The 72089-nt window shown below is 34.5% G+C and overlaps 2 protein-coding genes and 2 long non-coding RNA genes across 4 annotated transcripts; 1 reads left to right on the forward strand and 3 right to left on the reverse strand.

Moving 5' to 3' along the window:
- Positions 1-29716: 29716 nt before the first annotated feature.
- Positions 29717-31560, reverse strand: LOC148763665 (uncharacterized). The gene is made up of 3 exons (XR_016025143.1): positions 31430-31560; positions 30697-30780; positions 29717-29839 (listed from the first exon to the last, which is right to left on the reverse strand). It is a non-coding gene; the product is annotated as an uncharacterized LOC148763665 (long non-coding RNA).
- A 5226-nt stretch (positions 31561-36786) lies between these two features.
- On the reverse strand, positions 36787-38630 carry LOC148763666 (uncharacterized). The gene is made up of 3 exons (XR_016025545.1): positions 38500-38630; positions 37767-37850; positions 36787-36909 (listed from the first exon to the last, which is right to left on the reverse strand). It is a non-coding gene; the product is annotated as an uncharacterized LOC148763666 (long non-coding RNA).
- A 4260-nt stretch (positions 38631-42890) lies between these two features.
- LOC18507050 (putative myosin-binding protein 5) lies at positions 42891-45246 on the forward strand. Its single transcript, XM_088804840.1, has 3 exons — positions 42891-43605; positions 43820-44710; positions 44907-45246. Exons 1-3 carry the CDS (start codon positions 42891-42893, stop codon positions 45122-45124), a joined length of 1824 nt encoding a protein of 607 aa, XP_088660966.1. The 3' UTR covers positions 45125-45246.
- A 1040-nt stretch (positions 45247-46286) lies between these two features.
- On the reverse strand, positions 46287-49710 carry LOC18507049 (serine/threonine-protein phosphatase PP2A catalytic subunit-like). The gene is made up of 6 exons (XM_007099692.3): positions 49275-49710; positions 48333-48447; positions 47793-47901; positions 47640-47717; positions 46959-47150; positions 46287-46868 (listed from the first exon to the last, which is right to left on the reverse strand). The coding sequence occupies exons 1-6, from the start codon at positions 49525-49527 to the stop codon at positions 46695-46697; spliced, it is 921 nt and encodes a 306-aa protein (XP_007099754.2). The 5' UTR covers positions 49528-49710; the 3' UTR covers positions 46287-46694.
- Positions 49711-72089: the final 22379 nt, after the last annotated feature.

Consider the following 72089-nt stretch of genomic DNA (forward strand, 5'->3'; position numbering starts at 1 on the left):
GTACAAGAAAGTGCTAAGATCGATATGATTAGAGCAACAACGTAGTGAATTAACTAACTTTGAAACAAAATAAAAACCATGCCTACTACCTTTGGATCACCTTGGTTGTTTAATGCAAAGTTAAACACCATAAAAAATCATAAAAAGGTTTTACCTTTCCAAATGATATCGTAATCAAATGGATTCCTTTTGGTGCTAAAAAATGTGAACATCTTCTTGTGTAAAAGAATTCTAGCCACTCAAGCGCTTGGCCTCCGATGTTACACACATGATTGCAATAAATCCTTCTCAAGGAGAGAGCTTTATGCCACAGGATTATGCTAGCAAGTGGACAATAATTTTTCCTCTTTTCTTCTTTGATTTCTAGCAAAGAATCAATGGAGAAGTTTTCTACAAAAATCCCCTCTTAAGAGTGGTAGCACTTAAGAGAAAAACAACTAGTTTTTTTTTCTTTTGTTGCCTTAGAAAAGAAAGGCTATAATGTGATATTTTACTCTAGGTCTAATTTTATTATTAGACTTATTAAAATTTACAAAATAAGTCCTTAATATTATAACAATTATAATATTTAACTAATACCTAATTAAACTATTTTAATTAGTCCTTAATAGTTAAAACCTAGAATTTGATTTAAGTCTAACTTAAATCATCACACGCTAAATTTAATCGAAATTGCAACCTTTGTGTGTGACCCATTAGGTTCCTAACATGTTGGCAATGGAATTGAATTATAATTTTATTAATTAATTAATTTAAATGAATCATATTCAATTTTAAATTAACTAATTCAATTCTGTAGGCCAAGATTTGCATCTAGCAATGCATCATGGCCACCCAATTATTAGGAGAGTCAAAAGATTCTTTGACAACCTTTTAGGGGATAGTTTATCAATGTAATTCATTCCCTCATCATATATCACGGAGATGATAAGAGCTTGGTGCAATGCCTACTCTTATTAACCTCCATATTTGTTCCTGCAATTAGATCATTAGCTTTATGGAGACTTATAAAACGCATAGACTTATAAAACTCATTTCATAATCTCCTAATCACCTCAGCCAAAGATTTTATTAAACTAATGTCAACCAAGAACTAATGAGATATTTCCCCTTGAATCACTTGGGGTGATGGTTCTTAGCTTGACCATTCATTTGCCTTCATATACTTCATACTATATCCAAAAACATCTTCTTTTGGCATCCTTGGTTAGGCACCCATAGGGATGAAATCAAAGCATAGTACCCCACATACAAGACAACATGGTGTCTCAAGTTTAGGGAATATATACACAACTGACACATGAGAAGTATTGCATAAATACTTGAGTGAGGTACCAAATGCACTTCTCATGGTGAGTCATGTTTAGTGAACTCACTCTCTCATGGCAAGCCCCCATATACTAGTTCCAAGTATCTCTATATTTCAACCTATGAGAGCGGTTACTTACTTCACAAGTAAAGAACATAGCATGTGCTAATCTTTGAGCATTATGTTGTCTCCATTAGTTTTTGATGATAATAAAACATTCCCATTTCATTTGTGTCTAATATTTTTACTTAAGTGTGCAGGACAAAATTATATGCAAACAAATAATCTATCGTTAAAATGCACATATCAAAGAGCATAGGGCTAAAGAAGTCACAATTGAACAACAAGGCAAAAGTCCCTTAGTCGATCAATTGAGAGTTAGTCAACTAAGATTTAAATCAAGGGTTGGCGGGCTGAAGAAAGTTGAGAAACAGAACCAACTTAGTTGACCAAGAAATGAGTTAGTCAACTAAATGCTCTCTGCCAAAATCTACGACCAGAAGACAGAACCAACTTGGTCGACCAATAAGAAAGTTAGTCGACTAAGAGTTCTCTATCTGCAATTTGAACCAAATTACTAGAAGACAGATTAACGGCTAGAACCAACTCTCAACTATTTTCAACAGCCATAAACTGCCAAACTGCTATTAAAGTTATTTCTCCAAGCATAAAAGGGTCTTCCAACGGTTAGAAATCAGTTTTTTGGAAGAGATTTGAGTCATATAGTGCTGAAAAACCAAAAAATCTCCTCTGCACCTTTTTGCACTTAAACGCCAATCTTTTGTATTTGTATTCTACACTTAACCTTGTACCATTTAGATCAACCTTGTGATCATAGGTACTTTCTTTTACTTCTCTTCTTGTATTTTTAGAGAGAGGAAGTCACTATAAATGGTTGTTTCAAGCTAGGTTTGCTTGAATGTGTTAAGGTTCTAACTTAGCCTCAAAAAGTTAGGTGTTAGGTTTTAGTTTAGCCCGTGAAAAACTATTGTGAAAGGTTTAGGCTGAGCCTGGTAAAAGCCATTGTAAAGCTTGATAAAAGCTAGTGAATTTCATCAGTTCTTAGTGTAATTGTTTGGAAAATCCTTAGTTGGATAATCAAGGTAATGGATGTAGGTCTTGGACCGAACCACTCTAAATTCCTACGCATTGTCTACTCTGTTTTTATTTTTTTTGTTCTGAAAATTAGTTCCTCATCTTGTCAAGAGCCAATTTATGCTATTCACCCCCCCCCCCTCTAGCACATATAATTGGGACCAACAAGTGGTATCAAAGCTAGTTCTCTATTTTTAAGGTCTAACACCCTTTGGGAGGATCCAAATGGCTCTCTAAAAATCCATAGATACTAAAAGACAGTCAACAAACAGACCACCTCTGTTTGATGGCTTTAACTATCCTTATTGAAGCACTAGAATGTCAATTTACATTAAAGCTATAGATTATGAAATGCGGGACGTCATAACTAATGGAACCTTTATTCCCTCAACTTTGAATGTAGTAACCAATGAGTTGATGTCTAAGCCAAGGTCTGAATGGACCGAGGCTGAAACTAAGAGAGTCTAAAAAAATTTTAAGGCCATCAATGCATTGCATTGTGCCTTAACCCCCACTAAATTCAACAAAGTCTCAAGCTGTACAATAGCTAAACAAGTGTGGGATAAACTTAGAATAATCCATGAAGGGACTTCTCAAGTCAATGAGTCCAAAATAGCCTTCTTGACACATAACTATGAAATGTTCAAAATGGAGCTTAGTGAAGACATCACCAGCATGCTAGATAGATTCACAAACATCACAAATAAATTGAGTCAACTAGGCAAACCAATACCCGAGCATTAAAAAGTTAAAAGACTTCTTAGAAGCCTACCAAAAAATTGGAAGCCTAAAGTGACTGCAATTCGAGAGGCCAAGGACTTAAATGTTATTACCTTAGATGAGATTTGTGGTTCTTTCCTTAATCATGAGCTGGAGCTTAAAGAGGAAGAAAAAGAAGATAGGAGGGAAGCAAAGGAAAAGAAAAAGAGCATTGCACTTAAAGCCAGCATCCTTGAAGAAGAGCTGTCATGTGATGATGATGAAAAGTTAGCTCTGGTTGCAAGAAAATTCAGAAAGCTTACGGGCAGAAGAAATCGGAGACTAGCTAGAGGAGGGTTTAGAAAAGATCAAGGTGCTTCATGGAAAATCAGAAACAAAAATGACTCCAACAAAAAGGAGGAGCTGATCTGTTACGAGGTCAAGAAACCTGGCCACTTCAAGTCCGAATGTCCGTTGCTGAAAGATGAGACTCCAAAGCAAAACAAGAAATCCAAGAAAGCAATGGTGGCAACTGCATGGTCAAATAGTGACACATCACGCTCTGAAACTAAAGATGAAAAATCTGAAGAAAGAGCAAACCTCTGTCTAATGGCACAAGATGATGAAACCGAGGTATCCTCATTCCCTTGTGATATTTCCATTGATGATTTACAAGATGAGTATGGAAGCCTTTATGATGAATTTGAAAAACTTTTTTCAAAATACAAAACATTAAAGAAAAAGGCTGCGTCTTTTGAAAATGATTTTGAAAAGATGAGACAAGAGTTCAATTCTGTTTTTGAGCAAAGAAATTTTTTGCAAATTGAGTTAGAACACTCAAAAACAGATTTTGAAGTTTTAAAATTAGAGCTGGATAATAAATTTGAAGCTTTGCAAAAAACACTTGATGAAAACACAACTCTCAAATGTTCAAAAAGGGAAACATCAAGTACGAACTCATATTTTAGGAAAAATTCCCGTAATGCCTCATCTAGATGTTATAGTTGTGGAAAACATGGACATTTGTCATATGACTATTTTAAGAAAAGTAACTTGCAGAAAGTTAGAAAATTTTGGGTTCCAAAAGGATCCTATATTGCAACTAACACTCAAGGACCAATTAAAGTATGGGTACCTATAAAGAAAAATTGAAAATCTGTTTTGTAGGTTGAGCTGCACTTAAAGGAGACATGTTAAAGAGCTCAACTCAAGAAGAAGCAGCCTTGGTACATGGACAGTGGCTGCTCACGACACATGATAGGAGATGAAATGTTATTTGCTCAACTAGACAAAAAAAAAGGGAGGTACCGTATCCTTTGGTGATGACTCAAAAGGTATAATTCATGGGATAGGTACGGTTAGTAAAAACTCCCAAACTCAAATCAATCATGTGTTATTGGTTAGGGGTTTGAAGCATAATTTATTGAGCATTAGTCAATTATGTGACAAAGGATTTAAAGTATGTTTTGATTCAAATAAGTGTGAAGTAATGGACATAGGTATAAACAAAGTCTCATTTATAGGAAAGAGATTGAAGAATATGTATGTTGTTTTTCTTGAGGATCTTGAAATAAATAATGAAATATGTCTTGTTGCAAATGCTGAAAATGATAGTTGGTTATGGCATAGGAGATTAGGACATGTAAGCATGCATACTATGTCAAAACTAATCAAGAAAAATCTAGTTGTTGGACTGCCGGACATAAAATTTGAAAGTGACAAAATATGTGATACTTGTCAACTAAGAAAACAAGTTAGAACATTCTTCAAGACTAACAAGATTGTGTCAACATCTAGACCTCTTGAATTGTTACATATTGATCTATTTGGTCCAATAAGCATAACTAACTTAGGAGGAAAATCTTATGGCTTTGTAATAGTTGATGACTACTCTAGATATACTTGGGTTTATTTTCTTGCTCATAAGAATGATGCTCTATTAGCTTTTATAAGTCATTGTAGGAAAGTAGAGAATGAAAAAGGACTAGCCATGTTAGCATAAGGAGTGATCATGGAGGAGAATTTGAAAGTGATGAATTTGAGAAATTTTGCAATGAAAAGGGGTTGGATCACAATTTCTCTACACTTAGAACACCCTAGCAAAATGAAGTTGTAGAGAGGAAAAACCAAACCTTAAAAGAAATGACTAGGACTATGCTATGTGAGAATAACCTAGCAAAATATTTTTAAGCTGAGGCAGTGAACACAGCAGCTTATATATTTAATAGAGTCTCAATAAGACCCATGATATCTAAGACACCATATGAACTTTACAAGGGTAGGAAATCAAATATTTCTCACCTTAGGAGTTTTGGTTGTAAATGTTTTGTACTGAACAATGGAAAACAGCTTTTAGGAAAGTTTGATGCAAAAAGTGATGAGGCAATATTTTTAAGATATGCATTAAACTCAAAGGCTTATAGGATTTTTAACAAAAGGACTTTAACCGTTGAAGAATCAATCCATGTAGTTTTTGATGAGTCAAATGCTTTACAAAAGGAAATTCATGTTGATGATGATGATGTAGAAATCCTAGAAAAACAAATGGAAGAAATGAGCTTAGAGAACAATAAGAATAATGAAGAAAGCTCACCTAAAAGAGAAAATAAAACTCCACCTGTAGAAACTTTGCAAAGAACAGATAATCAGCATAATGACCTTCCAAGGAGTTAGAGATTTGTAAGAGACCATCCACAAGATCAAATCATAGGTGACATTTCTCAAGGAGTTAGAACTAGGGGAGCAACAAGAGAGACTTGTGAGTTTTCAGCTTTCATGGCTCAAATTGAGCCTAAAAACTTTGAAGAAGCTAAAAAGAGGAAAGTTGGATAATGGCCATGCAAGAGGAACTTAACCAATTCAAAAGAAATCGTGTATGGTCACTAGTACCTAGACCTTCAAATCACCCTATTGTTGGCACAAAATGGGTGTTTAGAAATAAGGTAGATAAGCAAGGAAATGTAGTTAGAAATAAAGCTAGGTTAGTAGCCCGAGGATACAACCAAGAGGAAGGAATAGACTATGATGAAACCTTTGCACCGGTTGCTAGAATTGAAGCCATAAGGTTGTTGTTAGCTTTTGCATGCTTCATGAATTTCAAATTGTACCAAATGGATGTAAAAAGTGCATTTTTAAATGGATTCATTCAAGAGGAAGTGTATGTTGAACAACCACCAAGTTTTGAAGATTTTGAAAAACTTGATCATGTTTTCAAACTTCATAAAGCCTTTTATGGATTGAAACAAGCTCCTAGAGCTTGGTATAAGAGGCTTTCAAAATTTTTAATTGAAAAAGGTTATGTTAGAGGCAGCATTGATACTACATTGTTCATTAAAAGATACTTAAATGATTTAATTGTTGTACAAATATATGTTGATGACATTGTATTTGGTGCAATTAATGAGGCTTTATGCAAGAACTTTGCTAAAGAAATGCAGGGTGAATTTGAGATGAGCATGATGGGAGAGTTAAAGTACTTTCTTGGTCTTCAAATTAAGCAAAGTGAGGAAGGAATCTTCATCAATCAAGAAAGATACACTCAAGATATGCTCAAAAAGTTTGATATGCTGAAGCTGAAACCAATCTCCACACCAATGAGTCCATCCACTAGACTTGATCTAGATGAAAAAGGAAAGAATGTAGATCAAAAGCTCTATAGAGGTATGATCGGTTCACTACTCTACTTAACAGCAAGCAGACCAGATATTCAGTTTAGTGTGTGTTTGTGTGCTAGATTTTAGTCACAGACTAAAAAATCACACTTAACAGCTGTTAAGAGAATTTTTAGATACCTCTTAGAAACTCAAACTTTAGGCATATGGTATTCTAGATAATCAATCCTTAGCTTAGTTGGATATTGGGATGCTGATTTTGCTGGCAACAAAACTGATAGGAAAAGCACTAGTGGATCCTACCAATTTCTAGGTAGTATGCTTGTGTCATGGTCCAGCAAAAAGCAAAATTCAGTGGCTTTATTTACAGCAGAAGCAGAGTATGCATCACTAGGAAGCTACTATGCCCAAATATTATGGATTAAACAACAACTAAAGGACTATGTGTCATGACCCGAAACTCCCATCGAGCCCATGACAACCGTCGCGTCGTCCCGATAGGCACTCATTACCCGGAATGCCGATCGAAACCCCGCAAGGCTTAGCATCAGCTTTCGTATCTCCCCGGTGAGCGACAGTTATTAAATCTCGCATTTGAAGAAATCATAAGTCGTTTTCAAGTCAAAACAATATAATATTATTTTTTGGCTCACAATGGCATTTTCGTCATTTTTTTTCGAAAATACCGAAACTCTCCAAAAACATGGTGTGTGGGTGAAAAACACATGTTTCATAATTAAAAGTAAATTTAGATGTCTAAAATAATTATTTGAAATGAAATTATAATTGTTTGAATAAAATAATAATATTCAATAAAATATTTTATTTTCTAAAAAAAATAATATTTATAGAGAAATCCGTAATTAATTTCTGTAGTGTAAAAGCTAAATATATTCATACGTACTTTAAAGCATATAACTGAAGTATAAAATTACTTTTACAGTGACACGTGGGCCTCCAACTAAACCAATAAGGTGCAAGTCTGTGAACTTACAATTTTGTCAATGCAAGGCTAACTAAAGTCCTTGATGCAATCGGCTATCTACCGGCTATCCCGAGCCTGAAATGTGGAGAATTGAGGGTGGTGAGATTATAAAATCCCAGTGAGTAAACAGATACCATCTAAACCATCTAAAGTCGAGTGAATGGAGACAAGTAAGATATTCCATTCCAGTATGTTTTTCATAACATCAATAATCAATTTACTCAAATAATCAACTTGGCTTATGTATTTCTTATAACTTTGCTCCTGCCAAAATCATTCCCGGGGATGCCTTGGCCTAGGCATCTGATTGAGACCGCCAAGGCTGTTCAGTGTAATACACACATGAACATATTTTTACATTTGAAAATCTAGCCATGCCTTGGCGTTGGCTAAGTCTCACTCTCACGTGGTGGTCCACGTGAAGTGCACTCAAATCTTTACCTCCAGAGACACCCTCCACATGGCTCTCCGATCGAGGTAAGGTATATCAGATTTTGTGCCTCCTCTCTTAGGCTGGTCCACAGAACCTCCACTGCAGGAATTATGGATTATTTTATCTACCACCTGATTTATAAAATCTTTATCTACATGACATGGTAATTTATCGCAACCTAGCCTCTCAAGGTTGAATACACAGTACAAATAATTCTAACATCAAAAATCAGTTTAGCCATTCATGCTCATATATTGTCATAAGCCATTCAATTTAAAACCATAAATTTACAACACATCGAGTGGTCTTCAATTACTCTATTTTCAAAACCATAATTCAATTTCAAGACAATTTATAAAATCATTTTATTTAAACACATTTTACTTATAAAACATAAAAAAGTTACCATTTAACTCATTTTTCATAAAATCACAAAATCGGATAAAAACCACTCTAGATAATTAAGATGATAGTAAGGTTACTCATAGTATCAAGCGTAGAAATACTCCTGGTCCCGGTCTTTGGTGTAATCTCTTTATCCTTATCAAATAGCTCACCACCTATACATCACACATGACACAAAATTCAATAATTTGTGTCAATTTGTCATAAACTATTTCGGGCCCTCTAAATCTAAATGAATGCATGGAATGCTCGATCAACCGCTTAAACACGATTTTGACCTAATTCGGCCTATCACCCGATTAAATTACTAACGCGTCCAATTTAATCCCAAATTATCCATTTCTTTTCTAATACCTCAATTCACCAAACATTACTTAAATAACACCAATTTCAGCATCAAAACCCTCCCATTTCTTCATGGAAAAATTCGGCCATTATAGTGCACTAACACCATGATTTTTCTTACTTAATTTTCTCACCATTATTCATCATTTTCTAAGCCATTTCTCTTGAAATAATAACAATCCATCACCCACACACATCAAGGAAGATTCAGCCAATGAAGATTCATGGGGAAAATGGATTCTTTTCTTGTTGTTTTGCTTCTAAATATGCTAAACTAACCTTAATCACTAACATAACTTAAAATCAAACAATTCCAACATCATTTCTCTCACCATACCCATTCGGCCTACCACTTATTCACTATGAAATCATGCTTCTCAACCATAGAAATAAGAAAATAAAGCATGGGTATTGTAAATATCAAGTAAAAATAAAGAATTTTCACTTTACCTTACTTAATTCCTTGGATTTTCACACTTTCTCTTGAATTTTCCTTGGCTAGGGTTTGTTTTCCTTATTTTCTTTCTTTCCGCTCTTGTTTTATTGCTTGGCCGACCCTTATGGTGAGAATGGGCTAATTCTATGCTGATTTTTATAGCTTAATAAAAAGATAATAAAGCTTGACACGTGGCACTTTGTGATTGGTCCACACTTTAAATATTTATCTTTTAATTCTTTAATTCTCCACCACACTGTCACGACCCAAATTTCGAGCCATGACCAGCGCAAGGGTCCAATGGACGTAATCAACTAAACCCAAGCAAGCCTATTATTTATCTTACTTATAATTCCATCTAATATCACTAAGTCATATTTTATAACTTTGAATCAAAATAGTGATATACATTGCCAACTCGTACTGGCATTACTCCTTAAAAATTTACATACAATGTCTACAACATGTATTCTAATAATTTACATTAAGTTCATCTATACAAAACAAAATCACACTCGACTTCCAGCGGAGTGACTCAGATGAATATATAGCTATCGAATGCCGAGACACCTACCAAAAAATAGACACAAGTCTACAAAGACACCTCGTCCTAGTTACTGACTACCTCGTGATCTGAAAACATGAATTTGAAAATGGTGAGTATAAACCCAGTGAGTGAACAAGGAAGGGAACAAGCAACAACAACAAGGGAGAATTTAAAATCATGATGCACTTGTTTCAAAACAATGCAATTTAGTTCCATTCATATTAAAAACCCCTCATTTTAAACTTAACTCATTTTGTCCTAAATGTTGGAAGTCCATGCTCAGATATGGTAGCAAGAAGTGAAAATAGGGCAGTAATTGCACAAGATAAAAGACAAAACAGAAAGTTTTTTGCTGCAGCAAGAATGAATTTCGCTGCAGCAAAATTGTTACCTAGAAACAGAAAGTTTTTCGCTGCAGCGAGAATGAATTTCACTGCAGCGAGTTTTCGACCAGTCTACCCCTCCAAACCCAAGAGTTTCTCGCTGCAGCGAGATTCGTTTTCGCTGCAGCGAGATGCTACAGTGACTATCTCGCTGCAACGAGATTCATTTTCGCTACAGCGAGAACCAGTTTTGGTGAAAGGTCCTCAAACTCGAGAGTTTCTCACTGCAGCGAGCATGAATTTATCTGCAGCGAATATAGAGCAACAAGAGAAACATTTTCCCTCACTCAACAAAAAGCGATCCTATTAAACTAACAAAATCAACATAAAACTCATGAAAATTCTCAAAGTACAATGTGTCAAATTTCACATATATGTCAACCATATATCACATTCATGAGCTTTCATTTCATAAATCTAGATATGCATAATTACATAGACAAACATCAATATCATCATAATCACTCCCGACTCATGTACATCCCCCCACATCGTGCACATAGCCAGCACCATCACGTGCATCCCCCCACATCATGCACAATCAGTGCTATCATGTATATCCCCCCACATCGTGTGCACAGGCACTATCATCATTTATCTCTCACGCCACCATCATCACCGGCATGTGCATTCCCCACATCATGTACACACACGATTACAGTCATTATACACAATATCATTCATCATGCACAACACACACACACACACACATACATATATATATATATATATATATATATATATATATATATATCATCATAATACAATAGTGCATGAATCCATAGCAATCACATATTACAACATAAAACCATTTTTCAAAAGCTTGTTCCCAAGGCACTTATTTTCATAAAAAGCTTGGTAATTCATTCAAATGGGTGGCAATTTCATTATATTTCCCAAAACAAGTTTTGAACGCGGTCCACTCACAGGTGTCGAAAATCCGAATTCCGAGTGCACTCGGACTAATAGTCCTCAAGCGCAATTTCTTTGCCTTTTTCGGACATCTCACTACCTTGAGAAATTGAAATTAAAACATTCCACCATTGATATTCAGCCCTCATGGTTCGACCAACAAGGAACCCTAGAGAAATTGAATATTTCTTTTGTGTTTTTATTCATAACCATGCTTAACTATCCCTAAACACTAACATAGTCTAAAATCAAATTATTCCAACAACAATTCTTCTTCCATACCCATTTTTCAGAATTGAATTCATCATGATAACTCAATATTCAACCATAGAAATTAAGAACAAAAGCATGGGTAAGCTAGGTATCAAAGAGAATTAAAGAAATTCTAATTTACTTAGCTTGTTTTCTTGATTTCTTCACTTTTTCTGTAAATTTTCACCTAGGTTTTCTTGTTTTTCCCTTTGTTCTTCCTTTGTTCTTGTTGCTGGTTGCCTAGGCCGAATATGGTGAGAGAATTGGGGATTTAATGGGCTGATTTCTATAGAAAATAATAAAATAATCAAGCATGCCACGTGTCACATGCTTATTGCCCCAATTTTTTTTAACTTTTTGACTTTTTCTTCTTAATTTTCCACCACAAATATTCTAGTATTTATCCAATCCTACCACAATTAAAATCCCTTGGTCTTAACAAGTGCTGGGGCGAAAAATTTACCGATTTGCCCTCGGAACAAAAAAATTACGATTTTACCCCTATATTTCGAAATGTACCGAAATCACATTATTTATACTTTTCAACCTCAAATAACACTAATATTGATCAATATTAACCAAATGGGGCAAAAATCGTTTTATAAAAATTTCTGTTTAGTCTTCTAGTGGTAAAATTATCATTTTGCCCTTGTGCTCCAAAAATACCGAGAATCATAATTTTTCACTACTAAACATCATTTTATACTCCAATAATCATAATTATATTTCATGTAATTATTCTTGGTCAAATGTGATCAAATCTTCGCTAAAAATCTCCATTTTATCATCAAATGGTAAAATGACCGTTTTGTCCCTAATCGGTCAATTTTCTTGATAGACTCCAAACTGAACCTTGAACTCTGAATCACTATTCTAAGCCATTCTGTGGGTTTTAGAATTTTCATATTCCTCTTAGAATTTCTATTTGAACTAGTTCAAGGCTCGATTTAACTTAGTTATACCACTCGGTACAATACCGTCTTTTAATCGAGCTTGACAAGGCCTCACACACACATTTTCTCATATTTATCCATTTCTATGATGAATAAAATCCCTTTGTCTTGACAAGTGTCGGGGGTGAAAATTTACCGATTTGCCCCCGAGATGGTAAAATTACCATTTTACCCCTAGATAGTGAAAATTTCGGTTTGACTCCAAATTAATCTTCAAACTACGAATCACCATTTTAAGTCATTCCTGAACTGTAAAATTTTGAATTTCACCTTAAAATCCCTATTTAACCTAGTTCAAGGCTTAAATTAACTTTATTGTACATCAAGGTACAATGCCTACTTTCTCATCGATTTTTCAGGGCTTTCCTAGTATGTAAATATGCTATCCATCACATGTATGTCATGACAAGTATTTTATAAGGTCGGGCTTTACACTATGGGCTATTAATGCATAATATACCAATATACTGTCATAATAAAAGTGCAATTAATATTTCAAAAAATCCTGTGCAGCATTCTAGGACTAAGCACATTGAGATTAGGCACCATTTTATTAGAGACCATGTAGTGAAATGTGATATTAAGATTGAATTTGTGAATACTTTGCATCAATTTGCAGATATTTTTACCAAACCTCTAAATGAAGATAGATTTTGTGAAATTAAAAAGAATTTAGGAATGATTAGTCTACAGGAGTTGTGAGAAAATTTTTGGTTCACGTACATAAAATAGAATGCATTTAGTTGACTAAGGTGAATCTTAGTCGACTAAGAGTGTTCTGTTAGCATTAAATAGTAAAACTCAGTCAATAAAATGAAGAAGGAATAAAATAATGAAAAGAATGTGTTTACTAGGTGATAAAGAAAGGAGAAAAACTACCTAAGTGAATAACCAAAATTTAGAGGGAATTTTTGAAATTTTAAGCAAATGATATGAGGCAATATTTAAGGGGGAGGCGGACAGTTTTCTAAGAGGAAATAAAACTGCTGACAATTTCTCTCTCCCCTGAAAATTGATCATCTGAAAACTGAAGCCCATTTCCTCTACATTTTCTCCTCTAAAATCGACTCTCATATAACTGAAACCTTTGCCACTTAGAATTTCAAAACCCCTATCAGAAATCTCTCAAATCGAAATGGCAAAAACCTCTCAAAGCAAAGAAATTATTGAAAAGAAGAAAGGAAAAGGCCACTGGAAGAAAGGTCAGAAGCAGAAATGCAAAAAAAGAAATAGAAAATTGGGTCTGCTTCAATGATTGAGAAATCTAGGAAATCACATAAAGAAAAGAAGCAGAAATCAAAGAAAAAGAAGGACAATGATACAACGCCCAAGAAAGGTACTACTTCTTCATCTAAATTCAGAAATAAAATATGTGAAGAGAGGTTTAGGAAAATAGAGAATGCTTCTATCACTTACGAGAAATACATTGACTGGGAAAGTTTTAGTGAAAATCTAGAAATTTAGACTAGTCTATCAAATTATTTTGATGAATTGAAACTGAAGGAGTATAGCACATTTAAGAATAGATCCTACAGTGCCAGCTTGGTGAAAGAATTGTATGCTAGTATAGCATTAGGAGAGGAAGAACTAGATGATTCTGATGACTACATTGAAAATGGACTAAATGTATTTTTGAATGGTAAAGAATTTGTGGTTACTGCTAATGATCTTGGTAATTTGCTGAAAGTTGAATGTGAGGAAGGAGAGTTCGAATTCCCAGAGAAATATGACCCATCCTCTTTGTGGGAAATCATTACTGGGAGAAAGGAGAAGTACTCATCAAAGAGCAATGCTAGTTTGATAACTAGTCCCCAAATAAGAATTCTGCACTACTTTGTTGCAGTAAATATCCATGGCAGAAGGGGGAGTTAAAGCTACATCAGCCTTCAGGATCTTTGGCTGATGGAACATGCTTTTAATGGGGTTGCTCTAAACCTAGGTAGATTCATGATTGAAAAGATGAAAGGAGCATGCAAGCTTGAGAAAAATAATCTGCCTTGTGGAAATGTTATCACACCTTTGTGCAAGAAAAGAGAGTCTGGGCCAAAAGATATGAACTGGACATGGTAAATACCAGAGACCAAGCCATTTACTTTGGTAGTTTGTCCAAAATGGGGTACAAACTTGATGGAGAAAGATTCATTAAAACCCCCAAGGCTAGTCTAGGAAAAGAATCCACCCTACCTGCTCAACTAGAGGGAGTACCATCCCAATTCTCGAATGAGGTAATCTTCAATCTCCTTATGAGAATTGATGGAAAGCTCACAGACCAAGGAGCTAGAATGCAAAAAATTGAAGAGGAAATTGCTGAACTGGAAAATGAATTGAAAGGAAAAAGAAAAATGTCATCAGAACCTGCTGTTGCAGATACCTCTGAACACCGAGTATTGCACCAACACAACAAGGTGTTGAGGGTTCAGCTTTGCAAGCAGAAGGATTTGCTCCTCATGGAGGAAGTTATGGTGTCCAAGCTGAAGGCTTCACTTGCAAAACTGCTAGCCCTGTCTTGCAGATAGAAGACTCTCACCCTGGTGTTGATCAACTAGCTAAGGCCCCCTCACCTGAACACCAAAGCAAAGATAAATCAGAACAAAGAACAGAAGTGCTAGGTTCACCGAATGAAAATGCTCTTTCAGAACCTAAGAAATAGCAACCCTCCCCTTCAAATTCAGAAAAGGTATCCATTATGGATGTCTTCCACCAAATGGTTAAGGAAAACCAGGCTGAAAAGGAAGCTGCCAAGGCAGAAACTCAGCAAGATACATCTGTACCAGCCCCTAGAGTGAAAGAAAAATCTGGAAAAGGGAAAGAAAAAGTCACTACAGCCCCACAAACAAAGACAAAACCACCTACCAAAGGGAAGAAAAAATGGCAACAAAAACATCATTCCTCAAAAGAAAGAAGTCTTCTAGATTGGCAAAAAAGTCCAAGCCAGCAACAGCTTCTTCTCCACAAGAACCACTTGAAGTGTCTGACACACCCTTACTTGATCCCCTTACCTAAGAATTACCTCCAAAATCCTCTCCTCAACCTCTCAATGTCAAATACTACATTGATGATGAGTCATTTCCCTCATCCTCCTCAAAAGCTGATTAGGAATTAATGATGACAAAAAGGGGGAAAAGTATGGCAGAACCTTAGGAGAAGAAGGAAGGAGAAGGAACCAGAAAATTAATTAAAAAAAATGTTAGGATTGAGGTACCAGGAATTTAGGAAAGAAAGGAAGCAAAAATGAACCAAGGGGCAATTTAGGAATATCAATTGTTACTTTTGTTTTCCTCCTGTCTTTGCCCTATTGACAATTGAACACTTTAGTTTACTCTTGTATTTATGTTTTGTGTGAAAAATGGGATGCTGATATGTTTATATTCTGGATATTGACATATTGATGTTTGAATGCTTAAATTTGTTGATAAATTTCTATCATTTAAGTTTCTGCTGTTATCTCAATTCACTTAATGATACTGATTTTGGGCTGACGGCATAGCATTGAGAATGAAATATGTTTGTGAATATGGATGGATAATAAGTATGATATATCTTATAAACATTGATTGGAATAAGAAAAATCTGATAATAATATGCTGATGACAGACAATCAACTAAAACACTGATAATATTTTGTCAACTTGTTATCTGCTATTAATCATTCTATAGGACAACATAAATACTCTGAATATGTAATGTCATTAACTGTATGACATGAATTAAACTTGCTAGAATAAATAAGCAAAATATGCACACATTAAGGTGGAGAATATATTTAGGGGGAGCAATTCCCATTTTTTGCAGAATTAAAAAGAATAAAAGGACATTGTGCTATTAATCAAGGAATGTTTTGTCATCATTAAAAAGAGACAGATTGTTGGCTCCATTAGTTTTTGATGATAATAAAACATTCCCATTTCATTTGTGTCTAATATTTTTACTTGAATGTGCAGGACAAAATTATATGCAAACAAATAATCTATCGTTAAAATGCACATATCAAAGAGCATAGGGCTAAGGAAGTCACAATTGAACAACAAGGCAAAAGTCCTTTAGTCGATTAATTGAGAGTTAGTCAGCTAAGATTTAAATCAAGGGTTGGCGGGCTGAAGAAAGTTGAGAAACAGAACCAACTTAGTTGACTAAGAAATGAGTTAGTTGATTAAATGCTCTATGCTAGAATCTGCGACAAGAAGACAGAACCAACTTAGTCGACCAAGAAGAAACTTAGTCGACTAAGAGCTCTTTGTCTGCAATTTGAACCAGAGTATTAGAAAACAGATTAACGGCTAAAACCAACTCTCAACTGTTTCCAACGGCCATAAAGTGCCATTAGAGTTGTTTCTCTAAGCATAAAAGGGTCTTCCAATGGTTAGAAATCAGTTCTATGGAAGTTTAGGAAGAGATTTGAGTCATATAGAGCTGAAAACCAAAAACTCTCCTCTGCACTTTTTTGCACTTAAACGCCAATCTTTTGTATTTGTATTCTGCACTCAACCTTATACCATTTAGATCAACCTTGTGATCATAGGTACTTTCTTTTACTTCTCTTCTTGTATTCTTAGAGTGAGGGAGTCACTCTAAGTGGTTGTTTCAAGCTAGGTATGCTCGAATGTGTTAAGGTTCTAACTTAGCCTCCAAAAGTTAGGTGTTGGGTTTTAGTTTAGCCTGTGAAAAACTATTGTGAAAGGTTTTGGCTGAGCTTGGTAAAAGTCATTGTAAAGCTTGGTGAAAGCTTGTGAATTTCACCAGTTCTTAATGGAATTGTTTAGAAAATCCTTGGTTGGATAATCAAGGTAGTGGATGTAGGTCTTGGACCGAACCACTCTAAATTCTTGCGCATTGTTTACTCTGTTTTTATTTTCTTTGTTCTGAAAATTAGTTCCTCATCTTGTCAAGAGTCGATTTGTGCTATTCACCCCCCCTTTCGCACATATAATTGGGACTAACACATTGCTGATGCCACGTCTCAATAATACAATGATCATGAACTTTTAGGAACAATGCTTCGATGCATAAGGATCTCATAATTGTATCCCAATACAATTCTGTAACACCCCGTACTTTGCTATGTTGACTAATAAAACTTATCGGATACCAATTAAGATTAATTAGAGTGTTTAAGAGTGATGAAGGGTGGAGAGCATATTCTAGAATAAAATATTCCACATGCGAAGTAATAGCAATTAAATAATAATATTTTTATTCAGAAAGAATTAGCGATATAAAAAGTGATTCGAAAGTGAATCGGGGCATAATAAGACATTTTGGGTGCCAATGAGACAAGTGAAAAATTTTAGAATAAAATAATATTAAAATATTAATATTTTATTTAGTGTCGAAATTTTTCATGAAGAAAGAGTATATGGTCAATCTAAGTGGGGGAGAAGAAGAACGAGGAAATTTTGGAGAAAAATGACGTTAATGCGGCCCGCGTGTCTTTATTAAATAAAGCTAGTGTAGGTAAGTAAATATTTAAATATTGCGGTGATATCGCGTTAAAGCATAAACTTGATAATTTATTGATACAAGTGTTAAGGAAGAAAAATGGAAAGAAATTGGAATTAAAAGATTGTGGGAGGATACAATTAAAAAAGGTGAAAACCTTGGAGAGTAAAATAGTAATTTCACCATTAGTTTGGTCAAAGCTTGCAAAGGAAGCTTTGACACTTCATCCTTATCCCATGGCTAGTAGTTATCTCCAGCCACAAGATATTTTCTTCTCCTCCTCCATGCTCCCACGCTATTTTCATTCTTCCATGCCATTTTCACATTGCCACCATGCATTTGAAAAGAAAAATGGCTTTGTCTTGCAAGGAAAACCATACTCTTGGAAAGAAAATAGATGAGATCAGTTGGAAGAAAGGAGAAAGGAAAGAAAGAAAGGAAGAAAAAGCTTGGTTTTGGTGATTCAAGCAAGGAAAGGTAAGGATTCTTGTTTTTAGCTTGAGTAAACTTTGAAAATGAGTTAGTGACTAAGAGAAATGTCTTGTGGCAGCAAAGATTGGCTTGATTGGAGTAAAATTGGTGGCATACAAGCCAATAAACCCGTGGATACATGATGGACTCAAAGTGGAAAAGGAAAGTGGTAAGCTTAACACTATGTTTAAAGTCTACGGATAATTGAATATTGTGAGGAAATAATTGGGCAAGTGTGGGCAGCATATGAATGTAAATTGTGGCGCATGTAAACTTAGGAAATGCTTGATGACATTAGATTTATAATTGCTACTATATGCGAGGTTATCATGTGAAATTGATAGTTGAACTTAATAGATACCATTGGAAAGGATTAATATGTGTGCTAACGCTATAAACAAGTTACCGGTACTTATAATCTAAAGAATTACGCAAGCAAAGGATATTAAGAACCTTAGTAAAAACGTGTCAAGATGCAAGTTAGTAGAATGAGGATTCATGATTGAATGAAAAAAAGAAGTGAAAATGATGTACACTAAATGTATTAAATTTAATTTGTTGCTAGGAAAGTTTACCGTGGTGGCGTACCGGGCGAGGTAACAAGTGATCGGCAAGTAGAAATAGTGAGAAACACACCCAAATCAATAGCGACGAAGCGTCCCGCTATTGTGAGATGAGTAAAGGGTGCCTATTTCAAAACTTTCCATAGCTATATAAGGTTATATGTTTTATAAACGTTGCCAAATTTCATTAAATGCAATTGGGGAAAGTATGAGCTGTCAGCTTCGATAGGCGATTTCTAAATGGATTTATAATGATTTATACATTGTTATTATGGAAAGAATGGGCTGGTAGAACTTGTAGGAAATTATGGATGCAAGTTGTTTTGAAAATTGTTCTAAATATATTTATAGATGAGCTATATATGTAAAGTGTTTTAGAAACTGGGAAACAAGCCTTTTATAATGTTTTGCATTCAAAATCTGTGCCTTGTATTTTAGTGTGATATGCATAGTTTAAATGCAATTGTTAAATGATTTAAAATGCAAGTTTTGAGCACCGATTTTAGTCCGATCTTTGAATAAGAGAATACACCATGCCTTTTTATGTGAAAAGTAATTTGAAAGGTTATTGAACCTTGTCTTCAAATGGTTTTAAGCAAAAGACTTGGAAACCTCGATTTGATTTTTGAAAATGGTTTTGACAAATCAAGTGCGTCGAGAGTAGGTTGACTGTCACTTCAGTTAAGTGTGACCCTCGTGCACGAGTGAGCTCTAGCTAGAGAACCTTTAGGTCATCGACGAGAGGTTAAGCGTGGCAGGGGCCATGACCTGTGATATGTATATGTGGCTAGGTCACAAGTGATCCGGTAGAGTGAGACTCTCAGATGTACAGGGTAGCGACCGTTTCATTCTCCGATGTCGGCCAACATTGTGGAGACTGCCATGGCTATGGGAATTCGGTGGAGTAAGACTCCCAGATTGTTATTACGTGGAAGTGGGTCCACGTGTTGATATTATACTTTCCTACTCGAGAGCCTTGTGAGTTTTCAACGTGTACTCTCTTGCATGGTGGAGAGTTAAGATTTTCTCTGTAGCTCCCATTGTTTAAATAAAAGCTTTCGGTGCTTACTTGACAAACATGAGTTGATTTAGGTGGCCGTACACTTTGATTTCTTTACGCGCCACACATTTTGGGAGCATGCTTCCCTTTATGCTGTATTTCATATTTTGATGGCAATGATGCTTCCGGTGATCGAAACTCTTTCTGTTACACTTATTTTTTGCATTGTTTTGCCAAAGAAAGCATTTTATTATGATTTTATGATATTATTTTTTCAAGGCACAATTATCCTCCTTGTGGTTTGGTTTATAAGATTTGCATTTTATATTCTAGTTTTATCATTCAAATAATCTGCTTATTGCTTGTTTCCCATCTTCTCCCCACTCACAGAGCCGATGATCACTAAGTCTATGAGACTCACCCCCTTATTTCCCTTTTGCAGATAGTGATCGGCCTGGTGTGCAATCATCGGTACTTATGGCCCTTCGTAGATAGGTAAAGGCATCTCATAGCATTTCATTCCAAGTCACTCAGCTGCTAAAGGTCGAGTTATAGCACTTTGTTTATTTAATTGTAAATGGATAATGGCCTTAGTATAAGTATTAAATTGGAGACCTTAGACCTCATTGTATATACTTATGATTTTATGTTTTAAAGATTCAATTGATTATTATAATTATGGTTCAAGTTATGATACAAAAGTATATGGTTTAAGCACTAATATGGAATGGTGATAGTATATAGTGAGCTAATGGGCATTTATAGCAAGGCTTGTTTGGGATTAGGCTGGTTTACATGCCAGTCTCGGACGCTGGTAATGGCCGAGGAGCAATCATTACAAATTCCTTTGCGAGACATATATAGTTCCATAGAGTTTATTTACATATGTACAAAAGCAATTAAATCACAAACTAATATATAAAGAACTACCTCAATGTTATTATGAATAATAAAATGTCATACATGAATATCTCAAAATTACAGTTCCCATACAACCACAAATTAACTTGTAGGGCTAATACTAATAGAAAAGAGATCAGAAACAATTGAAGTAATGATTTTTTGATTTCCATGACTAGACTAAAGATATTGATGTTAGGAAAAAAGGATGATGGCTTACATTGTCTAGTGTTCCTCTACACGCATGGACAACTAGCACTTTTCAAACGATTGTAGAAATATTTGGAGAATTTGTATCGTGAAGGATAAAAAGTGTTAAGCTTGTGTCATTCGAAAAGGCATTCATTGAGATAAAGACCCTTAAGAAGGAAAGAATAAAGGAGAAGATAAGGATGATAATAGGAAATAGAGACTATTTGGTGTTTGTGACTGAATTGTTCCTTAATGTAGAACTTGAATTTCCAATCTATTCATCTTGTAATGGATGGGACATAAAGTTTATAAAAAGCATTCAATCTGTTGCTAATGTTATGTGGGTGGATGGATGTTGCTTTGAGGAGTGTGGTAAAGATGATGTCAAAGTTATTTCAAAGAACTTGATGGCAATGGATTTCAGTGAAGGGCCATAGAAAAATGTTAATGGAGAAAATGACATAACTACTTAAACAGGGGTGGTATGTGAGGGTCCATTATTAGAGCTTTGTGGTCCTAAGGAAAAGACATATGAGCAATCTTTTTCTAATGAAAGCTTGAAGATATAAGTGGGCTAGATTAATGACCCATATAATAAAGTGAGTTCCTTTGGCCCAAAAACTGAAGTAAACTATATGGGTGGACTAGGTGATAACGTAAAGCCTATGGGTGGACTAGGTGATAATGTAGAGCCTATGTTTTTATTGGAACCGAACCATAGTGATAAGGAGCCCATGACGAGTGAAGCTGGGTTCAAGGTAATGACCCATGTGGCGCACAATGAGGGCCTGGCAATGGAGGAACTTAATGTTTAGGATAAAATAAAATAATACCCTCAGCTTTTAACTATAATTACACAAGGTCAACTAGTTTTTAAAGTGAATACTTTGCCCCAAAAGAATATCTTTCACTGGACACATAAATTCAGCTGTTAGTCAATCGTTAATATTTCTATTAGTTTGATGATGTGGCATTACTAAAAAAATAATTTTACCCTTTATTAATTTTAAAAATTACTAAATTATAATGTTTAAAAAAATATTTCCATCTTACCTTCGATCACTGACCATCTCATGATCAGCCACTTTATGGCTAGATCTTGTCAAAAAGTGCCAGATTTGACTAGATCAAGATCCCCAAAGGAGCACCCATCGTGGTTCTCCTTGGGAGCATCTGTTTGGTGCTCCCCAACATGGGTGCTCCTTAAAAGCACCTGACATGGCGCTTTTCATGGAGCACCCAACATGGTGCTTTTAGGGAAGAACCGATCAGGTGCTTTCTAAGGAGCACCCAACATGGTGCTCCTTTGGAACACCGTTCACATGTTCCACAGAGAGCATAAATCTAGTGCTCCCTAGGGAGCATTGATCTTAGTGGTCTTGGGAGCACCAAACATGGTGCTTCATGAGAAATCCAACTGAATTTGAGCTAGATCTGACCATGGGGTGGTCGGTTAAGGTAGGGAACATCGTCGACTGGCCTAAAAAAAGAAAGACATTTTAAACATTTTAGTTTAAATATTGATGTCGTTTAGTTGTTTAAAACGAAGTGTCCACTTTACAAACTAGTGGACCCTGTGTGTAATTATGGTCACAAGTTAAGGGTGGTAGACTATTTTACTCTAATGTTTGTCTTGAGGGATCGTGTCACGACCTGATTTCCAAGCCGTGACCGGCGCATGGACTCAATGGACGAAGTCCATTAAGCCCAAGCAAGCCTATCTATATTATTTTGCTCATTATTCCATCAAAGTTACTAAAGTCACATTTTGTAATTTCGGACCAAAATAATGCTAACCATTTTCGACTTTTAGTGACATACCAATCCAAATATACATACATTGTCTAAAATATATGTCTTAACAATTTACATCAGGTTTGACCATACATATCAAAAAGAAGACTCGATTTCCAGCGGAGAGACTCAAATAAATGTACAACTACTGAATGCCAAGACACCTACCAAGGGTTGAATATACGAAGACACCTCGACCTAGTTACCTGTCACGATCCAAATTTCTGAGCCATGACAGGCGCAAGGGCCCAATAAACATAGTCTATTAAGCCCAAGCAAGCCTATCGATTTATCCTACTCATCATTCCATCAAATATCGCTAAGTCACAAATTATAACTTTAAATCAAAATAGTAATAGACATTACCAACTCGTATTGGCATTTCTCATTTATTATATACATACATTATCTGCAACATGTATTCCAATAATGTACATTAGGTTCGCCTATACATCTCAAAAAGAAGACTTGACTTCCAACGGAGGGACTTGGATGAATGTACAGCTACTGAATGCCGAGACACCTACCAAAAGATGGACAAAAGTCTACAAGGATACCTCGTCCTAGTTACCGGCTGCCTCGTGATCTGAAAACATGAATTTGAAATGGTGAGTATAAACCTAGTGAGTGAACAAGGAAGGGAACAAGCAACAACAAAGAAAAATTTAAAATCATGATGCACTAGTTTCAAAACAATGCAATTTGGTTCATTCCTAATAAAACCCCTTATCGAGCCCTTCAGTGATTAATCATTTGAAAATCATGAACCCATACATAGCGAATCATTTGAAGAATGAAAGCTTCAATATTGCACAAGCAAGCCAAATACGACAACGAATCTTCGCTGCAGAGGAAAGGCATTCTTGCTGCAGCTACGCTGCAGCGAGAATGAATTTTCGTTGCAGCGACGTTGGAATTTATTTATTAACCAAACGAGGGTTTCTCACTAAACCTCATCATTTTAAACTTAACTCTTTTAATCCTTAATGTTGGAAGTCCATGCTCCCATATGGCAGTAAAGAAGTGAAAGATAAGGTAGCAATTGGACAAGATAAGAGACCAAAACAGAAAGTTTTTCGCTGCAGCGAGATTCAATCTCGCTACAGTGAAATTTCTACCCAGAAACAGAATGTTTCTCGCTGCAGCGAGAAGCTACAGTTTCATTCTCACTGCAGCGAAAATGCATCCTCTGTCACGACCCGAAACCTCCCTCGGGCCCATGACAACGGCCGCGATGTTCCGATTGACACTCATTATCCGAAATGCCAATCGGAACCTCGCAAGGCTAACAAATCAGTTTCTTGCCTTTCTTGTGAGCAATCGTTGTTAAATATTGAGTTTTAAGAAAATATAAACTATTTTAGATAAAAAACAATCAAAATAAAATTTTCGCCACATAGGGGTATTTTGGTCATTTTTACTAAAAAATTTTGAAACCTGATAAAAATACAACGTATGGTAGAAAAATATCCACTGCCGATTTAAAATAAATTTTTGTAATCTAAATCATCCATTTAGAGTGAAAAGTTGGCTAACTAGACTAAATAAAAATATTTGATAATATATTTCATTTTCTTATAAAACAATTTTTATAGAACTATACATAAATAATTTTTGTAGCGTGAGAATGAAATAAATTCATACATACTATAATTTACAAAGTTATAATGTACAATAATAATTACAATGACAAGTGGCCCATAAATACACCCAGTATTGGTGATAGTAACCTACTGTCTGTGGGATAGAGGGGTCAACTGGAATCCTCGACAAAATCGGATATCTACAAGCTACCACAAGCCTGAAATGTTTGGAAATGAGGTGGGTGAGATTTTACAATCCCAATGAGTAAACAAACATTATCATAAATATCTAAAGGCGAGTAAAATGGAGGCAAGTTTAAACAACAAATCACAAACCATTTCATAAAGTTTTCAATTTCTTTCTTAAACCATAAAACATTTGTAATTTACTAAAACAATTGTCAAGGCTTATAACCTTTATTAAAAACATGGCTCAAGCCAAAATCTAGTCCTTGGGGATACCTTGGCCGAGGCATCTAACCGAGTCCGCCAAGGTTGTTAAGATATTTACATGTTAAACACATTCTAGTTTTGAAAACAAGTCGTTCCTTGACGTTGGCCGAGTTACAAATTCATATGGGGGTTCGACGTGAAGTGAACTCTAACACTACCCCGGGAGTTACCCTCCTTGCCTCTACAACCAGAGTAACTATGAAACCGGGTTTACCATGCCCCTCTAATAGGCAGTCCACGGAAACCCGTCACTATAGTGACTAAACCCACCAATTTTAATAAAATTTCAACAGTATAACATGGCTTTTATTTATTTATCCAGCCTGTATAGTAAAAGACAACTTACATTCTATTCCCAATGCAATTATAAAATATAGCCACATATACTCATATATCATAAGCCATTCATAAGAAAATATATTTTTCAAGACAATTGGTAGCCTCCAATTACTCAATTTCATAATCAACACAATATATTTTTATTTGTCACATTTATTTCTAAAACATCAAAAATCTTGTTTTAATCTCATTTTCGTTTCATAAAATACATAAAGAGCATTTAAAAATAAACTCTAGATAATTTACAACAATAATAGGTTTACTCATCGTTTGTACAAATGAAATGCTTCCTAGGTGCCCCGATCACTGTTGGTCGAGTACGACTTCCTTGCCTTTACCGGAAGGCTCTCCTCATAGACACATTGTAAAATTTACCCAATTCACCACATTGATGATAAATCACTATATAATTGACTTAAATCCTATACTAATGCATGGTATGAAATGCAATAGCCTAAAACAGCCTAATCGTGGTATTAATCTATTTTTGGCACTTTACCCGATAAATTGCTAACGCACTCCATTTTAGCTCTAAATCGTCCCATTCTCTCTCCAATATTTCTAACCATTAAATATCAGCCAATAACCTTCTAAAATCACCAAAATCAGTTCACTTTCCTACTTGGAAAATTCAGCCAAAAATGGGACATTAACTCGGTAAATTTTCTACTTTGTTTTTCTATCACATTTAACCATTTTTCATCATTTTCTCTTTATTTCTCTTAGAATAAAAATCAGATCATCATCATTGTACCTCATTGCAGATTCGGCCAAGGGTGGGTATTGTGAAAATTTAATGCTTTCTTGCCTAATTTAATTTCTAAACACATTTAACTAACTAAAACTATCAATTTAACTAAAAATCAAAACCTAAAAATTTCAATTTCTCCCCCCTTGAAATTCAGCCAGCCCTTGATGTCACTTTTAGATCTCTCTCCTCAGGCATGCTAAATGGAAACAAAGGCATAAGAAAGGTAGAAATCAAGCTAAAGTCGAAAAATCTTACCGTTAGACGCGTAAACGGGCGAAAAATGCGAATTCCCCTTTGAATTTTCTTGTTTCTCTTTGGTTTTTCTTTTTTTCTTCCTTTTCTCTATATTTTCTCTCTTGTTCACCCTTATGGCCGGCCATCACTTAAAATGGGGTTTAAATGGACTGACTTTTTATTAAAATAATATTAAATCATTAAAAAGTGTCATGTGTCACTTTCCCATTGGCCAGTTTTTAAAATTTCATCCATTTGTTTCCAAATTTTCACCATACACTTGTTCCACATATCCATAGCTTAGATAAAATTCTCAGACTTATCCAAAGTCTCGGTGGAGTAATTTTTGAAATTTACACTTTTACCCCCGTAAAAGTGAAAAATTACATTTTTGCCTAAAAAACTGAAAAATTGCCCATAGACATATTTTTCATCCCTTATACTCATACTATTCTGCAATTTATCAAATTTGATCTAAATTCTCTCAAAATCTCAAATTTTGTTCGCGGGTGGCAAAATTACGATTTTGCCCCTACACTCCAAAAATCACCAAAATTAAACTTTTTCACTTCCTATCATTAAATTATACTCCAAATAGTTAATCTTGGTCAAAAGTTTCACTCCATGATCAAATTATTATCTTAGGTGGTAAAATGATGATTTTGCCCCTAAACATCAAATTTTTCAATTTTACCCCTAATGAACCCTCGAATTCCGAACAATCATTTTTAGTCATTCTTGAACTATAAAATATTAAATTTCATCCTACAATTTCTATTTGAACTAGTTTGAGGTTAAATCAACTCAAGTGTACCATTAGGTACAATATCGGGTTTCATCTATTCTTAGGTGCTTTCCTAGCATAATAACATGCTACTCAGTGCATGTATGTCATGACATGTGTTTATAGGGTCGGATTTTACATCCTTGCTGCAGGGAGTTTTCGGCCAGTGTACCCCTCCAAATCCGAGAGTTTCTCGCTGCAGCGAAATACAGGGCATCAATGCAAAATTTACTTTCTCCCAAATGAAAAACCACCCTACCAAAAGGTCCAAACCAACATGAAAACACATAACAATTTCTCAAGGTTTAACATGTCAAGTTTCACATGCATTACAACCATAACCCATTATCCATCAATTTCCTATAACACACATATTTACATATATATATATATATATATATATATATACATATATACCCATCACCATCATCACACCATCCCATCATCATCATCACCAGCTCATGCGCACTCCCTACTCGCACATGGCTGGGTCATCACCGAGTTATGCGCACTCCCTACTCGCACATAACCGGGTCATCCTTGGCTTATACGCACTCCCTTCTCGCACATAGCCAAGTCAATATAATTACACAACATTATACTCAAGCATACATGTATATCAACATAATGCAGCCACATAGAAATCCATAATAATCACATTTCATAACATAAACCTTTTCTCAAAAGCTTGTTCCCAAGGCATTCATTTTCATGAAAAATTGTATAAAATCATTTAAACACTTTGTCAAATCCATCATATTCCCAAAATTAGTTTTGAAGGTAGTCCACTCACCAATTGATTATAGAACTTTTAATTGACTCAAATTCCCCTAATGATCCAATTGGAATGATGGTGCTTCCTTAAAAACTAGGATCACATTAACATAAAATAATAGATTAATTTACACACTATGAACTCTAAAAGCTATGTCTTAGCTAGTTTTCAATTGCCACTTTAAATGGCTATCTATGTTCACTATCTTAATCACTAAAAAGTAATGAACATACTAAACAATAAAACAGCTCATAAATCACAATTACTAGCCATTTTCTGCAGCTAAAATCAAACTTGGTGCATCACTCACCCTAGGGTTCCTTTGTAGTTGGATTCTCTTCTAATAGCTTCCAAATCAATAGAGTGATTCTTTTTTTCTTTCTCTAAAATGCCCAACTAATGAGAGAAAGTATGAAAACAAGATATTTTAAGGTTTTTCAAGTGAGAAGATGAAATAGCACAAGGGTTTATGGAAGGGTGCACCAAAAGCATGAAAATTGGAGCTAGAGAGAGAAAGTTGTGGAAGTTTGAAAGTCAAGCTTCCATGGAGTTTGAAGAAACGTGAGAAAGGAGAAGGGAAAAAGAAGACCAGCTACTGGAAAATTCAAGAAGCTGCTGGAAATTCAAGGTATTTATAGGCAATCTTATTCTTTCCTTTAAAATTACAAAAATGCCCCTCCACCAATTAACTTACTCTCCTCCAATCTTTTATGCAATCTTTTTGCTCTTTTAACACTAGGACAATATCCATAATGGTCTAAACATGATCGGGTTCATAAAAACTTAAAATTTTAACCCGATGTGAAAAATGACCATTTTGCCCCTACTATGAAAATTATTGAAACTTCTAGTTTTTTCCGTGTTTTCATCAGCATATATCATTTATACTGTCTTATGCCTATTTTGGCCTCAAAATATCATAATACTTTCTTCTGGAAGCTTATTAGAGAAAATGACGAAACTACCCCTAGCCCATATTATTACATCTATATTTAGTTACAAGCCTATAGAAGTTGGATTATCACATTACCAACTGCCTCTTGATCTAAAAACATGAAGTTGAAAACGATGAGTATAAACCTAGTGAGTGAACATATGAAGGGAACAAGCAATATAATAAGAAAAAGTTTGAAATCATAATGCACTTACTTGAAAACGATGCACTTTAGCTTAAGTCCTTATTAAAACCCTCAATTTAACCCTTGGTTGATAAATCATGTGATGATAGAGAATTCATATTCAACATGAAATTGGAGAAGTGGAAAATATGGCAAAAACCCGCCAAATGATAAGCGGAACAGAAAGTTTCATTCTCACTGCAGCGAGAAACAGAGCAACAAGAAAGACTTCCTTTCATCCCAAATAAACCATTTCACTGCAATGCAAATCAATTTAGAACACTAAAAAATGTTCAAGGTTCAGTAAGCAGGATTCCACATACATTATAGTCCCACATGTTATTCATAAAATCTTTATTACATTAATACATGTGAACATATGCAAACATATATGTATATATATACATCCACTGCCTCCCCAACTCATGTGCATCCCCCCACATCGTGCACATAGCTGGAGTCATCGTGTCACGACCCGGAACTCCCATCGAGCCCGTGACAACCGCCGCGACGTCTCAATTTACATTCATTACCCGGAATGTCAACCGAGACCCCGCAAGGCTTTAATATCAGCTTCTCATTTCCCCTGTGGGTAACTGTTTCCAAATACCACATTTTAAAAGATTTTAAACTATTTCCAACTTAAACAAATGAAATATTAATTTCCGTCTCACAGGGGTATTTTTGTCATTTATCCCAAAAATCTAAAAAATCATCTAAAAATATAGTATGTAAGTGGAAAACACATATTTCATAATCAAAAATAATTTTGGATGTCTAAAACATTCGTTTAAAATGGAATTATGACTGTTATAATAAAATAAAAATATTAAATAAAATATTCAATTTTCACATAAAAAGATATTTTAAGAACACTGTATAAATAATTTTTATAGCGTAAAAGCAAAATAAATTCTTACATACCGTAATACAGATAACCAAAGTATAGAATTTAATTTACAGTGACACGTGGGCCCACGAATGATCAAAAGTATCAAAAGAAATGAACCTACAGTCTTTGGATGTGGCAAGTTCAACTGTAATCCTTGCCGATATCAGTTATCTACAATCTATTCTGAACCTGAAATGGGTGGAAATGAGGGTGGTGAGATTATAAAATCCCAGTGAGTAAACAAACATCACTCAAAATATCTAAAGTCGAGTAAAAGGAGACTATTAAAACATTTCATCAAACTGTAATTTATCATCTTTCAACTTATTTCAACCAAATGAAATCAATTTATTTAAAGCAAGTAATCAGTATGGCTTATGAATTTCTTAAAAAGCTTGGCTCATGCCAAAAATTATTATCATACTCAGTTATTTGGGATACCTTGGCCGAGGGCTATCCCAACTGAGTCCGCCAAGGCTATTAGAAAGTCATGTTTTTATTTTGAAAACATAGCCATTCCTTGACGTTGGCCGAGTTCCCCTTCACGAGGTGGTTTGGCGTGAAGTGAACTCTAAAAGTTATACCTCAGGAGTTACCCTACTCGCCTCTCCAACCGAGGTAAAAATATAACAGGATTCCGTGCCCCTCTAATAGGCTAGTCCACAGAATCCAGCCCACTGCAGCAGGTCAAACCCACCATACAATAAAATTTTGACAGTATGACAGGGCTAATATATTACTACCCAACCTGCAGGGTAAAATAAAGCAATTCATATAATTCATAAAAAACACAGCCCAGCCAGTCATGCCAATACAATAACATAAGCCATTAATTCAATTTTAAATTTACAACATATCAGTGGTCTCCAATTACTCTATTTTCAAAATCGTTATTTCGTTTCAAGACAATTTATAAAATATTTTCATTTAAACTCATTTTGTTTACAAAACATAAAAATTTACCATTTGAACTCATTTTCATAAAATTCACCAAAACCGAATAAAAACATACTTTAGATAATTAAAATGATGGTAAGGTTACTCACCGTGTCTAGAGTTAGGATTTTCGAAATACTCAGACTATTGGTCCTCGGGTGCAATTCCCTTGCCTTTATCAGAGGACTCACCACCTTGACACAGTACAAAATCGAGAAATTCACCACATTGGTACTAAATTGAAATTAAACTAATTTAGACTACTAATGCTTGATATGGAATGCAAAAATGTCTAAATTTTTGTCGAAATGCGGTGTTAGCCTATTTTGGTCTTTTACCCGATAAATCGATATACGCGTCCGTTTAAACTCCAAATTAATTTTTTTCAGTTTCTATACCTCAATTGCACCCAAATTGACTTAATGTCCCTCAGTGTGGTGCAAATTATCAGTCCCGATAGCAAATTACAAAAATACCCCTAGTGGGTAAAAATTTGTATTTTTGCTCCAAAAATTCCCATTATTTTTCTAGGCTCATAATTCATCATTATTCATCATAATTCCTCAGATAAACATCAAGATCAGCAGCCAATATTTCCCTAGAAAATTCAGCATAATGGGTTTCAATGGGAGAAAATTATATCTTTAGCTTATTTTTGCTATATTTCAATATAACTTAACTAAAATCACTTAATTCAATTATAATCAACCAAAAATCAAGCTCAAAACTCATCCATGGAGGTTTGGCCAGCATGGGTGTCCATACCCACTTTCTAATTTTTCATGGAAATGAGAAAAAAATGCATGGGTAGTGAAAATCACAAGGAAAATCAATGAAATTTACCTTTTTAATGCTTGATTTCTTGATTTCTCTTGATTTTCTCCAAATTTTTCAGGTAGGATTCTTGTTTTTTTTTTTCCCCTTTTCTCCCCTGGTTTGGACAGCTGAAGAAGATGAGAATTCCGGAATTTTTACCTTTTTAAAGGCTAAAATAATATAATATTATTTTATTCATTTTTTTAATGTTTTATTAATTCCTTAAATTCTAGCCATCCATTTGTTTCCAAATTTTCACCATACACTTGTCCCAAATATCCATAGCTTAGGTAAAATTCTCAGACTTATCCAAAGTCTTGGTGGAGTAATTTTTGAAATTTACACTTTTACCCCCGTAAAAGTCAAAAATTACATTTTTGCCCCAAAAATTGAAAAATTACCCATAGACATATTTTTCATCCCTTATACTCATACCATTCTCCAATTTGTCAAATTTGATCTAAATTCTCTCAAAATCTCAAATTTTGTCCGCGAGTGGCAAAATTACGATTTTGCCCCTACACTCTAGAAATCACTGGAATTAAACTTTTTCACTGCCAAACCCTCAAATTATACTCCAATACTCAAATCATACTCCAATAAGTCAAATGGGGCTTAAAAAATTCTTTTCTAAAAATTCCCATTGTGTCCTTGGGTGGCAAATGACCATTTTGCCCCTGGACAGTAAAAATTCTAGTTTGACTTCAAATTGATCCTCGAACTCCAAATTACCATATTAAACCATTCTGGGACTTTAATATTCTTAATTTCATTTTAAATTCTCTATTTGATCTAGTTCGAGACTTAAATTAACTTAATTGTACCATTTGGTACATTGTCGTCTTTTAACGATTTTTCTTTCAGGGCTTTCCAAGTATGCAAGCATATTGTCAATCATATGAATGACATGGAAAGTATTTTATAAGGTCGGGCTTGACAACACTACCCCCCTTAAAATAAAATTTTGACCTCAAAATTTCATGTACTGAACTCAGAGAAAATGTGGGGGTATTGTTTTCTCATCTAATGCTCGACTTCTTATGTCCTCCCCTTTAGAGGGAATTTCGATTTGTTCACCTCATTTACCTCCAATTCAACTCAAGTACGTCGCTTATGTCTATTATTATCCTTTAAAATCATATCATAATAACCTTCACAATTATGATCTCTTATATTGAGACATTAAGCATGCTTCTATTACTATCATTAAGCTTGACCCATAACTCCATCTCAATCATACCAATTTCGATCGCATTTTACTCTTATTTAGGTATACCAATCACTATCTTATTACTTCATTCCATATCAAACTTCTCGACTTTCATTCATTCATCCTATCCTCATACACTATTGTGTAGTTTACAACATCATTAACACGCCATACTCATTCCTGTACATATACTCAGCGTTCAGGAAAATTAATGGCTTTAATTATTTCTACTTATTTCATGTTTACTTTGCATTTAGGAAATTTCAATCTTCTTAATCCTATTAATCCATCTCATATGGCTTAATCGTACTATAGATTATATTCCCTTAACTATTTTTCCAAAATTCCTTAGGTCACCATAAATCGTCTTCTGATAAGATTCTTAATCGTTACATTATCTATACAACTCATCAAATATATTGAGTTCAAATCTTGAACCACTAAAACCATTATTCATTTAGTTGGGTACATCACTACTCCACACATACATATACATATACATTCAAATGTCTATATTCCTCATTATGTATACGAGTCTCTGTTTTCAAATGCCTTCAGACTAATTTCTCTTAATTCATTCCCATCCACAATCAAGATTCAATAGAATAAGCTTCATAATTCATACAAATTCTCATCATGCCTGTGTATAGTTCCTCATCATTTATATACTTATATTCTCTTCTTATCGTTTCCAATTATATGCTTAAGTTTCCTTGTACTGTATATCATTGCATCACAATGTCATCTCCATTGAATTATAATCTATTATGCGTGTATGTTTTATAATCCCATTGGTATCTCAAAAATTTATCTTGACTTGATCATTGCATCTTATGCAATACTACAATTCCTAAAAGTCATCCTTATTCCTCGATTATCCTTCATGTCTCCTATATATTGTATCCTTATTGCATTTCGATATTGATTTGTCACTTAAAACTCAGATTCATTTGAATCATGTATGCCTGACGCATTTTCGAATTCCAATTCCCATAATATATTAAGAAAGTTTCATTATCTGACTTCATTATCAAGGTTAACTTCTATCATCCTTTATTCCACTCTTTCATATGAATATAACATCATTCTTCCTTAACTAATTTACAAATTGTACTTGAAATTACAAGACTTGAAACTAAATTCTCCTCAAGTACTTTTTAATGTTAATACTTATACCACTCTCAGCTTATAGCTTCCTTTTTATAACTACATAACTTAGTGCTTGCTTTCACAAGATCTATGGCAGAACTTCTCTTGAGTATTTCCTTAGGGATATTTATTTTAAATTTATGTCTCATAACATATGATCATTTAACCCGTAACTTAGCCATTTGGCTCCTTAGCAAGTTTCAAAGTCACGCATCTTATGCCCATCATGTATAACTTATAATTCTTTCTCAAGGGCGTGTAAACATTCTTGAAACACTTAATCACTTATTTACTCTTTTATACACCAAGTATATCATTTCCATAAAGGCATGCCCAACTACTCATGCTTCAATTTATCTCCATGGGTTTCTAGCATGTCACCTAGTTTACTTGTGTTGTTACTAATCCTTTCCTTTCAACAAGGTCAAGACAAGATCAGTATATTCTCATAACAATATTCTATATAAACTCATTTGCTATATCATTATTGAAATCTTTATTTACATTTTCCTCACTTGCTATTGACATCTCTTATCAGTATCTCATACATTCATCTAACCTTTCGCTCGCTTCCTCTTTAGTCTTTAACAAGACTTAATCTCTTGTCTTCTTTATTTCTTAAGATTTGACTTCAATCATCATATTATTCATCTTAACACTCCACATGTTAATTTATTTTTATGTAGCCATCTTAAAAATTCTCTAACTTTTCTTTCTCTTACATGCCAATATATATAAGGCAATAAAATAAAAAAAAACTTTGTAATTTCACTCATCATCTTTATCTTAATACCTCCCAATGCACTTAAGACTCCAAACAACAAAGCTTAGCATGAAAACCAATGACCATTCTTCAACTCGTGTGTTTCATCTTCATGCCACTCTCAATTTGCTCTACTTTCTAGCCATTAGGGGTTCTTAACGTGACAGCGTTTGATAGTCAGTACTGTGGCGTTGCAACGGTTTGAATTCACTTTATCTTAGCAACTCTTCCACCTTTAAAGCTACTACCTCAATTATTCACAATCGTGTGGCTTCCCTTCGAGTCTATACCACAATTAGCAAGACTAACTTTCTATCACAAGTGTGAAATCAAAACATTGATTTAACGTATTTTTTTTTTGCCACTAGCATTCATATATCTTTACCATAACATTTAATACGAGTTTGTTTAAGCAAAGATCTCCAAATTTATTCATAGCTACATGTATCTCAAATTGCTCATCACTTATCATCAGTCCATAAATCCCACTCGAAAATACCCTTTCCATATTGTATAGTGATTTCACCATATAGCATCACTGCACGATGTTCCTCCATTCTACTATCATGGATACTCCATAGAAATTAATTAAAAGATTTACGTACCCTAACTAATGCTAATTCCATTTAATCATATCTTAAATACTTCAAACTTGTAAATTACAACTCCAAATGTATGTCCATATATTGATAATCTTTATATATTTCATGATCATGAAAACTACAACTTACAAACTAGCTTTCTATCATACGTACTTTATTAGAGCACTAATTTCAACTTATTTAATCTACCCTTGGTGGTATGTCAAAATCATCCCTGTCTCGGTTGCAATCCAGAGGAACCTCTCCTCTGTATATCCGTATGAGTTGGTGGAGATGGAGCAGCTACCGTAGCCCGTCCTAACTGTGGACAATCTCTCCTAATGTGACCCAGTTGATCACAATGAAAACATCGTGCAGGCCCTCTGCACGGCCCAACATGATAATTCCCACAATTTCTGCATCTACGTGAACTTCCTGAAACAGAAGAGTTTTTGCCCCTGTTTGGTGGCTGACTAGAAGATACACTTAGATTTCTCCTTTTTGCTAACTCAGCTCGCAAACTCCTATTTTCATTTGCAAGCTTCTCAGCTCTTAAAGCCATTCGCACCACCTTTTTAGCCACGGTTGCGTCCGACTCACCCATAAAAGAAACACAACTATGTTGCCTAGCCTCTTTAAGCTTCTTAGAATCAGAAACATCCAGCACTAGTGGTAGGACAGGAGGTGGGGATGGTAGTACTAAAGGAGCGGCTAGAGGAACTGTAGGAAGAGCTTGACCAGCCTGAGCCTGGCCAGCAATAGCAGTAAAGAAGGTTGCTAATGCCTGAACTGCCTCAAGAGGCATAGCAAGAATACTAGTAAGTGGTAGAGGAGGTGGAGGATGTGGAGGAGTCTTGGTTTGTTCAGCAGTAGGTGCTGCCCGAATGGTGGATGCAGTCAATTCCTCCTCTATTGCACCTAACTGACGACGTTGGAAACGACCTCTTCCCCTTCCAGCTGATCTAGTGAAAGGTGGTTGTTCGCGTCGAGGAGACATAATAATCTATAATAGGGAACAAAGTGAGTTTAGGCAACCTCAGGCTCTATATGCTTATGCATGTATTTTATTCAACCTAACCTAACTTAACTCGGGGCCACACTGACACTGTAAATTTTTAAAACAGCTTTAAAATAACTTTCAACCCAAAACTCTAATCTTTCAAACCAACAGCTCTGATACCAACTTAATTGTCACGACCCGGAACTCCCATCGAGCCCGTGACAACCGCCGCGACGTCTCAATTTACATTCATTACCCGGAATGTCAACCGAGACCCCGCAAGGCTTTAATATCAGCTTCTCATTTCCCCTGTGGGTAACTGTTTCCAAATACCACATTTTAAAAGATTTTAAACTATTTCCAACTTAAACAAATGAAATATTAATTTCCGTCTCACAGGGGTATTTTTGTCATTTATCCCAAAAATCTAAAAAATCATCTAAAAATATAGTATGTAAGTGGAAAACACATATTTCATAATCAAAAATAATTTTGGATGTCTAAAACATTCGTTTAAAATGGAATTATGACTGTTATAATAAAATAAAAATATTAAATAAAATATTCAATTTTCACATAAAAAGATATTTTAAGAACACTGTATAAATAATTTTTATAGCGTAAAAGCAAAATAAATTCTTACATACCGTAATACAGATAACCAAAGTATAGAATTTAATTTACAGTGACACGTGGGCCCACGAATGATCAAAAGTATCAAAAGAAATGAACCTACAGTCTTTGGATGTGGCAAGTTCAACTGTAATCCTTGCCGATATCAGTTATCTACAATCTATTCTGAACCTGAAATGGGTGGAAATGAGGGTGGTGAGATTATAAAATCCCAGTGAGTAAACAAACATCACTCAAAATATCTAAAGTCGAGTAAAAGGAGACTATTAAAACATTTCATCAAACTGTAATTTATCATCTTTCAACTTATTTCAACCAAATGAAATCAATTTATTTAAAGCAAGTAATCAGTATGGCTTATGAATTTCTTAAAAAGCTTGGCTCATGCCAAAAATTATTATCATACTCAGTTATTTGGGATACCTTGGCCGAGGGCTATCCCAACTGAGTCCGCCAAGGCTATTAGAAAGTCATGTTTTTATTTTGAAAACATAGCCATTCCTTGACGTTGGCCGAGTTCCCCTTCACGAGGTGGTTTGGCGTGAAGTGAACTCTAAAAGTTATACCTCAGGAGTTACCCTACTCGCCTCTCCAACCGAGGTAAAAATATAACAGGATTCCGTGCCCCTCTAATAGGCTAGTCCACAGAATCCAGCCCACTGCAGCAGGTCAAACCCACCATACAATAAAATTTTGACAGTATGACAGGGCTAATATATTACTACCCAACCTGCAGGGTAAAATAAAGCAATTCATATAATTCATAAAAAACACAGCCCAGCCAGTCATGCCAATACAATAACATAAGCCATTAATTCAATTTTAAATTTACAACATATCAGTGGTCTCCAATTACTCTATTTTCAAAATCGTTATTTCGTTTCAAGACAATTTATAAAATATTTTCATTTAAACTCATTTTGTTTACAAAACATAAAAATTTACCATTTGAACTCATTTTCATAAAATTCACCAAAACCGAATAAAAACATACTTTAGATAATTAAAATGATGGTAAGGTTACTCACCGTGTCTAGAGTTAGGATTTTCGAAATACTCAGACTATTGGTCCTCGGGTGCAATTCCCTTGCCTTTATCAGAGGACTCACCACCTTGACACAGTACAAAATCGAGAAATTCACCACATTGGTACTAAATTGAAATTAAACTAATTTAGACTACTAATGCTTGATATGGAATGCAAAAATGTCTAAATTTTTGTCGAAATGCGGTGTTAGCCTATTTTGGTCTTTTACCCGATAAATCGATATACGCGTCCGTTTAAACTCCAAATTAATTTTTTTCAGTTTCTATACCTCAATTGCACCCAAATTGACTTAATGTCCCTCAGTGTGGTGCAAATTATCAGTCCCGATAGCAAATTACAAAAATACCCCTAGTGGGTAAAAATTTGTATTTTTGCTCCAAAAATTCCCATTATTTTTCTAGGCTCATAATTCATCATTATTCATCATAATTCCTCAGATAAACATCAAGATCAGCAGCCAATATTTCCCTAGAAAATTCAGCATAATGGGTTTCAATGGGAGAAAATTATATCTTTAGCTTATTTTTGCTATATTTCAATATAACTTAACTAAAATCACTTAATTCAATTATAATCAACCAAAAATCAAGCTCAAAACTCATCCATGGAGGTTTGGCCAGCATGGGTGTCCATACCCACTTTCTAATTTTTCATGGAAATGAGAAAAAAATGCATGGGTAGTGAAAATCACAAGGAAAATCAATGAAATTTACCTTTTTAATGCTTGATTTCTTGATTTCTCTTGATTTTCTCCAAATTTTTCAGGTAGGATTCTTGTTTTTTTTTTTCCCCTTTTCTCCCCTGGTTTGGACAGCTGAAGAAGATGAGAATTCCGGAATTTTTACCTTTTTAAAGGCTAAAATAATATAATATTATTTTATTCATTTTTTTAATGTTTTATTAATTCCTTAAATTCTAGCCATCCATTTGTTTCCAAATTTTCACCATACACTTGTCCCAAATATCCATAGCTTAGGTAAAATTCTCAGACTTATCCAAAGTCTTGGTGGAGTAATTTTTGAAATTTACACTTTTACCCCCGTAAAAGTCAAAAATTACATTTTTGCCCCAAAAATTGAAAAATTACCCATAGACATATTTTTCATCCCTTATACTCATACCATTCTCCAATTTGTCAAATTTGATCTAAATTCTCTCAAAATCTCAAATTTTGTCCGCGAGTGGCAAAATTACGATTTTGCCCCTACACTCTAGAAATCACTGGAATTAAACTTTTTCACTGCCAAACCCTCAAATTATACTCCAATACTCAAATCATACTCCAATAAGTCAAATGGGGCTTAAAAAATTCTTTTCTAAAAATTCCCATTGTGTCCTTGGGTGGCAAATGACCATTTTGCCCCTGGACAGTAAAAATTCTAGTTTGACTTCAAATTGATCCTCGAACTCCAAATTACCATATTAAACCATTCTGGGACTTTAATATTCTTAATTTCATTTTAAATTCTCTATTTGATCTAGTTCGAGACTTAAATTAACTTAATTGTACCATTTGGTACATTGTCGTCTTTTAACGATTTTTCTTTCAGGGCTTTCCAAGTATGCAAGCATATTGTCAATCATATGAATGACATGGAAAGTATTTTATAAGGTCGGGCTTGACACATCGTGTGCATCCCCCCACATCGTGCACATCTAATGCCGTCGTGTGCATCCCCCCACATCATGCACACGGGCAATATCATCATCCGCCTACCTCACCATCGTCATTACCGGTATGTGCATCCCCCCACATCGTGCACACACACGGTTATATCTATTACACAATATTATCTACCAATGTACTATACATATATATATATATATATATATATATATCAACATTATACCGAAACACATGGATTCATCACACTTTCCATTTCACAACATAAAAACATTTCATAAAGGCTTGTTCCCAAGCATTTTTTTTTTTGAAAGAGAATTGGATAAATCATTCAAAATATTTGTCCAAATACATTCACATATCCCAAAACAGTTTTGAAATGCAAGTTTACTCACCTGTCTTTGTTGATTCTTAAAGCAGCTCCAACTTCCACTAATGCCCCGAATGGTGATGTGGGGTTTCGATGGAGCCTATCACACATTAACATCACAACCAACTTAATCACATAACCATAATTCTAAAAGCTATCTCCTAAATCATGTTCCACTAGTTATTCCTAACTAGCTTCCAAATACCATCAAGTGGCTATTTATTTGCACTATTATAATCGCTCCAAAATGAATAAACTACCTCAACTACACAACACTCATAAATCTAACTATTAATCATTCTCAACAACTAAAATATCAACTCAATTTCAATGCTCACCTTGCTAGATTTGCAATTGAATATCTCCTCAAGAATTCCCAAACTATTATAGAAGGTTTTTCTTTCTCTCTCTAAAACCCTAGTTAGTGAGAGAAAGTATTGATCTAAGACATTTCAAGGGTTTTAAGGTGAAAGAGTGAAAGAGCATAAGAGGTTCTATAAAAAAAATGCACAAAAGCATGAAAATGAAGGCTAACTTGAGAGAGTTATGGAAGCTTGAAGAGTACTCCCATGGAAGGTGAAGAAATGTGGGATGGGAGGAAGAAGAAGAAGATGAAGTGCTGGAAATCTGTGGAAGGTGCTGGAGAATGAAGATATTTATAGTTAAAACTTATCCAATTGTTCATAAAATTACAATAATGCCCTTAGCAATGCCACTTGTCTTCCTCTTGTTCTTGTGAAATCTTTTACTCTTTTGACACTAGGAAAAGGTCCAAAATCCTCTAAAAGAGGTCCCTTAAGTAGCCCCCAAAAGTCTTAGCTTCAAAAACCCCAAAATCTTGTTATTTGTAGAATTTACGATGAGGGTCGCGGCTCTCAATTTCTAGCGTCGCGGCGCTTAAACATTCTGCCAATTTCAGTTCTTCTAGCATAGTCCTTTCACTTCAACAAAGATTTTGACCACCTTACCGTCAAAAATGGGCAAAGTGATAAACATCAAAGTTGTAGCCCTGCCTCTTAGCTTTCTAATGGTCTAAAAATAATGTTATTTGAACTTCTGTAGTGCGAGATATACTTGAACAACCAAAACATATGCAAATAAGGCTACTATTCATTATGCACCTTTCTTCACCAATTAAAATTATTTTTAATTCTACTCCTATAACGACATAAAATAATTATAAGTAACGTAAAGCTAGCATCATTAGCTCAAATTAAACCTTTAAACATAAGTTTCACCTCGAGTTACGCATCTATGAAGGTCGAGGTTTCACAGATCAAATGGACCCAAGACCTAAACTCACATAGTAGGGTTTATTATTGTGACCTGATTCCATGCAGAGACTTATTATTGAAAGGCAAAGTAAAATAGTAGGGTTTAATGTTAGATTTGGATGTTGAAGAAGGTAGAATATTATACAAAAAAAATTAGTGAAAAAAAGAGAAGAAAAAGCAAAAAGATGTTAATGGTTTGATGGATTTTGTTTTGGTTTGGGAATCATCCTGTTGGGTGAAAATTGGGGTTAGATTTATATTTTTGTTAGTGTTGCAATGACCTGTGCTCAATAGTGGTTTCCATCAAGTGAAATTTTGGGCTGGCTTCTATGTTGTTTATGGTGTTATTTCCTTATCAGGTGTTTCTAGTTTTTAGAGACAAATATGTATAGTCTTCAGGCATTGTATGTTTCCTTTTCTTCGGTTACTTATGTCTTTATGACTGAGCAGCTATTATGCAAGGTCTTCCTTAGAATGACCCTCTACATTATTAATAAAAGGATTTCCATTGACCGAGAAAAAAAAAAAGAAAAGCTGAAAATTCAATGAATAAACTAATAATTGCAATTGAGAATCTTGTTAGTGCACCTTGACACATATTGTGCTCAACTCTGTTTACTTAGGTGCGAATATTAAAATCACTTACAAAATTTGCCTACTTAAGCACCAATATCAGATCCCAAAGATGAATGTGGAACCAACTTACAGATTCCTAAAGAATAAAAAATGATGATGTCAACGCATTTTGTTAAAAATATGGCAGCTGACATAATGATCTAGAGTATGTATTTTTCCCAATTACTTGTCGAGTTCTCGATAATGTACATGAAAGTATAAGGATTAGTAATTTTGTTACTAGAGGTAAAAGACTATTATTTTAAAAGATTTCGTCATTTTTTTTATTGGTTAATTTGGAAAAGAGGGATTTGAATTTAATTTTTGAACAAAGTGTATATATACATATCATTAAATCAAATATTTGAACATAAAAAGAATCTTCATTTAATAGATTAAAAATTTAGTGTAATGTGTATCAGACACAATTTCAGAACTTTATTTTTATTTTTTATTTTTGCATAATTTCAGAACCCTTTTGGTAAAAAAACACTAAAAAATAATTCAATTTTTTACTGAAAATAAACCTAATTCAGTTAGCAATTTAGGATGTTTATTTGGAATTTGCAATATAAAAGTAACTTTATTTTCTTTGTAAGAAGTAGGTTTATGCTGCTCATAATGAAGATGGGTGGATAAGTCACTAATGTGTAATGTACATCCCATAATTATCTACATATCAACATTTTCCCTTTTTTTAGGATGGATTGATGATTTGGTCCCTCTAACAAATTGGTAAATATCCATCTAGTAGGCCTGAAATTAAGCCAAGTTCTGAGTCTGATCCCGCAGTAAATCTCTCAAACAGCCTAAAAGGCAATGTCGTTTAGCGTCGGGACAACACTTGGTTGGAAAGTGCATGATAAACCGTTATTTCAGGTCCAAGGTTGCCCCAAGAACCTCAATTTCCTCAGAAACATTCTCTCATTTATAGCCAAATGAAACCCACCACCCAAATTTTTGAATCCTTAAACTGAACATAACCCTCCAGTTTCTTCTCTCTGTTCTTCTCCTTCCTCGTACACAACCGAGAGCGAGAGAGGTCATGATCTTGGTCTGCTAAATGCCACCCAGGTCATGATCTTCCATCTCACCACCCTTTGAGCACAAAATTGTGATCTTCATTTCAATTTTTATCAATCCCAAAACCATCAGAGATAAGGCTAGGGCTAAGCTTACTTCTTTTTTGCTCTTCTTTCTCTGTATTTCAACTTTTAGGAGATGGCAAAGCGAACGTTTAAGCAGTTTGTAGAACAAGAACTTGGACAAGTCCTAAAGTTTTTCATTTATGCAGTGCTGGAATGGATAATGATATTTGTTCTGTTCATTGACGGGTTTCTTGCATTTTTCGCAAACGAATTTGCTAACTTCTTTGAGTTGCCTATCCCTTGCTTGCTTTGCACCCGGATTGATCATGTCCTTGTACGGAGAAATTCTGATTTCTATTACAATGATTCCATATGTGAACATCATAAGAAGAATGTTTCAACTCTTGCATTCTGTCATGCTCACAAGAAGCTTTCTGACATAAGAAACATGTGTGAGAGCTGTCTTCTTTCCTTCGCAACTGGGAAAGAATCCGATTGTGATACTTACAAGTCCCTTCTGGGGATCCTACACAAGGATATTGAGTTGTTTGTTGATGAAGATCATGAAGTTCATCTGTCATTGCCTGCTGGAAAGAAGGAAAACGAAGGAGCCATTGAGAAGAGCCATGATCATCTTTGTTCATGTTGTGGGGAGCCATTGAAGGTGAAATCCTCCTATATAAAAGGGAAGCATTCATCCCTAGCTCCTGCTCCATCTCCCCGGGCACCAGCCAATCCAAATTTGGATTTGTCACACATAAATTATACGGAGCTCAAGCTTAACTCGGATGAATCAGAGGTTCATGAGGATAATGATCGCTCGAGGGGAATAAGCCTTGAAAAGCCATGTGAGTTTAGAGTCCAAACTACTAGTATTATTCTGTTTTATTTTCCTTTTTCGTTTTTGACATTTTCAATTAATTGTGAAATGATCACTATGCCTTTACGTTGTTCGCGGAACTCTTTCTTTCTTCCTAGCTACCATATATTTTCAATGGAAAAGCTCCAATAAAGAATGTTCCTGTGATATGTTTAGTCATTTTACTGGTCTTGATTCAACAGTCGAAGACGCCAAGGCTGCTACAGAACCATTGCTGATGGATGCTGATGATGAAGATAAGACCCCTAACTTTATTAGGGGAAACAAGTTTTTCGGAATCCCGCTGTCGGATTCAGCAACCAACAGTCCCAGGTGGACAAGAATTACGAGGAAATCACTGCTTGAGAAAACAGAGTTTGCTTCAGAATCTGGAGATGGGCCAGTGCCAAATGAGGCAGAAGGTGATATTTTGCATCATTTGAAGAGACAAGTTCGTATGGATCGCAAGTCGCTGATGGCTTTGTACATGGAACTGGATGAAGAAAGAAGTGCATCTACTGTTGCAGCTAACAATGCAATGGCCATGATTACGAGGTTGCAAGCTGAGAAGGCAGCTGTTCAGATGGAGGCCTTACAATACCAGAGAATGATGGAGGAGCAGGCAGAATACGACCAAGAAGCACTACAAGAGATGAGTAATTTGCTGGCCAAGAGAGAGGAAGAAATTAAGGATTTAGAGGCTGAACTTGAGGCTTACAGACAAAATTATGGATGCTTAAAGGAAGTTGATTTTGAAGGACAAGGAGAAGAGAGTGATGGGGGCTACCGAGTATTAAAACCACCATCTAACTCTTCCTATAATGGAAGAACTGAATGTACCAGCCCTACTCGTAGCCTTAGTGAAGGGTCCAATGCTGGGGTAAAAGCACAGAATGATTATCAGTCTGATTCAATGCAGGATGAGGTCGGAGGGGAAGCCCTTGACAAATCAAAGAAAGCCTCTCAAGGACTCCGTCATTTGGACCGGTTGAAAAATCTGGATAAGAAACTGAAGCTTTCACCTTCATCGGATGGTGGGGATGTTTCCCCAAACTCTAGTAGTGAAAATGATGACTACATGGAAGAGAAGACAGGTAACATGCCTACAAAGACACAAATATAGTACCTTATTTTCAATGCTGCCGAGATGGGCTTCGAAATTTTAGTCTGATGAAATCGTATAGTTGTTCCCTTTTTTCAAATAAACATTCTTCAGGCTTTGCTCAAGCTTCCTTTTCCCATCTTCACTGAAACCATTAAAGATCAATAATTGTCTCTGCATTGTTCCAGGGATTGGAAGTAAAGCGATCCTAAGGAGTGAATTGTCCCGTATCAGTGAGAAGATTGAGGCCCTTGCAGCAGGTGGTGATGGACTCCTGAAACATGTTACTGATCTTACAAACGAAATAGGCAGCGACGGAACAAAACTATTAACAGAAGTTTCCCAGAATCTACAGAAGCTTCAACACTTTGTAACAATGTGTTATTCTGAAAGCGAAGATGCATAATTATCTTCCAAATCATCAGTGGTAAATGTTTATGCTTCCAATAACTTTTACCAGGTTGATGACATGATAATTAAGCCAAGTCCCTTATTTAATTAACCCCCTTAATTCAAACCACTGTTATGAAGAACAAGAAAACAGATGTTCTTAACAAGCAAATGCGTGACTACTTGCCACTCAAAAAACTTGGCAGATATTACTTTAATGGTCTTAGGTTTTTGTTAAATAACTACTTCCAAGAAACTTGTATAGACAGTAGTATTGCTAAACTATATGCTCTTCGAAAGTAAATTAAGATTCAACTAATTGCTGCTACATGTTTTGTTTTTGTTTGCTTCTTTTTCGTTTTAGGATGTGTATAAGATTCCTACTTGATCGTTTTGGAGCCCTCCGCCTTAGGTGCCTTCGACTAAAGTAAGAAGTCTATTGCTATAACTTAATGCACCTTGACTTTAATTTTTGGCTTTAGTAGTAAACCACAAAGTTTCCAACTTTTAAATTTATTTATTAATGAAAGTGACAATATTTAGTTTGTTAATATCGTATACAATGACGATGCATTGAATATAAACTCGTGGTATAGAGTCCAATCACAGCACTAGTGCTAACACATCATTTTGCAGGACTAGCAGCAAATGGAGCTTTGCAACGACTTGGGGCAAGCAAGCTTGTGACCTGCCATGGAATCGATCATCTGAGATTTTAGTTGAGACTTGAAATTAGCGGTAGCCAAATGCTAGGGGGCAAAAAAATGGTTATAGGCTTGATAGTGCTTTGAATATGTCATCTTCACTTTGCATGTTGTTGTTCAACCAGAGTAACACTTGTAGGAGATTTGTTGGCGATGAGATGAGGGGAAGATAAGAAAAGGTTCCCCCCTAATTTTCAAAGTGCTGCTTTGCTTAACTGGAAGGATAATGGTTTCTTTCCTCTTCGTTTTTCTGGTTTTCTCTTTTTGTTGCAAAGAGATGCTTTTTCTGTGATTTGTCAAAAGGAAGAGGAAATTCCGGGGACTGAAAAAAAGTCCTGTTTTCCCAGGAAAATGACAAAAGGGGATGGTAACAACGTTTCCTTTATGAGCTATGTGAGCACAAGCCCACCTTCTCAACTGCGCCTCACCATCTAAAACAAACAGAAAACTGCACCATCCATTCAGAAGAATGCATTAACCAAGTAAGGATATAATTCACTTAAGAGGAAAGTCATAGAATTACTAGTCGTTTGGGAAGAGAAGTGCCACAGGAAGAAACAGCTCTCACATATAATCAACATTTACAATAAAAAAATTGGAACATGCATGATGATTGAAACTCGTAATACAGCAAAAAGAAAAAAAAGAATCCCTTGTTATTCTACTTCCTTCACCTTTTACAATACAAGACAAAAACCTTCTACAAATTAACTCTATAGACTCATATGAATGCAGCACCAGAACAACCAAAAGAATGACAAAAACAGTGGTTTCTTGTCTCTCCCTCAACTAAAAGCCACAACTCCCCGATTTTGTAAGACACATCTACAGAAGCACAACAGGAAATATGAAAATTTGCCAGTAGGAGGTAAGTTAAGGGAATTATAAAAAATAGTCGGGGGTTCTGCGTGTGGTCTCAGGCTCAATCTGACGTGGAGCTGGGTCAAACTGAAGAAAACTTTGCTCCATATTCTCCCCAATCTCAAGTATTGCAGCCATGTTTCCACAGCGATAGCAGTAATTTGGTGCACTAAACACTGTTACCACATTCTTGTCCTACAAAAATTGCAGAGATCAATGTAAACAACAACCTTCAAGAATAAATTACTCAAATATGCTTTCTATTTTGATGAGGGATCCACAAACCTGGGACCAATTATATCCTTCCATAACAAGCTGGTGAGCTCTAGAAATCAGAGTGAGCCCATTTGTGTGGTTGAACTGCCCAGAAATATCCTGTCCAAAGGTATACCCTGCTCCCCGAGGAGATATTCCCCATCCACATCGGTCATCAGGATCAGACCATAAGAGATCACACATTGGACCCTCATGAGGAACCTACACACCCAACAAATAGGAAAATAGTACAATTAGAAATGCAATAAAATTGGGAAAGGCATATTTGATGAGATGACACCGATTAGGGTTCTGCAAGAACAATGAATGAGAAAACTACACTGTTTTAACAGATGCTGCTATTATGATTTTACCTGACGAGCTTCAACACTAATTCTAGAATCTTTGGTGTTGACATAACAAAGACACAGTATTCCAGGGGTTGAGCATGTTTTATGAGTTATGGTCTCTTTGGTTAGTGAGTCAGGCTTATGACATAAGCTTTACTTCAACCTGCCTCTGATTTTCAAAAGATAATAACCGTTATGAACTCTAGAGATGTCAACACTGCACTTTGTATGCATTAATATGTTGTCATTTGGAACATTCCAAAACAATTTTCTGCACAAACTATTGCTTGCAACAAGGTAGACAATCTACTTTTAGACTATAAACTTTTAAGTGCAAAGGTTAAGAGAACTGCAGGTTTACCTCCTGTATACGGTCCAGAGCACGGATGTTATCTAATGTATCCAAAGATGGAGAGAGTCCTCCATGCAAGCAGAAAATCTGCAAGGCACATAAATAGTTGTCAGCTAAGATCTTGGAGATACTCAACATAAGACTTTGTCCGAGAATTCAAACCTGACTTTCAATCAGGGCGGTCAGAGGTAAATAATCAAAAAGGTCAGTGAAATACTTCCATACATTAGCATTTCCATATTTTCTCAAGCATTCATCATAAAATCCATACCTGAAAAGAGAGGCACTTGGTTATTTATTTGAACACAAACTTAATCAGCAAAATTACTAAATAACTTCGTTCCTTAATACAAGCTTTATATGATCCAAGTATGTGCTGCAGGTTTAAGAACTACCATACTCCAATTCTCCAACTCTTACGAGACACATTAGTTTGCATTTGCATTCATTGGTAAAACAAAAGAATAAAACAATCAGTGAACTAATCAAGTAAACTACTTGCAACAAAACCTTTTTACTCCATTTTCACTTTTTATTTAATGACTTTACCATATGAGATCTAAGAAAAATTACAGTCCAAAGAATGTGCATGAGTACTCTTTCGCTCTAGAGTGCAGAAATATGTTCAGTTGACAACAAACAAGACTGTTAGTGCTTTGACTGAAAAGGAAGAAAAAGAAACAGTAAATATGTAAATCTCACACTTGAGTTATCTGGCGGCTCTCATGATTTCCCCTTAAAATAGTTATTCTATCTCTATAACGAACTTTCAGAGCAACTAAAAGAGTGACAGTCTCCACTGAGTAATATCCTCGATCTGCATTCAACAAGTTAAAAGCATAAGTCAGTGCTGTTATGCAAAGAATCTACAAAAGATGCACCAATATATATGATTTGTTGCAATATTGGAGAAGACAAAGGTCAGCATAGACCACATCAGGGAGAAAAAAAAAAAACAGCGAATCAATGGCTCTAGATTGTGGATACAACTCAATCTCAAGAATCTCCAATAATAATTTTTTACAAACTCCTAGCTGTAGAGTAAATTCTTTGCTTTTGTGGCTCATATTTAACAAACAGCACTACCTTGGGCATATCACAGATGAAACCAGACAACATTATATTTATCAGATTCATGGAACTCTCAGAAAAAGGCCTGGTATGGTATAATTTTAATGAATAAACAATGTTCAATAAGAAAACACTCCTCGGAAGTTTATTTATCTGTCCTCCAACAGCTCTATCTTAATTTTGATTAACAGTTCTATCTCAACTCCCTTCCAGATGAAAAATAAATACAAGCTTATTCCCCAAAAACTCCCATATTAAACATTAGAACTTCACTTTGCACAAACTCCATCTTTCAAGAAATTAAAACTAAAAATTACACGCGTATCATTTCCTTTCCTAAATCTTCATTTTATTTATAGTAAATCTCCTTTTAACTTTTCTCTTTTTCAATCAATCAACAATAATAATAATAATAATCTAAAAACAAAATTTCCAAAATATTAAATAAATTGCCAAATCAATAAATCTTCAAAAATAAAAGAGATTATATAAAAATTAGCACACTGAAAAAAAAAACTTAATTTTCATTTGAATTAAGCACTGAAAATTAAATGTAACAAAAAACGGACCTACCTACGTAATCGCCCATAAAGAGATAATTAGTGTCGGGAGCGTTGCCGCCGATACGAAACAGCTCGACCAGATCGTGGAACTGGCCGTGGATATCGCCGCAGACGGTGACGGGACATTTCACGGGCTGAACATTCCACTCCTCCACAAGGATCGCACGTGCCTGCTCGCACAGCGTCTTCACCTCCGCCTCCGATAGCGGCTTGCACTGCATTAAGTGCTCGATCTGACGGTCCAGATCGCTATGGGACGGCATCGTATGGGCAGTTGAGCTTTTCAGTGATTTTTTTTTGTAGTTTTTTAATTGTATGCTGGGGCTTTGATCGGACGGGGGAAGATGAAGCCGGAGATTGAGGATTTTGGGGATCAGGTCATGGTTAGGGTTTGGGAGATTGGATTTGGCCCTCAAGCTCAGTTTTTTGTCGCAGCAATGCCGCCATTATTTTTGTTACCAGGTAATATTTGGAATTTGCGTTTATGTCCCTGGTTTTGCTTCTATTTATGTTTTCTCTCCTTTACAATGGATGAGTCTTCAAGTATGGCTTCAAATTCCATTTTTTCTTTCAAAGATTTTTCCGGTTTATTTTCTTTTGTTTTAATGTGACACCTAGTACCCTCGTATAAAAGTCAATATGACCTTATCAACGAGATAAAAGATCAATGGATGTTGATTTAAGTGCCAAAGAATAGAGACGGGTGAAAAGAGTATTTTAAGATCAAATATTCTACATGCGAAAAAATAATAATAACATTTTTGTCGGAGAAGAATTTGTGAGATGAAAGGTAATTCAAATGTGAATCAGGGCAAAGTAAGATGTTTTGGAGCCCTAGAAGGCTAGTGGAAATTTTTGAAATAAAATAATATTTTATTAATAAAATAATATTAAAATATTAATATTTTATTCAATATCAAATTTTTTCATGAAAGACAAATATATGGTCAATCTAAGTGACGGAGAAAAAAGACGAGGAAATTTTAGAGAAAAATAATGTTAATGGAGCCCGCGTGTCTTTATTAAATAAAATTAGCGCGGATAAGTAAATATTTAAATATTACGATGTTACTACGCTGAATCATAAATTTGATATTTTATTGGTATAAGTGTTAAGGAAGAAAAATGAAAAGAAATTGAAATTAAAATATTGTGGAAGGATACAATTAAAAATGGTGAAAACCTTAAAGGGTAAAACGGTAATTTTTCATAAAAGTTAGGTCAAAGCTTCCAAATGAAGCTTTGACTCTCTATCCTTATCCCATGGTCGACCATTGTGTCCAAGGCATCATCTTCCTCCTTCATCTCCTCCCAACGCCATTTTTGTTCCTCCCCCATAAAATTCAAGATTTTCATTTTTTTTTTCTTGTTTTCTTTCTTTCTTTCTTTTCTTTTCTTGCTCCTTCCTTCTCCTAACTTCTTAGGCATCAAACTTGCAGCTTCTAACTCCAATTTTCAGCACATCTAAACCCTAGGAGAGAGAAAGAAAAATCTCTTTTTATTTTTTTTTTGTTTTCTATTTCTACTCCACTTTCAACAGCACTTGGATTTTTGGCTTCAAATCTTCATTTTTAAGGCTAAAAAGTATATATTTTCAACCCTTGAATTTTTGAATTTATGGGTTTGTAATTTTTAGACTTTATTTTCTAAATTTCTTCAAATTTCCTTTCCTTGAAATTTGCTAGGTTTGGTTGATCTTTATACCTTTAAGCACCAAGGTAAAGAAACTTCAAACTTGAACAATTAGTTTAAAGGGTTTGTGAATTAGACTAGAATTCTAGGTTAAAAGTTGGGTTAGAGTGTAGATTGTATAGTATGTATGTATTAGAATTATTAAATTCAAATTATGACTTGATGGGGGTTGTTATGGCTTATTGGTAAATATAGATTTTAACGGTATTTCGAGACTACCTGGATTGAGACTTTGTGGGCACTAGTTTTGTAAGGTGGCAATAAGGTGAATGAACTTGCATTAAAATATTTTGAAATAAATGATTATTTGCTTGATTGAACCACTTGCAAATATTTTATTGGTTTTTCTTTAAATTTGCATGGGAACAAGCCCTTGATAAAACGTTTTTATGTTGTGAAATATGAATGTGATGAATTCATGTGTTTCTACATTATGTTGATGTGTATGTTACGCATTGAATGGCACTATTGGGTGATAATTGTGATCGTGCGTGTGTAGTGTAGAAGTGCACATGACGATGATAGTGGTGTGATGTGTGAGTGCACACACTGATGATGATATTGCTTGTGCGCGATGTGGGGGTGCACATGATGACTCTGGCTATGTGCAGTGTGGGAGTGCACATGAGATAGGTGAGGCAGTGGTGGTATACGTGTTTATATATATATTTGTATATTAACTATATAGAAAGGTTTGGAATTAATATGTGATTGCATTGACTGTTGAAACTTGATTATTGTCAGATGTGTTTAATCTGATTTTCGTTGCAACAAGATTGGATTGTTATAGTAGTGAAAATTCCCCTAATTTCATCTGCCTAAAAATTTCGCTGGAGCGAAAATTCATTCTCGCTGCAGCGAGAAACTCTCGGGCAAATGGCCTTAACCCTTGCTCTGGATTTTGCCGCAACGAAAATTCATTCTCGTTGCAACGAGAAACTCTCGGGTAGTTGGGTAAAATGCTTGCTCGAATTTTCGCTACAGCGAAAATACATTCTCGCTACAGCGAGAAACTTTTTGGTTGTTGGTTCAAAATTTTGCCCCGAAGTTCACTATAGCGAGAATGCCTTTCCACTGCAGCGAGATTTGCTCTGCTATGCTTGCCTTGCTTGAACTTGCTAAATGTTTTAAACTGAGTTAAAAAAACAGCATGGCATCGGGTTTTGTTCATAATATACAAAATTGCATTGTTTTTTTAAACAAGTGCATCTGGTTTTCAAAAAGCTCTCCATATCATTTGCTTGTTCCCTTCCTATGTTCAATCAATGGGTTTATACTCATCCATTTCAACTTCATGTTTTAGTTTTCAGGTTTGTAGATAGTTGGATCTCAGGTAGAGGCACTTCCTTCTGTTCATCTTACGGTAGGTTTACCAGAATACTCCATGATAGTATCCACGCTAGAGTCACTCCACTGATAGTCAAAGTCCTTGTATGTGTATATGGTTATTTAAATGTAATTCATTGGATTTGTTGTAAACATTGCATGCTTGGTTTGCATGATAATGTTGCCATAGGTTGGCAAATAGTAATATTATTTTGTGAATGGTATTGTTCAGTTGCCATGACTTATTTTAGAAAGGAAATTATTTTTGAAAACAATGAATTAAGAACCTTAGAGGTAAAAGAGGAACAAGTGGTCCAATGAACAAGTTTTCATATAAAGGCTTGCTTGGGCTTAGTGGGCCACGCCTATTGGGTCCTTGCACCGATCATGGCCTGGGAATTGGGCTGTGACATTTAAATTCTTAGGTTTTTTATTAAACTTTTGAGAATGCTATTGTTCAAGTTCTCCAATCAAATTTGCAAGAAAGGCATGGCGTTTTTCAATTTTGCATCAACTATTTCATAAATTAATGTTCAAGATATTTCGATGTCTACATATTTGTGTTGCACCTATGTATGCAAGTGTCACGAATCTCATATCAATAAAATATGAAATGAATGGGATGGTTTTTTTAAGTTTAAAAGTAAAGAATCTCCTCTTCAATTAAACATATCTTATGAATTAAAAGTTATGGATAGTTTACTTCATTTTAAAATATGAAAATGAGTTTTAATGTTTTGTAAAAGATTAAATGATTTAAACAACTTAGAAATTAAAAAAAAAAAATTGATGTGTTTATGAAAGAGACATCACTTTTGATATAAGTTGTAGTTTCTACCATAATTTACATTCATGTTTCTTCAACTCCTAAATTTATATTTTTCTTTAACTTTTAGCAGTACCAATTTAGTTTGATTGATTTTAAAAAATATTTTCTATTATTTTTAGTAACAAATAAATAAAAATAATCTATAACTATATATTAAAGGAAATCCCAACAAAGCTCTCAAAAGTCGAAATCTAGCTCTTTGTTGGTTTGACATGTGGCATGCAGAAAGGGGGGTTTGTTTTAGGTTTAGGAATTGTGTTTTGTTGTAAGGTTTACTTAGGTGGGGCACATGCTCGATGCTTTTAGACTTCTTCTCGAGTCGGCTTAGGCGGAAGGCATGGTTAATCTTTTTCTTATCTGTTTTTTTTCCTCTCATCCTCTTGTTTCTAGACTCACGTGAAAGTCTTCTGGTTTCTTGGGATTTGGACCCAACCACTCCATTCGTGTCACATTCCATTTTGTGGTAAGATATTACTGACGCATGAACCCAAAAGGGTATACCCCGTTAGGCTCAAGCAAGCCTCCTTACATTCATTCATAACTTAGTCCATTAACCATAATCATCATACATAAAGCTATTGGGGACTTAAATCATGATGACTCATACGCAACAGAATATTATTAAAATTTTAATCCCCTAAGCCATAGATCACTTTAATTGAAACTAATCTAGACAAACCACAAGAGAAATTTTGACATACCTAGAAGTCTTCTTTCTTTGGTGGAGTCCTCCTTGACTTTTTTTTTTTTAACTTATGTACACCAACTAGGACTTATCAAACCATAGCAGCACAGTTGTCCTACCTCTAATGGTGATCCACATAGTGATTTGTCGATATCTCTTCATTAAGAGTGTGTGAATCCCTAAGCCGAAGTTTGTACTAGTAAACTCTCAACTTTGAGCTCCCTTGTGTTTCTTTCTTTTCGACTGGGATCCTATCTCAACACATGAGAAAATAAAATAGAACTTTTCTTTATAAAAAAGGCGGCTAAGGGATTCTTTTATAGAGTTAATTGACCTACTTTATAACCAATAAGGATTATAAAATGTCTTGGGCTAATTGGGCCTTTATTTAATACTCCATCAAATCATATTTGATTTAGCCCTGATACTTAATTGGATTAAGCCTTTATAAAATCAATTAGATCACATCTAATGAAACTCAAATTAATTTCGACAATTCACCTTATGTGTGTGACCCATTAGGTTCTTAACATGTTGGTAATAAATATAAATTAATTTAATTAAAATTTTATATTTATATTTATAGATCATGAGCGGCATCTAACAATACATCATGACCACTCAAATGCCAAGAGAGTCAATATGATTTGAGTAACCTTTCAGTGTGTAGTATCTCAATGTAATTCAATCCTTTCATCATATATCCCAGATAGATAGAAAGCCTGGCTTGGTGTCTACTTTCTAACTTATCCATATTAGTCTTACAGTTTCTATATTGATCTATCAAGATTGCCTTAGCCGAGGACTTTTAATCGATATAAGCATGGAGCAAATAAGATATGTCCCCTTCAAATCACTTGGGGTGATGAATCCTCTCTGGACTACTCATTCATCTTTGCATGCTTCATGCCATACCCAAAAGTACCCTGTTTAAGCATCTGGTCACCTCTAAACCAGTAGAGGTGGAATTAAAGCATGACAATTCACATACAAGATGACCTGGTATCACAAGTCTAAGGATTACTTACACTAATAACACATGAGAGTATTTCCATAGACACTTGAGTGAAATACGAAATGGAACTCTAACAACGGGTCATGTTCAGTGAACTTGTTCCTTAACAAGCACCCACATACTATCCCTAAGTATCTCACATACTTCAACCTATGAGATCAATTGCTTACTTCTAAAGAAAGGAGGCTTGAGCATTGTCAATGCCCTTATTCTTGACAAAATAATGACTAGGAACATATTTAGGAACAAGGCTTTGATGTATAAGAATCTCATAATTATAACCTTTATAATTTCTTTGCAAGGCCATTATTTTCCAAAGACTTTATCTACATAAGTCTCTCATAACTCTTTATAAATAAACTCATGGATAAAGAAATACCTCAATCATTATATAAAATATCCATAATGTATTTAACATGAAATATGACTAATTAATGTAGTGTTTTACAAGCACAAAATCAATTGGCTTGTAGGGCTTACATTAACAAAAGCCTACAATCTTAAACACATGCATGCATCTATAAGCAACTTTCACAATTATAGAACTTCTCAACATAAACTGTGAAAGTGCATTCATTTCATATTTTCATCAGAGTGTCATAATCTCATACACTATAACATATAACTTTCATCAACACCTTCGAGTGTCCATATAGGCTTTCGAGCCACTTTCGCACATTTATTCATAACATTCATATGTAATTACCAAACAATGGCTGCATCATCATAAACATGATCAATATCCATAACATAAACATAAAGTAAAGACTTATTCGTCAGCGGAACATGACTCAACCTCTAAGTTCTAAGTGGTTGCTAAATCACCTACTAAAAAATGAACGGATCACATCTCTATGACACTAGCTTTTAGCAAAAGCATGCTATCACTAATATATAACAAAAATAATTGGGGAAAATAATGTGTGAGTTACAAAGACTCCATGAGTGGATACGGGGAAGGAGACAAGCCAAGGAGAAGAGTTTTTTATAACCATGCACTTGTAAACACATATGATTCATAAAATATTTCTTCATTCACATAGAGATATTGAAACATGGCAATTAAATACATTTCAAATAGAATTGCATGGAAACCAAGTGCATAAACTATTAGAAACCATTTGCCTTTGAATATCCCTTTAAAATCACTTAAAAATCCATTTTTGTAAATAACATATCAATATATTCAAGAATGTATCAATACATTTGGGAATCTATCGATGCATTTCATAGAAAATGCCTCTTGTGGCATTCTGTCCAAAATGTATCAATACATATCTCACATGTAACGATATGTCAAGCATAGAACTCGACTTTTTGGGAAAAATTTTACACATAACCATTCCTTATGTCCCTCTAACTCATAGGACTATCCTTTAGGCTAGACAACTAACCATCATTCATTCAGCATAATCTAACAAGAGCTATATCATCAACAACATGCATACATTAAAAAAGACTCATGAGCATCAATTCGTAAAACTTTCTATTAAACCATAAACATTTCCTAACTATGAGTGGTCCTCGCCCCATTCAAGCAAGTAATGATTTAATCCCCACTACTTGAGATTCCTAGTGCGCTCTTGTGAGTGGCATATCAACCTCACCCACAATCTTGAATTGTTTCCACCCCACTCGGGCAAATAGTGATCAATTAGCACTATTGTCATCTATAAGTGGCGTATCAACCTCACTAGCAATCTTTGAGTGGTCCCACCCCACTTGGGCAAATAGTGATTAATCCCCACTATTGTCGTAGGATTCCTCAAGTATAGGATCGTTCTCATCCATAACTTGCATCATAAAGTAAAAATCATTCTCATATCTAGCCCATAGTGTATAAGAAATTTTCAACACATACATCTCACGACATACATTTCGTAATCTCATAAATCATTCCCATTCTTAGCCCATAGTGTACTTGATATTCTCAACACATACATCTCATGGCATACATGTCATAATCTCATAAATCATTCCCATGCTTAACCCATAGTGTACATGATATTCTCAACACAAACATCCCTTGGCATACATGTCATAATCTCATAGATGGAACACCCATCAAACCTTACATTTTGTGTACATCATACCATTCATCTCATTTGAAGGGAAAACATTTAAAGGGACTTGTCCCCCATTGTTGAAAACTAATACATAATAGCATATTGACATGCATAGTAGATTCACAAACAATTGGAAAACCAATGTTTTCAATACACAATTAGTCATTAGTTTTTTTTTATAAGATGGATTTTATTAGCCCAGAGCCAATGTGCTATTGCTAGTTTCTAGTTGTAATTGCCAAGGACTCTGATTGGCATGAAAAACTGGCTTGGTAAACAAACAAAACAAAATTACAAAGACAAAGCTACTCAAAGAGACTTTGGCAGTAACACAAAGCATATAGTACAAAAAACTCAAAATCAAGCTACATAAAACAAAACCTATCAGCAAACAAAGAGAGATGAAGTCAAAAACAGAATCAAACCATCTAATAACTACCTAAAATCTAGACATTAGTAAATAAAGGTCAAGGCGTCAAGTCAAGCGTGTTCTAAACAAAAACAAGGACTGAAGACCCCTTGAATGCAAAAGGTGACCATGCTAACTTCAAAAACCAGGAAGCGAAGAAGCTCACAATGCCAAAGAAAAACCAAACCAAAAATACAATGGCAAACAAGCAAAACCCGAACATCACCAGCATCACCAAAGTAAACATCGACACCCACCAAGACACGATTGCAGCACTATTACGACCCAAGTCTAGGACATGATTAGTATAAAGGTATCGATGGGAATTACCCTTTTAACCCATGTAAGCCTAAATAGTAATGAAATCGGGTATTCACATGCATATCAACATAAACTTGATTATTAATGCATAAGAAAATATATTAATCATTCAGCACACTCACGTGCTCACAATGCGGAAGTAATTAAATATAATTTAAAGCATCAGCCATCTTGTGGCAGATACATCCCATAAGCTGACTCATGGCAACAATCTAGAGTATTAATTATTACATGATATAAACAAGGTCATAATTCATAATAGTTTGAAATACAAAAACAGACTCGAGCAATGGAGTTCTACACAAATGAAAAGGCTGACATCTACTAGATGCCATGACGATCACCTACCGAACCAACTATAGAAGATTACTCTTCCCCAATGGACAGAAAGCCAAGCTATCTACTCCACTAATCTAAAAAAAAAAAAGGGTAACAATGTGTGAGTCACAAAAACGTTGTGACTAGATATGAGGAAGGAGAACAAATAATGGGGAAGAGTATTTAGAAAAATACACTTTCAGAAATATGTAAATGGGCAATTATCAATATTTGCAAAACCCGCCTTATTAGGCATAATCATAAGTCGAGCCTCGCTTACCCAAGCGTACTCATATAATAATCTCACTTTTCTAGTGTGTGAAATAACCTTATTTTCAACAACCTGACCAAGCCTATAGTTTCCAAGTCCATTATCTTTCAAATGACATCAGAAAACATATGCTCACAATCATTCCAGGTTCGATATCTTTCAATTAGAACAAGGATAGATTAAATGTCTTTTTATAAAACATAGTTTATAAAATAAGATGTAATCTTCAAATAATATTTAAAGTTTGGAATCCAATTTGAAAAGCTTAGTAAAGACATCAATTCAAGAGCATTTGATATGTAATTTGAAATTCTCAAGACTTAAGATTGAAACCAAACACATTTCCCTTTTTAGAAAAAGTTTTTGAAAACATTTAATTTCACAAATAAGCCTGATCTATTGATATATGAACCCGATGTATTGATAAATAGCATCATTTATTGATATATTCCTTGAACTTATCGATAGATAAGAGTCAATAAGCAATTTGAAGGTTCTATGTTATATCTATTGATATTTTAAGAACAAGTATCAATAGATAAGCTACAAAGAGCAAAAATTCAGCCTAGAACTTATCACTAGGACCTCAAACATGTTTATAAATTGACCATAGACAAATAAACAATATTTAAACATCATATAGCAATAGGCATAATACAATTCACCAATTCAATCATGAGTTCAATAATAATTTAGTCTAAATCCACACATTAGACATGTAATAAATCAAAATAGAGCTCTAGCTAAGGACATCCAAACCACCTAGTTTCATTGCACTAAACCAAATAACCCGTTGCTCTTAACTGATAACTATTCATAAAAAGGGTAGTACTTCATTAGCTACCAATATCCAGCAAGTCTCAAAATTTCTTAATTAGCTGAAGCTGCCACTCATTGTACACAATGGCTTGTGCCTCTTGCCACTAGCTGCAGGTCCTTACATTGATAGGCTCCAACAACCACAATAAATAATTCAATGTACAGTGTATAATCACTCAAGGGATATAATTAATCATCAATATCAATAAAGGCTGAGACAATATAAAACCATAGTCAATCAACCACACAACATTTTATAATAAATGACCATAAATACCATGGCATCATCAAGGAGAAAAGTATTTCTCATGCTACTTTTAAAATCCATCCATCACACATTAATCATTTGCAAATGAGATGTTGAGATATAAATACAATTAAAAGGCTTGTTCCCCATTTTCAAATGCTCTAGGGAAAGTGTAGATAATACATTGTTTATTAAGAAAAATGAGGCTAATTTGATTGTTGTTCAAATTTATGTTGATGATATAGTATTTGGTGCTACTAATGAAAGGTTATGTGAGAATTTTGTTAAAAAAATGCAGGGAGAATTTGAAATGAGTATGATGGGAGAATTAGAGTTCTTCCTTGGTCTATAAATCAAGCAATGTAAAGATAGAATATTCATCAACCAAGAACAGTATCCCAAAGAAATGTTGAAAAAGTTCGGTGTGATTAATATGAAGTCAATTGGAACTCTTATGAGCACCTTCACAAAGCTTGAGAAAGATGATAAAGGAATAGATGTGGACCAAAAACTCTATAGAGATATGATCGGTTCACTTCTTTATCTTACTGCAAGTAGACTTGATATATTATTTAGTGTATGCCTATGTGCAAAATTCCAATCATGTCCCAAGGAATCACATTTGACTGTTGTGAAAAGAATTTTTAGATAACTCTTGGATAATCAAAGCTTAGGCTTATGGTGTCCAAAAGGTTCATCTTTTAATCTTTTTGGTTATTTTGATGCTGATTTTGCTAGTAGCAAAACTGATTGGAAAAGCAGTAGTGGTCCTTGTCAATTCCTTGGAAACATGCTTGTGTCTTGGTCTTGGAAGAAACAAAATTCTGTTGCTTTATCAACTGCTAAAGCTGAGTATATATCACTAGGTAGTTGTTGTGCACAAATCTTATGGATTAGGCAACAACTAAATGATTTTGGAATGGCTATGCATAAAGTTCCCATTTATTGTGAAAATATGAGTGCCATAAATATCTCTAAGAATCTTGTTCAACACTCTAGAACCAATCACATTGAAATTAGACATCATTTGATTAGAGATCATGTGCTTAAGGAAGACATTGAAATAGATTTTGCAGATACCCTGCATCAATTGGCTAACATTTTCACAAAACCATTGAATGAAGAACAATTTCATAGAATTAAAAGAGATTTAGGGATCATTGATGCTATTGAGATTTGAATTATGATGAAATGATGATGTTCTTGACGATATATATATTGCTTGATAAGTGTGTCTATTGCTTGCTGTAATTGATTAGTGAACATTCTAGGTAGTTAAAGGACCTTACATAGAAGATAAGATTCATTCTAATAAGTTAAGAACTTCCCTAATCAATTGAAACAATTTTATGTTATAGGAGTTAACTTGAGTCAGTGAGGCAATAATTAGTTAGTAACTCCCTTAACAGATTAATACAAGTCTAGTAGTTAAAGGGCTTTTGAGTCAAAAACATAGTAATCGATTAAGGCCTCCTTTAATTGATTAGAGGATAATTGTGAAAGAGATAAGCTATCACATGGGATTAAAAAAAAAAAAAACTAGGCAAGTGGTACAAGATAGCTCCCACTCAAAATGTAGGTAACCGATTATAACTCCCCATAAAAGACCCCCCATCTACTTAGAAAGTCCGTTACATTGAAAATCAATATCCCAACAACCTTTAGATTTTCCTTTCCATATTTTCCTCTGAAACCCAAGAAACCTTAAAAAAGATAATCCCATGGCAAAAAGTTCTTTCACCCACAAAGTAGTTGAAAAAGGGAAAGTTAAAAGGAAAACTGATGATTCTTCATCACATTCCCTCAAAAAGAAAAAGAAAAAGAACACACTACAGAAGAGAATGAGAAAAAGAAAGAAATAAAAAAAGAGAAAGAAAGTTGAAAAAGAACATTTAAAGGTTGAAAAGAGTGTTGTGAGCTCCCTTGTAGAATCTAAAGAGATTCTCATTTTTGACTTCATAATATCATCAATAAAGCTAAAGTTGACTAAGCACACCAATAGGCAATGATGCATCAAGAAGCTTAGTTAGCTCTACCAAAAATAGAACAAACTGTAGAAGAAGCACATCCAAAAAAGGGTAAAGCTATTGACACTAATCCTGTAGCAAAGAAAACTGCTAGTAAAGGTAAGAAAACTATAACCATTGAGACCAAAACCTTCAGAAGAAGAAAATATGCAAGACTGGCATTGACTTCCACCCAATAGTCCTCTAAATCTGTAGAACCCCAGCCTATTCCATTAGACTCTTCATCTGCTCCTCCCCCAAACCTCTCAACATTCATTTTGGCACTGACAAATCCTCATCTTCATCTGCCTTCGATTAAAACCTTTTAAATGATGCCAAAAAGGGGGAAAGAAATAGGAAGACAAGAAAATAGGATTAGGAAGTAGAGCTGATAAGAATGTTGAACTAAGTCTGTAAGTTATGCTTTTATTGCCCTTGGTATGTTGTTTTTTGTGATGAATAATGGTTGTTTGGTTTATATGTTTTATGATGGTGTTATGTGCTGAACTATGTTTATATGGGTTATGTGGCTTATGTTATGTTGAGTTTCTATATTTTTATGTTGAACTTATACTGAATGGTTGAATATTGAGTATATACATATATATGCTTCTGTGCTTGAATGGCTTTATGTCGGATAATTTTATTAGAGCATATATTTAGGGGGAGCACATTCTCTAGGGGAGCAATCCTTAAAACTGCACAAAATATTCTTTTCATTTCAAACATTGCACTCTTAATCTAAGGGCGTTTTGTCATCATCAAAAAAGGGAGAAAATATTAACTCCATATGTTTTTGATGATAACAAATGTCAAGCCCTACCTTATAAAATACTTGCCATGTCATTCATATGATTGACAATATGCTTGCATACTTAGAAAGCCCAAAAAAATCATCAAAAGTCAGTAGTGTACCTAGTGGTGCAACTAAGTTGAATTAAGCATTGAACTAGTCCAAATAGAGATTTTAAGATGAAATTGAGAATTTTAAAACCCCAGAATGACTTAAAATGGTGATTCGGAGTTCGAGGACCGAATTGGAGTAAAATTAAAATTTTCATGACCTAAGGGCAAAATGGTCATTTTGCCACCCGAGGTTAAGATGTTAGTGTTGGATGAAATTTTTGACTAAGATTGATCATTTGGAGTATAATTTGAGTTTGAGAAGTGAAAAATTTTAATTCCGGCATTTTTTCGAGCACAAAGGCAAAATAGTCATTTTGCCACCCTAGGGGCAAAATGGTAATTTTACACACCCAACACTTATCCAGCACATGGATTTTACCCAATATTATCATGGATATTTGAGGAAATTTATATGGTGGAGAAATATTGCTTAATGAGTAAGAATGACACATGGACCAATGGAATGGTGACATGTGTCAAATTCTCATCCATTTATTATTTTCCTTATAAATTAGCATAAAATCAGCCTATTTCTCTTCATATGGCCGGCCAAAACAAGAACAAAGGAAGAACAAAGGAAGAAAAGAAGAACAAAAACCCTAGGTGGAAAAATTCAAGAGAAAAGTGTGAAAATTCAAGGAAACAAGTGAAAAAAGGTAAGATTTTTCAATTCTAGCTTGTGATCTACCTTTCCTATGCATTTTTTTTTCATTTTCCATGATTGAGAATCAAGTTTGCATGAGGATACCCTTGCTGGCAGGACGTGGGGGGAGGAGTTTTGATGCTTGATTTGGTTAGATTTTAAGATATTTTAGTGTTTTTAGTTAGTTAATGATGTGTAGCATGAAAATCAAGCAAGAAAAATTCATTTTCTCCCATCACCCATCATTGGTCAAATTTTTCATGTAGAGTGTGGATGGTGGATTTGATTTTATTTCAAGTGAATTGGTTAGGAAATGATGAATTACAGTGAGAAAATCAAGTAGGAAAAACCATAGTGTTGATGCACCCACCATGGTCGAAATTCCCAAGAGAAAATGTGAAGATAATTTTGCTAAATTTTATGCTATTTGACTTGTGTTTGATGGTTTGGAGAATTGGAAGAAAATGGAGTTAATTGGAGTTAAATTGGACATATTGGCTAATTAATCGAGTGATAGATCGAATTAGGCCAATACCTTTTTATTTAGGTGCACAATTGAATTTGTATAGAACACCGTGTTTAGACGATAATCCGAACAATTTACATTCCATTTCATGCATCCATATAGTTTTATAATGGTTTAGCACCAATGTGGTAAATTGCTTGATTGTGCATTATGTCTAGGTGGTGAATCCTCCGATAAGGGCAAAGAAATTGTACTTGAGGGTCGATAGTCAGAGTACTCTAAAAATTTGACTCCCGAAATAGTGAGTAACCTTATCATCGTTTTAATTATCTAAAGTGGTCTTTTTATTCGATTTGGTGAATGTTATGGAAAATGAGTTTAAATGGTTAACTTTTAGGTTTTATAAACAAAATGTGTTTAAATGAAATGATTTTGTAAGTTGTCTTGAAATTGAATGATGGCTTTGAAAATAGAGTAATTGGAGACCATTTGATGTATTGTGAATTTATGGTTCTAATTGATTGGCTTATGGCAATATTGGAATGAATGGCTGAATTGGTATTTGTGTTGACAATGTATAAACTGTTGTTTACCTTGATAGGCTGGATAATGATAAAATTGCCATGTCATGCTGTTGAATTTTTATTGTATGGTGGGTTTAGCTTGCTGCAGTGGGCGGGTTCTGTGGACTAGCCTATTAGAGGAGCACGAAATCTGGTTATATATGTACCTCGATTAGAGAGTTGCGTAGGGTATCTCCTGAGGTATGGTTAGAGTTCACATCACGCCGAACCACCTCGTGATGATGAACTCCGCTAACGCCAAGGAATGGCTGTGTTTTTCAAACTAAAAATATGTTTATGTGTATACGAAACTTTTTAATAGCCTTGGCGGACTCGGTTAAATGACTCGACCAAGGTATTCCCGAGATTGATTTTGGCAGGAGCCAAGCTTTTAAGATACTCATAAGCCATGTTGATTATTTAAATGAAATGAATATTTATGTTATGAATTACATATTAAGATGGAATATTTTAATCGTCTCCATTTACTCAACTTTAGATATTTTGGATGGTGTTTGTTTACTCATCGAGATTATATAATCTCACCACCCTCTCCATCCATTTCAGGCTCAGAATAGGCTGTAGATAGCTGATATCGTCGGAGGCTACAGTTGGCTTTACTTCCTCAAAAATCGTAGGTTCACAGCCTTCGTTCACTTTTGTCATTTGGGGGCCCACGTGTCACTGTAAATTAAATTTTATACTTTGGTTATCTGTATTACAGTATGTATGAATCTATTTAGCTTTTACGCTATAAAAATTATTTACCAGTAACTCTATAAATATTATTTTATAAGAAAATAAAATATTTTGTTGAATATTTTTATTATATTCAAATAGTCATAATTTCATTTTAAATGAAGGTTTTAGACTTTTAAACTTATTTTTGATTCTGAATTATGTGTTTTGTACTCGCATACTATATTTTTAGTTGGTTTTGAAATTTTTAGGGAAAAATGACCAAAATGCCCTTGTGAGACAAAAATCAATTTTTTATTGTTTTAAGTTGGAAATAGCTTAAAATCTTTTAGAACATGATATTTGGCTACGATTACTCACATGGGAAAAAAGAAACTGATATTAAAGCCTTGCGGGGTTCCTGTTGGTATTCCGAGTAATGAGTGTCTATCAGGACACCGCGACAGTTGTCACGGGCTCGAGGGGAGTACCGGGTCGTGACAACAAAACATTCCTCATTCATTAATGTCTAACTTCACTATTTAAGTGTGCAAGATTTAATTTTACACCCTTATCAAAGTTGTTAATTAAAGGCAAGTCAAGGAGCTTGCTAAGTTTAATGAAGAGTTAATTAGTTAAAAGGGAAAAAGCAAGTAATGAACAAAAACAGAACTTTAGTAATTGATTATCAAAAGACCTTAATCAGCTAAGGCATGGCTGTGTGATAAGTTGAAGCAAAACAAAAATATGATAATCAATTAAGAGGTTTGGTTAATCAGTTAGAGCATAAGGTCCTAGTATTTTTAAGCACTAAAAACAAGTTTGAAAATATTACTGACCATTGAAGGGAGCCAGAATGGAGAAGTTTAAAATTTGAAAATCTTCTAGTTGATTAAAGGTGATTTTAATCGATTGTGGTTGAAGGAAGTAAAGCTTCAATTAGTTAAGGGAAGTGTTGACCAATTAGAGGAAGATTACTATGTAGAGAAGTGAAAATAGAAAGTTTGTAATTAGTTAGAACTTGCCATAATTAGTTAGAGGAAGTCTGTTGAAGAAGAGAAGTCTGAAGACAGAGAACTTTTAATCAATTAGAGCCTTTTGTAATCGGTTAGAGCAGAGAACACAATAGCAGGACAATACAAGGCAGAGAAGCTATAATCAGTTAAAGTTGCCTGTAATTGATTAGTCGAAGTCTGTTTGACTGCTCGAATTTAAACACTAGAGGACAAAAAAAAAGGCTAGAAGTGCATCAAAGTTGTTTTTAATGGCTAGAAATTGTCTTTCCAAAAAAATCTGACTCCACAAGTATAAAAGGAAGCTTCAACAGTCAAAGAAGGTAGATTTGAAGAGAAAAGAGCTACTTTAAGCAAAAAGAAAAATATTCTTCACCAAAAACACTTGTCTTTCATTCCATATCCAGAAAAAGTATTTGAACTTGATTGTAATCTATCCAAACTTGTAAAGTTACTTAGTTGTACTTCTTTTTCTTTTTTCTCTTGGGAAATTAGAGTGTGGGAAGCACTCTAAACCTTGTTGTAAGGGATTAGAGCTTGGGTTAGAAGCTCAACTTGTAAAAGCTTGGTGGAAGCGGTTAATTCCATTGGTTAGTGAAGTTGGGTTGAAAATCCTTGATTGAGAGATCAAGGGAGTGGATGTAGGTCAAGGGGACTGAACCACTATAAATACTCTTGCATTGTCCACTTCTATTTACCCTTTCGTACTTGGTGTCTTGTAATTTTAACAAGTTCTAGTCCTTCCCTTTATTTAGTTAATAAAGTACTCTTCAAGCTCTAAAGGGCTGAGCAAAACAATTTTAGTGCTATTCACCATTCTTTAGCACTCAAACGAGACTAACAAGATTGATAGATATGAACATCTATCTATAGATGTTCTTCAAGTGCTCTATCTAGGTTTGATCTATCGATACATGATGATCATGTATCAATATATACACTCTAGAATTCAATTTTGAAGTCCAAATTCATCTTGGTTGACTCTAAAAAGGCCTCAACTCATTTGTAAACATATTCACTTATCAAAACATGATATTTCAACTAAATTTCACTTAGAATTTATGTACAAAAATATCAAAATGATGACTCACCAAGTTACAAGTTTAACCTTATCTAAAAGATGGGGTTTCATACACACCTTTAAAATGAGCCATCATAAAAAATAAAACTTGCTTCTTAACAAGAATCAAGGTAGCCTTTATCCCAAAGAAAATCAAAGCAAAAGCAAAATCAAGGAACAACATCGGATTCTTGCAAACCCAGAGAGTTGGATGATCAATCCATAGCAACAAAGCCAGCAGAGAAGAGACATCACAAAAACTCCAATGTCAATGGGCATTTGCACCACCTTCGACCATTAGAGTAACCTTCCCAGAACCTCCCTAGCATTCACCCCTAACCTAGTCATAAGAAAACCCCCCCGCCATGATTTAATCAAATCCTTCAATCATTCTTTCAAATACTAGTTAAAAACCTTGAAACTCAAATCCCTTGATAAACCATTCCTTAAAACAATATTTCATCATGCACAGTAAATCATTTTCATAAAAATCATGCTCATTTTACATATTAAAATACTTGAAAAGGTTAATCCCCCACCTAATTAGAGACTCAACCTCTAGCTCCAATCAAAATTCTTCTCTAGTAAACTTCTCGCAGTTTTCAACCATTTCTAATCATTCAACAATCATTAAAATCATTACTTAGTCTATCAATCTTGTACTAATCATTTTCAATAGTTTAGAAACTACTTAGATTCAAATAGAGCTAGTTTTCTACTTGAATCCACTATTATATTAACTAAATAATGCTTACGAACCCATAAATCCTTCATCCTTACTTTAGGTGAGCTTAGATGCTTAAGAAAATCATAAAACCTTGAAAAATCTAGGCATATAAACAATATTTTAAATGCTGAAAAATCAAGATTTAAGGATTTCAAAGTTAAAAATGTCATCTTTTCCATAAAAACTCAAAATCAAGGTTTTAAATCTTACAAAATGAAGATTTGGACTAAAAATGGGTTGAGAGAATACCTTACAAAAATAGTTGTAGGTTGAAAACCCTCGTCAAATGTAACTTATTTTTACTTTAGTGCTTGAAAATACAATTTTACCCCTTTTATTTTTATAAAAATGATTAAATGTATGGATACATTTCAGAATGTACTGATACATTTAGTTTATGAAAATTTTCTATCAATACATTTGGCCATGTATTGATAGATGTTCATCAAAACCCTTTTGAAAAGCATTTTGTATAAAATCTATCAATACATTTGGCCATGAATTGATAGATTTTCTCCTATGGCTAAAAATCAAGTTTGAAACTAGTCCATTTCAACTCCAATTCATGCCATACTTTATAAATCACCCAGAACATCAAAACATGAATTATACAAGTTTAAATCTTAGTTTAAAGGTCACGACTCGGAACCTCCCTCGGGCCCATGACAACTGTCGCGACGTCCCGATTGATACTCATTATCCGAAATGCCAATCAGAACCCCGCAAGGCCAACGAATTAGTTTCTTGCCTTTCCTGTGAGCAATCGTTGTTAAATATCGAGTTTTAAGAAAATATAAACTATTTTAGAGAAAAAACAATCAAAATAAAATTTTCGCCACATAGGGGTATTTTGGTCATTTTCACCAGAAAATCTTGAAACTTGATAAAGATACAACGTATGATAGAAAAATATCCACTGCCGATTAAAAATAAATTTTTTTAATATAAATCATTCATTTAGAGTGAAAAGTTGGCTAATTAAACTAAATAAAAATATTTGATAATATATTTCATTTTCTTATAAAACAATTTTTATAGAACTATACATAAATAATTTTTGTAGCGTGAAAATAAAATAAATTCATACATACAATAATTTACAAAGTTATAATGTACAATAATAATTACAATGACAACTGGCCTATAAATACACCCAGTATTGGTGATAGTAACCTACTGTTTGTGGGATAGAGGGGTCAACTGGAATCCTCGACAAAATTGGATATCTACAAGCTACCACAGGCCTGAAATATTTGGAAAAGAGGTGGGTGAGATTTTGCAATCCCAATGAGTAAACAGACATTATCATAAATATCTAAAGGCGAGTAAAATGGAGGCAAGTTTAAACAACAAATCACAAACCATTTTATAAGGTTTTCAATTTCTTTCTTAAACCATAAAACGTTTGTAATTTACCAAAACAGTTGTCAAGGCTTATAACCTTTATTAAAAACATGGCTCAAGCCAAAATCTAGTCCTCGGGGATATCTTGGCCGAGGCATCTAACCGAGTCCGCCAAGGTTGTTAAGATATTTACATGTTAAACACATTCTAGTTTTGAAAACAAGCCGTTCCTTGGCGTTGGCCGAGTTACACATTCACGTGGGGGTTCGATGTGAAGTGAACTCTAACACTACCCCGGGAGTTACCCTCCTCGCCTCTACAACCGGAGTAACTATGAAACTGGGTTTACCGTGCCCCTCTAATAGGCAGTCCACGAAAACTTGTCACTGCAGTGACTAAACCCACCAATTTTAATAAAATTTCGACAGTATAACGTGGCTTTTATTTATTTATCCAGCCTACATAGTAAAAGACAGCTTACATTCTATTCCCAATGCAATTATAAAATATAGCCACATATACTCATATATCATAAGCCATTCATAAGAAAATATATTTTTCAAGACAATTGGTAGCCTCCAATTACTCAATTTCATAATCAACACAATATATTTTTATTTGTCACATTTATTTCTAAAACATTAAAAATCTCGTTTTAATCTCATTTTCGTATCATAAAATACATAAAGAGCATTTAAAAATAAACTTTAGATAATTTACAATAATAATAGATTTACTCACCGTTTGTACAGATGAAATGCTTCCTAGGTGCCCCGATCACTATTAATCGGGTACGACTTCCTTGCCTTCACAGGAAGGCTTTCCTCCTAGACACATTGCAAAATTTACCCAATTCACCACATTGATGCTAAATCACTATATAATTGACTTAAATCCTATACTAATGCATGGTATGAAATGCAATAGCCTAAAACAGCTTAAACGCGGTATTAACCTATTTTTGGCACTTTACCCGATAAATTGCTAACGCGCTCCATTTTAGCTCTAAATCGTCCCATTCTCTCTCCAACATTTCTAACCATTAAATATCAGCCAATAACCTTCTAAAATCACCAAAATCAGTTCACTTTCCTCTTTGGAAAATTTGGCCAAAAATGGACATTAACTCGGTAAATTTTCTACTTTATTTTTCTATCACATTTAACCATTTTTCATCATTTTCTCTTCATTTCTCTTAGAATAAAAATCAGATCATCATCATTGTACCTCATTGCAGATTCGGCCAAGGTTGGGTATTGTGAAAATTTAATGCTTTCTTGCCTAATTTAATTTCTAAACACATTTAACTAACTAAAACTATCAATTTAACTAAAAATCAAAACCTAAAATTTTCAATTTCTCCCCCCTTGAAATTCGGCCAGCCCTTGATGTCACTTTTAGATCTCTCTCCTCAAGCATGCTAAATGGAAACAAAGGCATAGGAAAGGTAGAAATCAAGCTAAAGTAGAAAAATCTTACCGTTAGACGCGTAAACAGGCGAAAAACGTGAATTCCCCTTTGAATTTTCTTGTTTCTCTTTGGTTTTTCTTTTTTTCTTCCTTTCCTCTCTATTTTCTCTCTTGTTCTCCCTTATGGCTGGCCATCACTTAAAATGGGGTTTAAATGGGCTGACTTTTCATTAAAATAATGTTAAATCATTAAAAAGTGCCATATGTCACTTTCCCATTGGCCCATTTTTAAAATTTCGTCTTTTAAACTTCAATTTTTCACCACTTAACATACCATAGTTGTTCATACCAAAAATAAATAAATCCTATGATTTTGACAAGTTTTGGGTGGTGAAAATTATGGTTTTTACCCCGAGATGACAAAATTATCGTTTTGCCCCTATGTTCCTAAAATTGTCAGAATTGAAAATTTTCACTTCCTATCATTAAATTATACTCCAAATAGTTAATCTTGGTCAAAAATTTCACTCCATGATCAAATTATTATCTTAGGTGGCAAAATGACGATTTTTGCCCCTAAACATCAAAATTTTCAATTTAACCCCTAATGAACTCTTGAACTCCGAACAATCATTTTTAGTCATTCTTGGACTATAAAATATTAAATTTCATCCTACAATTCCTATTTGAACTAGTTAGAGGTTAAATCAACTCAAGTGTACCGTTAGGTACAATACCGAGTTTTGTCTATTCTTAGGTGCTTTCCTAGCATAATAACTTGCTACTCAGTGCATGTATGTCATAACATGTGTTTATAGGGTCAGGTTTTACATTAAATGTTCAAAACATAAAACATGCACGCTTAGCTAATGTGAAGCCTCATTTTTTAAATTAGGTTAGAATTGTAACCTTACTTGGTTAGCTATCCATTTGATGTTTTGAATATGATTTTTGAATGGTTTTGACATTAAAAAATTCATGTTTTGATAGACATACATGTCTATTTAGAAGTTGAGACCATTAGATGGTCAAATGGGATGATTTTGAACTCAAAAATAGAATTTTGGACCATATCTATTAATACATGTTCATCAGGTATCGATAGATCAAACTTAGAAAAGTTTTCAGAAGAATGTCTATCGATAGATGTACTAATCTATCGATAGATAGGCCTGATCTATTGATAGATTGGGCCTAAACTATAAAAAAAAGGCAGTTTGGTCTTTTCTCACTCATTTTAAAAGCCTTAAACCCTCAAGCTTTTTCCCATTTGGAAAAAATGAGGTTTTTCTTGAAAACCCAAGCATTCTATTGATAACACTATTTTATAAAGTTATTTGGTCACGGTTTTGGGTGATTTTGTCTAAATGCTTAAGATTTAATTTAAGTATTAGGAGTTTTAAGTCATTTATTTAATTTAAGTTAATTATATTGGGTTTAATTGTGTTAATTTATTTTAAGTTTTGTTATTATTTAAGTTAAGTTTTATGTTTTTGTAAGTGTGCTTCGAAAAGAGGGCCTATTTTGTGAAAGAGATGTATTTTAGGTGTAGACTTTAATTGCACATGTTGCAGTGTTTTGAGCATATCTTTCACTACATAAATCCAATTGACATTATTCCTTAACCATTAGAAATATAAGAGGCATAGATACAACTTTCATGTTTACTAGTTATCCCAGTTCAGCTTAGAAAGAGGTCAAAAATATTGTCAAATTAAAAGTAGTGTAATAGAGCTTGAATGAGCAATATAAAGCTTTGAGCATTGCGACCGTGGAAGGAGTCAGTGTTGAGGTGCCTCGATTGAGAAGGATGTTGTCAGAGCCTAGTTTCCAAGCCATGACCGTCGCATGGGCCCAATGGGCATAGCCCACTAAGCCCAAGCAAACCTATTTATATGACTTGTTCATCATTCCATCAAAAGATCCTAAAGTCATATTTCATAATTCCAATTCAAGATAATGCTAACCATTGCCAACTCATAGTGGCATTACTAATCAAAATATACATATAT

The sequence above is a fragment of the Theobroma cacao genome, chromosome 3 (assembly GCF_053813885.1).
Source record: "Theobroma cacao isolate CCN51 chromosome 3, ASM5381388v1, whole genome shotgun sequence".
Taxonomy (NCBI): Eukaryota; Viridiplantae; Streptophyta; class Magnoliopsida; order Malvales; family Malvaceae; genus Theobroma; species Theobroma cacao.

Excerpts from the sequence above, each read along its gene's own strand:
- LOC18507050 (XM_088804840.1), top strand. The coding sequence starts at position 42,891 with ATGGCAAAGCGAACGTTTAAGCAGTTTGTAGAACAAGAACTTGGACAA. Across the intron at positions 43,606-43,819 it reads AATAAGCCTTGAAAAGCCAT|TCGAAGACGCCAAGGCTGCT; the intron begins GTGAGTTTAGAG and ends TTGATTCAACAG. Across the intron at positions 44,711-44,906 it reads CTACATGGAAGAGAAGACAG|GGATTGGAAGTAAAGCGATC; the intron begins GTAACATGCCTA and ends GCATTGTTCCAG.
- LOC18507049 (XM_007099692.3), bottom strand. The coding sequence starts at position 49,527 with ATGCCGTCCCATAGCGATCTGGACCGTCAGATCGAGCACTTAATGCAG. Across the intron at positions 48,448-49,274 it reads CTTTATGGGCGATTACGTAG|ATCGAGGATATTACTCAGTG; the intron begins GTAGGTCCGTTT and ends TGTTGAATGCAG. Across the intron at positions 46,869-46,958 it reads AAGGATATAATTGGTCCCAG|GACAAGAATGTGGTAACAGT; the intron begins GTTTGTGGATCC and ends CAATTTTTGTAG.